The following is a 72,089-nucleotide window of genomic DNA, read 5'->3' on the forward strand; positions in this document are numbered from 1 at the left end:
TATTCCAGACACAAGCTTGTTCTGAGCATGTTGGATTACACCAACCTTTGTTATTAGTATATTCCATTTTATAAAGGGTGGCAATGACATGATTACAAACTTCAAAAGCTCCAGCCATACACGAACACCAAGCAGAAAGAATATCATTATTACAAAAGGCAATCCAAAGCTTTCTTTTTTTGTGAATTTTTTGCGAACCACGCACTTCAGAACATGCGAATGAAACATCTTTTTTAAACCTGAAGTGCATTATTGGGCCTATAAAACCACTATCGAAAAATGAAAATGCTTTTTGGCCTTTATATTTGCCAATATATTTCGAATCAAAATATTTTTTATTAAGAATATATGAAAAAATATTTCCCATTGTTATACTAGGCCACTCAGATACTAAGTCTTTTCTATTTTCCATTGGAACAGAGTTTGGGTCAATTAGATCTAAAGCTTTTAGCTTGTCCGTATAAGATTGCTTAAGTTTTTTTTCCTGTTCTTCTGCTGTCTCTATAACATCTATATTTAATAGACGGGTTGGAATTGTTTTGAATTTGTCCGTTGATGTACGCATGCGCAAACTCTTGGCAGTCAAAACAAATCGTTGTTGGTTAATTTTTTGCTGGACTTCGTATGAAACTTCTGAAGATGTGGTCAAAATCTTTGTATTTTAGCATGTTAAACGGTAGTGATCAATTAGATTACAAGAAGAAATTAACATTAACAACCAAGGAAACGTTACAGGACCAGTATCCAATCGATAAACGATCGAACTGAAGCCAATAAGACTGCTGTTACTAGTAAACTGTATCAATGGAACCAAGTAAAGAGAAAGGCTGAAGCATCATCATTGCAAAATATATCCTTTAATAGACCAAAATCTAATGATTTACCATGTGAAATAAGATCAGCTAAAAGTACTGTAAAAATTATTCCATCAATGCAGAAGAATCCGTAAAAAATTTGGGTCTAGATAAAGTTCAAGAACAACCAAAGGTTATGCCTAAAGCAGCGTATTTTAATTACGTATTGTCTTAGAAAAATACTGACGGTATATTGATATCTGATGTGACAGAAGAAAATCTATGTCCAGAACCTTTAACAAGTCTGTTTGATTGATTGAAGCAATTAATTTAAATGATTCTGTTTTAATAGAGAGATGTTTTTTAAAATACAAAAAATACAAATTAACATACACCTCAAGTTCATTTGATTTTTTTATCTGAAATTACTAAACTGTAGAGTTTATCCAGTACATTGAAAATTCACAGAGCAGGGAGAATTACAGCCTCTAATTTTTATGAAGTTATGCATTTCAAATATAACAACTCAAGTAAGTCATTGCTTAATAAGCTAATGTGTTATACGAAAGCACATAACACACCTTCCTTAACTTATGGCAAAGAAATGGAATGTAACACTATGAAACCATTATGAAAGAAAAACACAAAAACTTCCAATTGACAACTTCAGACCTTCACATTTTATACAATAAACCATACTTAGGAGCTTCACCTGACTATAGTAAGCTGTTCTTGCCATACTGTCGGTTTGCTAGAAATAAAGTGTCCATTCAATTATCGAAATGGTTTAGTGAATTGGGAAACAGATAAAAATTTCCCTATTGATTCATTTGAAAACATGAAGAAAAATCATAAATATTATGCACAAGTGCAGGGTTAACTATATGTTCTAAATAAAGAATATTATGATTTTTTTGTTTGGGCTTCAAATCATTATTTATTAGTTCGAATTACAAGAGACTTAAAGTTTATTGATGAAATGATGCCTTTGCTCTGGAAATTATTCATTGAGTGTTTACCTCCTGAAGTTGTTACATACAAAAATGATTTATGTTTAGACAATAAACAAAAGTATTACTGTATTTATAAAAGACCCTGTTTTGAACCAATGATAGCATGTGATAAACCAGGTTGTAAAGTTGAGTGGTTTCATTATTCTTGTGTGAAAATTACACAAGCTCCAGTTGGTTCCTGGATATGCAACAGTTGCTTGAAATAAAATTATGTTTAATAGGGTTCTTCTGTCTGCACGATTATTTTATATTTTTAGACCAAATTGTCTAAACATAAATCATTTTTGTATGTAACAACTTCAGGAGGTAAACACTCAATGAATAATTTCCAGAGCAAAGGCATCATTTCATCAATAAACTTTAAGTCTCTTGTAATTCGAACTAATAAATAATGATTTGAAGCCCAAACAAAAAAATCATAATATTCTTTATTTAGAACATATAGTTAACCCTGCACTTGTGCATAATATTTATGATTTTTCTTCATGTTTTCAAATGAATCAATAGGGAAATTTTTATCTGTTTCCCAATTCACTAAACCATTTCGATAATTGAATGGACACTTTATTTCTAGCAAACCCACAGTATGGCAAGAACAGCTTACTATAGTCAGGTGAAGCTCCTAAGTATGGTTTATTGTATAAAATGTGAAGGTCTGAAGTTGTCAATTGGAAGTTTTTGTGTTTTTCTTTCATAATGGTTTCATAGTGTTACATTCCATTTCTTTGCCATAAGTTAAGGAAGGTGTGTTATGTGCTTTCGTATAACACATTAGCTTATTAAGCAATGACTTACTTGAGTTGTTATATTTGAAATGCATAACTTCATAAAAATTAGAGGCTGTAATTCTCCCTGCTCTGTGAATTTTCAATGTACTGGATAAACTCTACAGTTTAGTAATTTCAGATAAAAAAATCAAATGAACTTGAGGTGTATGTTAATTTGTATTTTTTGTATTTTAAAAAACATCTCTCTCAGATTCAGTTATTAAAACAGAATCATCTAAATTAATTGCTTCAATTATTTCAATAATTTTTCAATAATCTTCAATAATTTTTACAGTACTTTTAGCTGATCTTATTTCACATGGTAAATCATTAGATTTTGGTCTATTAAAGGATATATTTTGCAATGATGATGCTTCAGCCTTTCTCTTTACTTGGTTCCATTGATACAGTTTACTAGTAACAGCAGTCTTATTGGCTTCAGTTCGATCGTTTATCGATTGGATACTGGTCCGGTAACGTTTCCTTGGTTGTTAATGTTAATTTCTTCTTGTAATCTAATTGATCACTACCGTTTAACATGCTAAAATACAAAGATTTTGACCACATCTTCAGAAGTTTCATACGAAGTCCAGCAAAAAATTAGCCAAGAGTTTGCGCATGCGTACATCAACGGACAAATTCAAAACAATTCCAACCCGTCTATTCCATTGCAGAAAAAGCTCTAGCAACAAGCTCGACTTTGCGTCCAGTAGTACTTAGCCCACGAACAGTTAAAAAACTAACAAGCTGTTTAACAGATAAATTCAAAAAATCTTCGTATTTTTTAAGTGGCATGGTAAAATACAATTTTCAATTATATATTTCCAGATAAACTATTTTTAGATATTTAAACAAACAATAAAAAGATAAAGCGTTTTGCCAAGTTTGTTTATAATTTTGCCCTACCGAGAAAAACATTAGGTCACGTGATTCATAATTTCCGCTCAATTACGAAAAGGTCTATTATAAAAGAAAGGAGAAAATAAATTTAAATGATATCATAAAATGTTAGATAAAAAGCTTATTGCAAAATGCGGGAGGGGGTGGGGGGTAGACCAAAATAAAGCGTACGAATTTCATGGACGACCCTTAACGTTAAATGAAATTTTATTTTGGTAACAGTACTTTTACTTGAGAACAAAATTGTAACCTTTTTAACCTCTGCCTGAAGCTATATTCCTCACATCTGTCGCCATATACATTTTACACTTTTATTTTGATGTATAAGACAAGTTGGATTTTTTTTTGAAAGAAATAAAAAAGGATTTTATATTTTATTATTTAATGAAACTTGCCAAAGCGTTTCAAAAAAAAAATTTGGAGCGTGTTGCTTTTAAATTGTTGCAATAATTTAAATAAAACTGTTAAACCAAAACTATTTGGAAAAAATAACAGCCAAATAGTTGCAACCAATCAAAATACCGGATATTCTGTAATAAACTTATACCATCCAAATTGGCGGGTAATAGTAATAAAGAAATATATCAAGGAAAATCTGAGTAAAAAAAGAGTTATAAAGATTTAAACCCACTCAGCATATATTATATCTTTCTAAAGGTTACAACAATAAATATCTGAAGCGATTTATACTGCTGTAACCTATGGCATTAGAAAAGAGTTTGATAAGTTAGGTATGTTACATTTTGTTTAAGTGTGACTCAAACGTATGAGACTATTTAAAATAGTATTTTGCAAAAAGTTATAATATTTTTTGATAATTTCGACAGCAAAGGCTATCAAAATTTTAATGAAAATTATCAAAGTAGAATATTTTACAATGCTTTTATTAAAAAATTTTATTCTTAAATTCTGCATTCTAGCACTCTCTGATAATGTTTAACAATCAAATTAAAAATTTTCAAGTCACATACCTAACTTACCGAATTTCTTATATATAAATATATATATATATATATATATATATATATATATATATATATATATATATATATATGTATAGATAGATAGAACTTACCGAATTTCTTATATATATATAGAGAGAGAGATTTGCTTGTTGCGCTCTCGTCAGTGAATACTTGAACACTATATATATATATATATATATATATATATATATATATATATATATATATATATATATATATATATATATATATATATATACATATATATATATATATATATATATATATATATATATACATATATATATATATATATATATATATATATATATATATATATATATATATATATATATATATATATATATATATATACATGTATATATATATGAATAATTTTAAATGTTCTACAAAAAAAAGTGCCCTATGTTCTTAAAAGAACTTTTGGCAATTGATTATTAACTGTGTTTGGCAATTGATTATTTATTATATACATACATTTATATATATATATATATATATATATATATATATATATAATTTTTTAATTGTATTTTTGAACGGTTTTTTCTTGATTTAAATATATGGCTGATGAGTGCCGCAAACGGCATGAAACTTTAAGTACCGTAAAAAAGTTGTTTTTTTTCATCTTACTTTTTTAATTATTTATTGATCTATTTTGTGATTATTTCACTTTATATTGATCACTCTCAAATCGAAAAAATTGATTATTATTACATAATCAAAACAACAATATATATATATATATATATATATATATATATATATATATATATATATATATATATATATTTAAACGACTTTAAAAAGTATTCTACACAATAGAGTGCTCAATGTTCTTAAAAGAACAGAGCAATTATATTAGTAATAGAAAATCACTTAACAAAAATTTTTTCCATTTAACACTGTGTTTCATCAACAAAGATTCATCAGAAATGGATGATCAAATTAATAAAACTTCAATTTATACCAAAAATTAAATTACAGGAAGTTGCAAATGTCTTAACTACTGTAAATTTTCACACATTTGTGGAATTTGCTGACACTATTATAAAAAGAATTCTTTAGAAATGATTACTTATGCTATTTTTTTAAAATGTTTTTTTAAAAAGGGTACTTAATGTTAATATTATTTGAACTCATTTATTTTTATAGTTTTTTAGGAGAAACTTATTTTCGTGCCTACATTTAGAAATTAATTCCGATCTTTTGTTTAATAAGCATTCTTGATTTGCATGTGTAATTATTTCAAGAAAATGTGTAATTATTTCAGAGAAAAAAAAGAGAAAAATTTGAAATAATTACACATGCAAATCAAGTATGCTTATTAAACAAAAGATCGGAATTAATTTCTAAATGTAGGCACGAAAATAAGTTTCTCCTAAAAAACTATAAAAATAAATGAGTTCAAATAATATTAACATTAGGTACCCTTTTTAAAAAAACATTTTAAAAAAATAGCATAAGTAATCATTTCTAAAGAATTCTTTTTATAATAGTGTCAGCAAATTCCACAAATGTGTGAAAATTTACAGTAGTTAAGACATTTGCAACTTCCTGTAATTTAATTTTTGGTATAAATTGAAGTTTTATTAATTTGATCATCCATTTCTGATGAATCTTTGTTGATGAAACACAGTGTTAAATGGAAAAAATTTTTGTTAAGTGATTTTCTATTACTAATATATATATATATATATATATATATATATATATATATATATATATATATATATATATATATATATATATATATATATATATATATATATATATATATATATATATATTACTAGACTTAAATTTATATAAATTGTTTATTATCACTTTTTAATTTTAAGTAGTTTTTATCAGAATTTTTTTTTATTCAATTTTGAGAAAGAAAGATAAAAATACAATGCCTTGTCGCTGTGACTCCAATCCTTGCAGTACATGCATATGTGCCAAATCTAATGAAGCATGTACATCTGAGTGTCATGGAAAAAATGACTGGGCTAATGTTCCTTGTTTAAATACAGAGGTTGGAAAAAAAGTTAAAAGTATGTCAATCAAAGATATAAGATTGGCACTTTGTGCTAACCAATTATCTCCCGTTGGCGATAAAAGTGAACTTCTCAAACGCTTAGCAGTTTTTTTTCAAAACCAGAAAAGTGTTGTTGTAAATACTCCTGTAAGTTCTAAATCAGAAACCAACCCCTCTAATAATCACCAAGCAAGTAAAAACCAATTGTTTGAAATAATTCTTGAAAGTGAAGGGGATCATGAACTCATTCTATCTTTAAGTGGGCACACTGTAACCAAAAACTCTAGTAAATCTGATCTTAGACGTGCTTATCTTCTTTTAAGTTCAAAAGTGCATCCAGATAAAAATAGTAATGCAAAAGAATCAGTACAAGCATTTCAAGTTCTCTTAAATGCATTTGAAAGACTTTCAAATCCAGATAAATTTGAGCTTGAAAGTGATGAAGAAAAGCCTGCTAAAAAAAGAAAAAAAGCTGAACAGTTTATGCGATCAAATGATGGATGTTTTAAAACAAAAGTTAAGTGCCCTCAGTGCATGCAAACATGGGGTGGTAATGAATTGGGTTTAGAAGATGGAGCTTATAATTTTTTTATGATGGCTATTAAACAATATATATGTGGAAGATGCTCATGTGAATTTGGATGTATGACAGCTGTTCATTATTGTCCACATTGCAATAAGACATTTGATTATGATCCGGATGACTATCATCGTCAAATAATTTGTGGGAATGGAAATTGTTCCAAAAAGTTTGGTTTTATGATGTTTAAAGTTTCAGCAAGGCGAGAAAATGAAGTACGAGCTGAAGCTAAGTTAAAGCATGAGCAGTATTTAAAACGAATATCTCAAAAAAATCGTCGTGCTGCAAGATCTGATAAGCGTTCTGTTAAAGTTTATGGCACGGTTGATGAGAATTTACAAGAAAAACTTTTTATTATTGGGTTGCGGGATACATGTCCACGCTGTGGATGGGAGATAGATAGAATTGATGAATTAGAAGAAGCCAAAGCTCATTTAGATAACTGTAATAATGAGAGTGTTATTGAAGCATATAAAAAGAAGTTACAGGAAGAAGAAGCAAAAAGTAAAGTAAAATTACAAAAAGAAATGAGCCAAGCAGAAATTATGGGAATAAAGCAATGGGAACATAATGGCAGACAGGTGGGACAATTGTGGATGCTAAGTGATGCTATGCTTAAAAAACTTTGCACAGATTTAAAACTTGAAGTGACAGGTCTTCGACATGAAATTATTTCAAAATTGTCTAATTATCTTAGATCTAACCAGAGATTAATGTTAACTGATGGTAAAAATAAAAGAAGCATTGAAGCTAATTTTGACACCACATCTATTGCTAAAGTAGACATTGATGATCTTCCTAAAAACATTAACCAAATGGAGCGAGAGGAGTTGCAAGACCTCTGTGCTAGCTATGGTGTAAAGTTTGACGCTAAGAAAGATGTCAAATCTGTTTTAATAAAAAAGTTTGAGTCGGCAAGAATGTCAGGACAAAATAAACTCATGATCTGTGACAAGCATAAAGATTCTGATGAATCTCTTGATGAATCAAGTGACACAGATTACAATGTTTCTTTTGATTTGAAAAAATGAAATTTGTTCATGTTTTAATTTATGATTTGGTTTTAATGAAAAAAACTGTTGTTTATTAAATAGATTGTTTTGTTTTTATTCTAAATTCTTTTTTTATTTGCAAAAATTTTTATTCATATTAATACTATGATAATATCATAATAGCAAAAAACTAAATGAAAGTTGTAATTAGATTTGTTTGAAATTGTTTGCATTGGACTCAATTTTAAGTAGGACATAAATGCCAAGCAAACCAAAGGTGTTTTTATTTTAATTTGTTAATAATATAGTTTTTAATTTTTTGCATATATATTTATTTAAAAATATAATTGAACCTTTTTTTAATTAATTTTGATACATTTAATTAATTTAGTTGATATAATGTAACAATAGTTTTATTTAATATTTAGTAGCTTTTTAATAATTGATATACAGATAATAATATATATAGATATAAAATTGCATTATATATCTATATTAGATAAAGAGATCAAGATCAGTATAATATATAGTTATTTAAACTAAGGTTTATGAAACTGCTTATGCTTGATATTATTATAGTTTTACATTGATCTGATTTACTGTGTTCTACTAAGTTATGATGAGGTTTTGTAGTTAATGTTTTATTTTTTAATTTTTTTAATTTTGATAGGATAGTGAGTTAGGGTGTGTTCACTTTGATGGAACACTTGTTCATCTGATTCTAAATGAAGTAAAGAATAATGTTCTTCCTGATGAAGGTTTTTTTTTCTAAATATGATATTGTGTACTGTTTTTAAAACAATCAGCGTGACACAAAATAATAGTGATGTTAAGTATATATATATATATATATATATATATATATATATATATATATATATATATATATATATATATATATATATATATATATATATATATATATATATATATATATATATATATATATTCAAGGATCTTAAAGCACATCTCTAAAATATTTTTAGGGTTGTGCCCCAAGAGTCATTAAACATTTAAAGGGTCCCTAATATATATGTAAATAAAGTTCTTTAAAAGTAGGTCAACTTGGTACTCAAAAAAAAAAAGTTGTGTGTTTGTCACTGTACACTATTTCAGTGTTAAACTGTGATACATTAGTGGTAAATTGAAATTTTTTGTTTATAAAAGCAAAATTGTTTGATTTGCACAATTGTATTTCTATATTTAAAATTGTAAGCTGTTAATTTTATATATATATATATATATATATATATATATATATATATATATATATATATATATATATATATATATATATATATATATATATATTGATTGATTGATTGATTGATTCTCCACAAGGCTCCAAATCTACTTATGATATTGCTACCATTTAGAAATACAGGTTCCTGAATGGGAATTGCCACCCGCCGATCAAGATGGTAAGGTTTTTGTGTTAGTTTTTTTTATTAAGTGCATCTTTATAAAATATTTTATAAACATTTTCTTTTTTTCTTTTTTTTTTAATTTTATGTTCAGTGGTAGGAAGTTCCAAAAACAGGACTAGAAAAAACTTCAGAACTTAATGTCAAATATTTATTATTTTAACTTGTTGGCGTCTTGGAGTCCAAAAATATTTAAAATCTTTCTAACTCTATAAGAAATATAGTATAGATGGAGTCTTAGAATCAATTATGTTTAAACACTTATCACCGTTACAAAATTTAGAAAAAATTCAACCCACTTTTCCCGAAAAAAACCCTTAGGAGGGATGAAAGTACACACATTCCTGATTCCAAAAATGTAAAAACTGAAATCAACGAATAATGTCCAAAAAAAAAATTACGACTGAAATTTTATTCTATAAGCACATGACACAGAAATGACAGCACACATTTTTTTTTTGCATTTTTACAGCACGTTTAATTTTAAAAAAACTCTATTAAAATAAAAAAGTAATGCTAAATCTTCTGATTTGACTAGTAACTTATTCTGAAAACATTTTGAAGTAAATGAATTCTGATCTTTGTTGGTTTTACATGTGTTTGCTATTGTAGTCCACAATGCACGTCTTCAATTTGCTACCATAGTTAGGATTACTTGCATCTCTTTTGTGTCTTTTCCAGTGTTCAGCAAATGAGTGGTGAAGAGCTTCTGTTGACTGCTTACTGCAAGGTCCGAGTGTAGTGTGCTTCATTTCAATGAATTCTTTGGTGTAAAAGAAGACTGCATGTACCTTGGGCCTCACTGAAACATTTGACAAAGCCAGATATAAGGTTCAAAATGCATCAATTTTCACTGCATAGTGTGGATCAAGCTCTTGTCGAAAGCAGGAAGTCACAGCTGCTCCAAATTTTCGAAGGGCATCAATGATACCAATAGCTTGGAATGCACAGTCAGTTTCTGCTAGTTTTTGAAGGAGATCAACATTCTTCAAAAGCTTGTGGCATTGATTGCCAGCAAATTGACATCCATGATGGGGTTGTGGTTGAATGTTTAGGAGTCATAGCCAATCATCAGCTATGGACCAAATGTCTCTTAAGGCCTTAAACAAGTGATTGACAACCCCAAGCATCAGGTGTAGCTCCATGGGAGGTATGAGGTCAAAAACAAGCTTGTGGTCAGGAAGATCAGTCAACGGCATATGAATGACATTCTTGTAAAACTTTGCCTTTTTTAAGTCCAATCCTGCAGTTTCAAAGTCTCTAAAGCTCTTTCTGATAGAGCCAAAAGTCCTAAGCTACCCAGGAAATGAAAGATATTGACAATCAGCAGTACACCATGTGCAGGGGTGAGTGCTGGAGTGTGCTTGTAAACCACAGACAATGTTTGCAACCTTGAAGTCACAAGAAATGAAGAAGTTTGTAGAGTTGGCTTGAATCAATAAAAGCAATTGTCTGATGTTTTCATATGTTTCTGACATGTCTTCTGCAACTGCAACCAAAAGCTGTCGTTTAACTCCACATGTCAGTTTGTGTGAAATGATCTGATAAATGTCTTCCAAAAGCATTAAACTTTGCATGAAAATTGCTTTCAATAACTTTTGTTCTGCTGACTTGATTGATTGTTGATGCAAGTTTTTTAACATCAGAGTTTGACAAATTAGTATTCACCTGAACAGTGACAAGGTCTTTCACTGTCATGATTGGAACATTGTCAAAAAAAATTTTGGCACTGAAAGATCCTAAAATGCAGAACAATTAGTTGAATAGTGTAACATAGCTTAATAAGATCTAAATTTCACTAAACCAATTTGACAATAAATTTTAAATGATGTGGTGTTCTATTATTTTTATAGTAAATTTTATATCTTATAAATTCAAAATGATATCAACAATATACCTTTTGTGATGGGGAGAGGTCTTCCACTATGTTGTGCAACTCTGATTGTTCCATGTGGAGATGCATCTTTTGAAGAAATCACTGAAGATGTAATCTGTTCTGCCAATGTTTGGTCTTTTGTCACAAGGGTTTGCATATTTTTTCTAAATGTTGCCTGATTGCACTCATGGGGAAGGCCTCTGTCTACAAGAGCAAGACACTCTGACCATCTTCTGTGAGTTTTTGCTGCTGATGATGGCATCGGATCAGTACTGAGTGGATGCTTTTCATTCAACTTTAACCTTCCAACATTGCAAATAAGACAGCCACAGTTTTCTTCTCGTGTCTCTGGTCTGACTTAAATGCTCTTGTAGTTGAAGATATGTGGCAAGAGGACAAGCTGGCCAGAATCCTTTTTCCTCAGTTTCACTCTGCAATTCTCACATATTCCCTTTAGGACTCAGAGAAATCAATTGGTTTATCAAGTAGAGAATGACGTTTTTCAATGATGAATGTTGTCACTTGTCTATCACACTTTTGAAAGCACAAGAAGCAGACAACCTTCCTGTTGTCTTCATGTGATCTTGCAGAATTTCTTTTTAAAATACACCAAACTAAGTTTTTGAGCACTTTAATTTGAAGTAGCACTTTCCCAGAATATTAGTTTGAGCACATTGTAGAGTTGTGCTGGTAGTATTTGAGTCAAATATATTTTTGGTTTTAGATAGATATAATTAAATGAACACTTTTACATAATTTTCAACAAAAAAACATGGAAACTGGCTTTCCTAATATACTGTAAAATTATTGCCTATATCTTGTGACAATTAATTTGATGCAATGCTTTGCAATCTAATAAGGTGCTGTAATTAATTTAAAAGTCATCTTTTAGTTTTAATAATACTGTAAAAGTGCAAAAATATTGTTCACTGTCATTTCAGTATGATGTGCTAATAGAGTAAATTTCAATCGCAATTTTTTTTCTCTGACGTAATTTGTTGATTTCAGTTTTTACATTTTTGGTATCAGAAATGTGTGTACTTTCATCCCTCCAAAGGGTTTTTTCGAGAAAAGCGGGTTGAATTTTTTTCTAAATTTTGTAATGGTTTTATATCTTTATTATTATATCTTCAAAATTATCTAAATGTTTGCATTTATGAAAATTCTTTTAACTCCCTAAATCCATTTTTTTTATTGTTTGGGGTTGTCCACAAATTACGTCACTCGATAGGGGCTTTTTCATTGATTAAAAGTGATATCAATGAAAAAACCTCACTTGATAGGGGCTTTTTCATTAATAAAATCTTTTTCATTGATCAAAAGTGTAGCCTAGCCTAAAACATCCTCAGTTGATGCATACTCAGCTGCAATTTAACATAACTTGGAATTGACTTTTATAAATTGTTGAAGAGTAATTTATAAAAGTCAATTCCAATTTATAGTAGAGAATGATATAGCCGATATATTCATTGATGAAAAAATATATATATACAGTATCGGACAAAACGAGTGCAACCAAATAATGCTAATTTAGTTTCTTTATATAAAAGTGCTGCATTTTTTCAATTTAGAGAAATAACTATGTAACTGTTTAGAGACAAAGTTCTTTATTTAAAATTCATTATTGTACACGAAAATTAATAAATTAATCAAAAGTATTAAAAAAAGTTGATTTCCTTCTGGACAAAACAAGTGCAACTCGACAAAATATTGACCAAGCTGTATTTTGCTATCAATATTTCGTGGCGAATCCTTTGTTGTTGATCACAGCCTTGCATCTTCGAGGCATAGATTCGATCAGGTGATCAATGAAACTTGGCGGAATCGCTGCCCAGGCCTTTTAGATTTGTTCAAACGGTTGATCCTTATTATGAACACCTTCACGATTAATTCTGCGGTTGACGATCTCCCACAGGTTCTCGATAGGGTTGAGATCCGAAGATTGAGGTGGCCAATCCATCACCGATAAATGGTTGTCTTGAAACCACTGCTTGACTACTTTTGCAGTGTGTTTTGGATCGTTGTCTTGCTGAAAAACCCATTTTATTGGCATATTTCATTCAGCATGAGGTAACAACATCTTTCAGGATATTTTTATACATGAAACGGTCCATTATTCCATCGTTTCGATGTATTGGACCTAGACCGTTAGCAGAAAAACACCCTTAGACCATTACATTGTCTCCACCATGCTCCACGGTCTTATGGCAGTAACGTAAATTGAGGCGCTTTCCTGCCGGTCAACGTACACAGCAAATACCATTGCTCCCAATGATGTTGAACTTCGATTCATCACTGAACAGGACAGTTCCCCATTTCTGCTCATTCCATTAAATTTGAGATGTAGCAAACAGGAGTCTTTTCCACGATCATAGAATCCTCTCTAGAAGTGGTGGAACGCGGTCTTCCACCTTTGTTATCTGCTGCCAACTTCCCCGTAGAACGATATTTGGAACTTAGTCTTGATACAGTCCATTTTTTCACGCGATATTTATCACAAATACTTTTTGTGACATTCCACTTACGTAATCGCCAATAATTTTCTTTCTTAGTTCCAATCCAAGACTGTTGGGAGCCATTTTTGCACTTGAAGTCATAAAAATAATAAAAATAAATAATCACGCTTCTCAAGGCTTACCGTGTTACATTTACCTTGTGATGATACAATAATACTCTGTAGAACACAACGTCTTGGTTGGATGTGGATGTATTGATGTAATGAAGCACTTGTTGTATTTCACTTCTTGTATTGATGTTCTTCGATAAAACACTTTGATAAAACTCACTTCGATAAACTGTCTTGATAATACTGACTGATTAACTTCCATATACTGACTGAATTGCATGTCGATTTACATGTCTTATATATAGTAAAATGAACCTGTGTGAACCTGTTCTGGAAGATTCTAGATGCTTCTTTTCGATGCTTCTGGAAGCTTCTGGATGCTTCTGAATGTTTCTGAATGTTTCTGGATATTTCTGGATGCTTCCAGATGCTTCTTCTGTAAACTTCTGGAAGCTTCTGCATGCTTCTGGAAACTTCTGGATACTTCCTTTAATTATTAAAAAACTTCCGTGACGTTGACACGGACCAGACTTAAGAAAATGAAACAAACCAAAAAAGTTGCACTTGTTTTGTCCGCTGCAAAATGGCACTTGTCAACGAAATTCTGCCTGTGTGCTGTCACCTGTCAGCTGATTGCTCATGTCATGGCATGCTATGACTCCAGACTCCTGAACTGTTTGCTGTGGTAGTATAGTTCGTTTCGTTTTTAAGACATGTAAAATTAGGAACACTTTTTAGCATTGTTCGATGTTGGTTGCAAATGTTTTGTCTAATACTGTATATATATAACTAATAAATTATAATAGTATAATTAATAAAAATAATAATATAGTAATTATTAAACAACAGTAATAGTTAATACGCATTAGCATAAAATATTATAATGTTAATATAGCCTGCAACGCGACACTAACATATTGCTAAAGAAGATATTTAATATATTTATTGAAAATTAAGTATATCTTCGGAGGTTATTTGTCCGTTTAGTCCCTGCTAATTTAAACAACTTTATAACGAACTATTGGATGGAAAAAATGAATATATGTACACAAGGGTTATGACTTTTTTTCAACCCCATGCTCCTGTACTGTAGTTTGATGAACTAAAAAGCACGAAATGAACTATTATTTGCATATCTTTTGAAAAAGTTCACCTCGCCAATGAAAAATCGATTTTGACATTAGTACCATGTAACCCAGAGGGCACAAGACGTATTTTAAACGTCTAAATTATGTATTAATGTGTTTTAATACGTGTTTTAGACGTTATAAACACTTCTTGTTCCCACTAGGAATACATAGTACTTATGTCAAAATCGATTTTTTAATGGCGAGGTGAACTTTTTTAAAATCATATGCAAATAATAGTTTATTTCGTGCTTTTTAGGTAAAAGTTCATCAAACTACAGTACAGGAGCATGGGGTCGAAAAAAAGTCATAACCCTAATGTACACATTCAACAAAACCACAAGGAAACAATTTTAGAGAGGAGGGGAGTACAAATATAACGCGTAATTATTATAGAGGGAGGGCTCAATAAATCATGACAATTTGTTACTAATAAAGGGGGGGGGGGCAAAATCGTTAAAAACTGCGTGATGTAATTTATGGACGACCCCTTTAAGCTTAAAATAAAAAAGAAGCAAAACATAAAGTTAGTAAATGACCATTTCAATGTGGTTATAAAAATGATCTAACAAATTCCATCTGAGGATGGTGGGCCTACTCCCATACGCCTTTTTAAAAAAAAATTATTCTATTATCATCTGAAAACGTCTTAAAATAGATAACCTCTATATTTCTTTTTTTATCATAGAAGTCATTAATGCATCATCCTTGAATGATAATAAACTTACACTTTTTCTTTGTAATAGGAGACCATGTGGGCGATTCAATTAGAGAAAGAGAAGATAAATGGACTGAATTGAGAACGGCTTCGGAAATGAGACCGGGTTTTCTTCCAGCTTCACTTGTGCGTTAGCAAATATGATCTTTAAATATTACCTTCTGTTTTTGCTTGCCAATTAGTTTAATTTTTGACGGTTCTTAACTATATAAACTTCGAAAAACGACTATGGTAAAAACTTATTTTTCAAAATTTATTTTTATTATCGCTTCTCAACGTCTTATAAATATTTCTTGTAGATGTTCCTTAATCTGTAGATTTTTTCAAATAAAATAATTGGTGTTTCGTTTTTAGAGAGTGATTAAGGCGTTTTTAAGTAGTGACCGACCAGAACTAATAAATAGTTGAATCAACTTTTCTCATCTATTTGAGGTCTTTTAATTGCCTGCCGGCGTATTCTCTGACGTTTAAAGGAGCGTCAGTTTAAAATTTTGTTTGTACATGATTAATACACAATATTTTATTAGATGCCGTTTTTAAATTAAATGTTATTTATATTCTTTCGTATATTATACGAAATAAATATTAATTTCATTTCAATTAAATTTTGAACATTTTCTTACTTGCGGTAGTGGTGTAGTGGTAAAGCGCTCGCTTCATGAGCAAGAGGTTCCGAGTTCGATCCCCACCACGTCCCTGGTAGTACCGCGCTCAACTTGTTTCTCCGCGCAGCGGCCTTGTTTGTCGAGGTTCGTGTTTCGGAGTTATAGAGTTGAGAGAGGGTTATAACCACTATTAAATAGCCTCCTAATCTGTAGTGGCCTTCTCGGCCTTGAGGAGATAAATAACAAACAAAAAAAAAAAACTTAAAATAGCTTCGATTAATAATTTGACTAATCTCGGTTACGCTAAAGGTAGAAAGCCCCTGAAAAATATTTTCTTTGAATAATTAACAATATTTCATAAATTTAGTTACATAAAAAACATACACATAAAAAAACAACAACAAAAATTCCAAAACTGTGTAAGTCCATGTGACTTACACAGTTTTGGAAAAATCAACACATTTTAAAGGGCTAAAAAAGTGGCTTATAATAAACAAAGATTTACCAAAGCTTAATTATAAATGAAGTGTAAGTATTTTGAATGTTTTCAACTTATAAAAATTTACATGTGAGTTTTAGTTTTTCATAAACAAAAAAAACCTAAATATCTCAAAACTACAAAAATGGACTTTTTTTAGAAAACTGCGTACATCTTTTACAATTGTGTACATCTTTAAACGTTCTTAAGTAATTTTGTGGTGTTGGCACCGGTATAGGTGCCATTATACCCAAAAAATTAAGTTTCTTTTTTTCAGATAATTTTTGTTGTTTTTTTTTTATGTGTATGTTTTTTATGTAACTAAATTTATAAAATATTGTTGATTATTCAAAGAAAATATTTTTCAGGGGCTTTCCACCTTTAGCGTAACCGAGATTAGTCGAAGTCGAATTATTAATCGAAGCTATTTAAGGTGGTAGACCACTAATAAAAAAAAATCTTTCAAAAATTACATTTTAGAAATTATTTTTATATAAGTTGATTAAAATTTACATTTTGATAACAATTTTTTTTTTTTTTTTTTGAATAATAAATGGCTTGAGAAATTTGGTCCCGAAAACCCCCAAATAGGGTTATTTCGTTGCGGTGAATATCTCAAAAACTATGTATGGTATCAACTTGAAATTTTTCAGACTTGCTTTTAATATAATGAAAAAGATCCTGTACCAAAACAAAAGAAAAACATTAAACAGTTTTTTTTCAATGAAAAAAAACACTTGGAAAACAAAAAAGGGGCATTTTTGACCATATTTGGACTTTAATATCTTGTTATCGAGTTATCATAATGCAATAAAAGTGGTAGGGGACATCCATAATAACTAAAGGAACAACTCCTGAAAATTTTATGAAAATCAGTTAAGAGAATCAAGAGATAATTACCGCAAAGTCGTGAATTTTAAAGAACTGAGAAAAACACATTTAAACAAAAAAAAAACATTAAACACTTCAAATAAAATATAAAAAAATAAAAAAAAACCTATTGAAAATTATTATCTTATTATAAACATATTGTGGAGTAAAACTAACGCAAAATTAAAGAAAATATGTTTAAAAAAAGTGATAATATTAATAAACAATACTATTATTAAAGTAGTATTTCAGTTAGAAAAAAAAAGTTTTTCTTTTGATTTGCGATTATAAAAATTATAAACTTAATTAAATATTTGTTTATAGTAAATAAATAAAGTTTATAGTAAATAAATAAAAAAGACTAAAATTCTCCTGCACCATAACATAAACTCTCTTCTTCCTCATCTTTGTTCCTTACGAATACTTCTTAACTGCTTTCGCCTGCTTTTTCCCTTTTCATTACATTTTTTTTCCATATTTCTAACTCTTTTCAAATCAGACGATGCCAAAAAACTTGAAGAATAATGCCCTGGTTTTAAATAAAGTTTTTCAAAAACTCTATTGATACCATTAAGTCGATCATTAAAATTAATGATTGCAGAACAGCAACCTAAATATAATACATCAATTCCAACAAAAACATCTTTTAGACAACGTTTCCAAACTAAAGCATTTAAAGACTCGTTTTGTAGTTTTACTAGGATAAAACTTTTGCTCCCATTGGCAAGATGCACATGAAAAAAATATACAGTGTGATAAACCTTTTTTAAGTTTAGCATCATGGTTAAAACTAACATTTGCAGAACATTTTGGACAGCAGCAGTAAATATTTCTTCTAAAATGTTAGTGTTCATAAAAATATAGCATTCATTGGACTGATCATCATTAGCAGAAAAAATATTTTTATTTACAAAATCATTATTTAAAATATCGACGGAAGATTTACTACTGCCACAGGATGACAATATCTTCATTTTTTTGCAGAGCTACATTTGAATTGTAATTCTTCTAAATTAGATAGATTTTCTTCAGCTACAACGTTTGATAATTTATGTTGGTTTCCTCTGAAGAGTCTACATTTCTTGCTATACCTTATTTTATTTCTTTTATCTTTATTTCCCATTATTTTAGTTATTATTTAACCAAAGTATAGAAGACAGAAAATTAGCCTAAGAAAGTTCTGGTCGTTGTAAAGTAATTAGACATTTACTGAAGAAATCCGTTGAAAACCATGTAACACACTGCACCAAAAGCATTTAATAATAAACAAAAAGTAGTTTTAGAGTAGCAGTCAACACAAATGAAATTTTTTTGCATTAATTTTTATGGTATTTTGTGGGATAACTTCCTTTTTAGCTACATAGCAACGGAATAAACAATCTGTTGCTACGGACAAATTTATGAAAATGCCTAAACCGCATTATTAAAAACTGATTTTTAATAGGGTTAGCTTTATTTTTATATAAAACTAATATGAAATTCGTAATCTACGATAATTATATTACTTAAAAACTTTAAAATTGAAAAAATGATTTTTTCGATTTTTAATAGTGGTCTACCACCTTAAAGTAAGAAAATGTTCAAAATTTAATTGAAATGAAATTAATATTTATTTCGTATAATATACGAAAGAATATAAATAACATTTAATTCCATGTGACTTAACAAGTTTTGGTTGAACTATAAAATGTACTAGGTAAAAAACTCTTCTATACCTGTTGGTTGTTGTGTTGTAACATCTTTTAATTTTACATAAAGTAAATATTGTCTTTAAAAAATAACTGAACTTAGACTAAAGCCCTTTAATGATAATCTTAATTGAAGATAATCACATTAAACTTTTTATTTGTATTTATTTGCAGTCATTTATTCTTCAAATGCAGTGATTGAAAGCTTAATATGATTACAAAATACTTAATTTTAAACAACATTATTACAGAATAACATTAATAACAACAATATGCAATAATTTAAATCTCCAATATATTATTTTTGGCTTTTTATTGAAAAATTTTCCAAAACACACTAAACAAGAACACTAACAGTTGCAATAAAATATAAAGTATCTACATGTAATAGTAGTTGACAAGACACACGTCTTAATAGTGAAGTAATAATATTAATATGTGGATTATGGTCAAATGAAGCAAATTTAAATGATACAATGAACAGAAAATAAAAATACATTACATTTCAAAAAAATATAACAAAAAATATTAATAATAGAACAAACATCAGTTATACGAAATTTTTACAAAAAAGATTCCGTGATATCATCATAGATCTGAACTTCCTCTCCTTCTCCTTTAACATTCGCTCCCAATACATCATTATAAAATAAAACTGCATTAGCTGGAATAGTAAAAAATGACATAAGTTTTCGCACATCATCATCTTTAACTTTTTTAACTTTGTTTTCTGGGGTTAATTTAACAGCCTTTTCAAGCGCCTCGATTTTCTTCCCCTTAGCCAAAACTGTTACCATTGTTGGTTCAGCATTGTAGGTTGTCTGAACAAACAGTGCAGTTTTAGTATAGGTTAACACTCGCTGTTCTCTCATTAAGAATGGTAGCTTTGATTTTAAAATATTTTTTGTTACCAACTGAAAATCAAACATTTACCAGTTTATTCCAAATACGTGTAAAGTGCCAAATTTAGAAAAAATGTCATAATATTCCTTTGGGGATAGAATATTTCCTCTTTTCCGAAGCATTTTCTCTATTCTTCCAAACACTCTATCTGGAGGCATATAGCTATGCCCTCGAATAGGGAAAAAATGTTCAATTTTTGTAAAAACATCAGAGTGCTCATTACAACAGAGTTTTTATTTTGCGATGAGCAAGCATCTGAAAAAAGGCGTATAATTTTAGGACTAACTTCATTTTGACTGCACTCATCTTCAATCTTATCTAAGTAGTTCAATAATGCAGAAGCTACTTGATTGCTTCCGCGTCCACTTTGAGTCTCAAGCCATGTGTATATGTCCACATTTTGTTTGTCTTGTTTTGCACCCTGCCTTACAAATGTAAGGTTGTACAGCCATACCTGGCGAGCATAAAAAACTTCACCTACACTAAGCTTGGGAAGTGGTTGATTTTGCTGCATATCAAAGGAAATAGTGATTGTATTAGGCTGAGTATTTCTTAACAGATCAAAACATTTTGATCTGTTAAGAAATACTCAGCCTAATACAATCACACGCAGTTTGTGGACTCGCAAGTCAGTAAAAAGCTTTTGCTTAGCAGCTGGTGTGCTTGCACTCTTAATTTCCATTTTCGTTGTCTCACAAAAAGAGCAGACATCAGTTCTAGGATTTCCAAAGCCAAAGTTGAATTTGGAAATGAACACTCGAGTAAACTTTGATAAGGAAGCTTTTTCATGTTGGTTAGATTTCCACGTACGCCACATTTTGGCAATAGACAGCTCTGGGGGAAGATACGACCTCACACTTTTGCCTCTCCCATAATGACTTTCTCTGCATCGATAGGTAGCGAAGAAGTGTGTGATGCTTTTTTTTATCCTTATATTGTTGAGACTCTGTCTGGATCCACCTCTGGTCTCTTTAAAAACAGAGCTTTCATTCTGGGCGTAGTTGCGCTGTTTTCTCTGAATACGGTCTGCAGAACAACATGTAATCGATCTAAATGATTTAGAACATACAGGCACTAGGTCACCTGCACTGTTGCGCACAGTGTAGTTAAGTATTTGCCGGCATGTTTTAGTCTGCAATGCCTTACGATGTCTTGTTCTAGATGGCATTTTACTCGACACATGCCTTAGAATGAACTTGTCTTGCTCAATCTTTTCTCCACATTGGTAAAATGCATCGAAAAATCCTAAAAACAAAAGAAAGTATAATTAAATATAATATAAATTATATTACAATTTTTTTATATTAAATTTAAATATTAACATTAAAATATTATAAATATGAAACCATTTTTATAATAAACAATAGTATTTTATTAAAACTAATAAAATATAGCCTATATTAATAATAAAATATATAGGTCTAATCCTTAAAACAAAAAGTTATTTTTTTCAATAATAACTAGACTCGATTATATTACTATAACTATAACTATTAGACTACTGTCTAATAGTAGATCTACTAATATTAGAAGAGACCAACCTTGTAAATCTTTCGAAACTAGGTCACCAGCCCTACACTGGCCATTACGATGTTGGCAGCTTAGTATTGGCACTTTATCGATCTTTTTATATTTTGTACTCTTATCTTTTGTTTTCTGCCATTCTTTAATTCTTTTTCGTCCTCTACCGGGTGTTACTGGGGAAAATTTGTATAGATTTTCTATATAAAAAAAAAATCAATAGTATTTTCTATAGGCTTTCAAAATAAATTGTCTATAGAAATTCAACTACAAAAAGTCTACACAATGTTTAATTACATCTTTATTGCTATTCGTACATCCTTTGATGAAACTTTTAGTATCTGACAGGCACAAGCTGAAAATCCAAAAGAGTTCAAGTATTAATATTTTTTCCATCAACAAGATCTTGACAATTTTTTGGTTTTGATACCAGATAAAAAGGCACCGCTTAGATAACTTGTGTTTGCTACCAATGACACCAAAAGATCATTTACAAATCTATTTGCACCATGTGATTTGTTGTATTTGCTAAATTTTATATTGGCTATTTCATTTTATTTATTAAACTTAAAATTGCATTATGAAAACCCCTCCAAACCTTAACAAAATGGATACATATACATTTGTGTGTGTATATATATATATATATGTATATATATATATATATATATATATATATATATATATATATATATATATATTTAATTTTTTTGTTCTTTAATCTTTACAAATTCGTAATATAAAATAAAACCTTTACAGAATAAGTAAAAATAAAAATTACAAAGTTACGTTATGCAAAAAATATATAAAATAAAACTGTAAAGTATTAAAAATAACTTTAAAGAACGTGGGAAACTTGCAGAAGACCGATGGTCTTGTCATCAAGAAACCGCTATGCGTTGCTAATATTTTTTAATACTTTAATTTAAAATAAGTTTATATTTAAAAAAATAAAGTTATCAGTTTCGGCAAAATCAAAATAAGAATGCAATGTGCAAAAAACAAAGAATGCAGACAAAAAGAAGTTTTTAAATTTTTTAATTTTATTTCAATAAACATAAATATAAGTAGGTCAGGTTATCCTGCTATTGTCATTGTCAGGTCAGGTTATCCTGCTACTGGTAACATGTAACCCAGGACAATTTTCTTCATGTTCTGCTGCTGTAGGATACGCCTTTTTAGACAAAGGCTAGAAGATGCCAACTACGACCAAAGAAACACCCCCTACCTTGGGACTCTTGATTGAGTAAAGGCTAGAGATGGTGTCTCGATAAAAATACTCATCTCGGGCAGATGTTAAATGCATCCGGCTGCTGTCTTGTAAAAGGCCTCCTAGGCAAAGACTTAAGGGGTTTAACAGATTCTATCTGTTGAAAAGCCTCGCACCCGTTCTTCATCTATTAGGCTGGCGCAGATGTGTTTTTAACACATTGTTTCCAGTTTAGGATGTTGAATGCTGGATGTTCTTGACTCAATGCATGGGTTTTGCTTATGTTTCTGTTTTTATGACAAGGCAACTCATTCTATTATCTCCTAATAAGGATGCAGCTCTAAAATTCAGTTTTATAGTTATGAGGCCGGCTGGTAGTCAGGTTTCCCGAACTCTGTGGTTGCTCTCAGAGAATCTGATTCCATCAACAGCTGAAAAATATCAAAGTTTTAACAGTGCTATGTTGCGCATGGATGGTTTCCCTGTTTGTATTTTTTGTGTGCATTGCCAAGGCCACATTTGGAGCCCTTTGTTACGGCTTAGTAATTATTAACAGTAATGAGGCAAGTGCTTGGGCTATTAAATAGTGTACTGAGTACTATCTATGCTTTGATTCAAGTTCTTTAACAAAATTAAAAATGAATAAAGTAGCAGAAACTATAAAACACAAAAAACCATCATCATCACCAAGTTCTCTAAACCTATCATTCACTAATATTCGTGGTCTTCGAAGTAACTTTTCTTCTGTTGAATCTTATCTCTTGCAAAGTTCACCAGACCTACTTGCTCTTTGTGAGACTAATTTGAGTTCGGTAGTCTCATCTTGTGATTTTAGTGTTGATGGTTATCTTCCTTGAATTCGTAAAGACTCCAATAGCCACATGCTTGGTCTTGACATTTACATTCGTAATAGTTCACCCATTTGTCGGGAAACTAGGTTTGAATCAACCTACTATTCTTTTATGTGCTTTCATTTAGCATCACTTCACTCTATTGCCTTTCTCTTTGTTCTATATTGCTCTCCTTTATCTCAAGACTGCACTCTTTTTGATGTTATTTCTCATCATATTGACCAAGCTCTCTCTCTTTATCCATCAGCCTATATTGCTGTTGTCGGTGACTCTATTGCTCATTGCACTGAATGGCTTGGCTCTAGTGTCAGTGATTCTGCAGGCATCAAAGCCCACAACTTTTGCTTTTCTCAATCCTTTACTCAAATAGTCAACTTTCCAACTCACTTTCCAGACAACTTGAATCATTTACCTTCTCTACTCAACTTATGCCTTGTTTCTGATCCTAGTCAGTGCTCAGTTTCTCCACATTCACCATTAGGTACTTCTGATCACAGTTTGATTTCTCTAAAACTATTATCTCATTCTTCTTCATCATCTGAATCCCCCTCTTATCGTATCTCTTATATCTACCTTAAAGCTGACTGGGAATCTTTCCGTGATTTTTTTCGTGATGGTCCTTGGGTAGAAATCTTTCATCTTCCTCTTTTCCTGTTGACAAATGTGCTTCTTACATTACTTCCATATCTATCAGCAAAATAATTCTCCAGAAAACAGACGTCTGTTTCTTTCTTTTAATCGATAACATAATTATTAAAAGAGTTCTAGTGACAAGATTTTTAGGTGTATATAAATCGATGAAAATCTTAATTGGAAAAGCCACATTGCTAACTTGTGCAATAAAATTTCAAAGAGTATAGGCATTTTATACAAAACAAGAAACTTTCTAGATAAACATACTCTAATTCAGTTATATTATTCGCTAATTCATTGTCATATTAATTATGCAAATATTGCTTGGGGTAGCACTTATAAAAGTAAACTTAAACCTCTCTATCGGCAACAGAAACATGTAGCACGCCTTATAAATTTCAAGGACCGTTTTGCTCACGCCAAGCCTTTTTTATATGATATGAAAGCACTCAATATATATGAGTTAAATGTTTTTAATATTCTTTGTTTTATGTATAAATGCAAGACCCACCCACCACCCGTTTCTTTTCGTAACTTGTATTTACAAAAAGATAGAAATAAATATATTTTAAGGAATGATAATGTAATTCGACATTTTAAAAGTAATTTTTCGAATTACATTATCATTCGATAATTTCATTTCGAATTACATTATCGAATGATAATCTAATTCGAAAATTTTTTATTTTATTTTGCGGACCATTTTTATGGAATAGTATAGTTCTAAATACTTCTAAAGATTTTTCTCAACAATGTAATTTTGATTCTTTTAAACAAAATCTTAAAAAACTCATTTTTTCATCTGAAAATATACTAATCTACTTTTAAATTTTTTAATTTTTTGAAAATCCCTTATCTAAATTAGTATATGTATATATTAAATGTATATTCTTTTTTATTTATTTTTTTGTTTGTTTTTTTATCCACAAGCAATTAGCGGTTCCTCTGTGACAAGACCTGATGGTCTTTTTTGAGTATCCGCGTTCTTTATATTTATTTTTATTTTTTATTTCTTAACGATATCTTGACTTGTTAACTTTTATTATTGTAATAAAGTTTTATTTATTTAAGTTGTAATAAATATTGTAATAAAGAACAAAAAAAAAAGTTTATTACTGCTAGAAACCATTGTAAAAAGGTTTTGTCTAATGCCAAAGCCCGCTATTCTCAGGTCATGAAATCTTTTATTTCATAACAAAAATTAGGCTTTCGTGACTTCTGGAGAATCTTTATTAGTATCAATAGTAAGAGTAAATCTGTAATTCCACCTCTCTTGTATGGTTCAGACTTTGTCACCTCACCTAAATACAAAGCTGAATTATTTGCTAAGAACTTTTCATCAATATCATCTCTTGATTCCACTAGTTGCGTTCTACCTGATATAGCTGTCAAACAGGTTGATTCATTGCTTGACATTCGTATCACTTTAGCTTCTGTATCTAAAGTGATTTCCTGCTTAAACTCTTCTACAGCTTGTGGCCCGGATAACATGCTGTTGTAGTCTTGCAGAAGTGTTCTCCGGAGCTTTGGTCTATACTTTCAAAACTATTTAACAATTGCTTTGCAGAGTCTTGTTATCTAGTCTGCTTGAAAGCGGCATCTATTATCTCTATTTTCAAAAGTTCTGAAGAGCGATCCAATTTGTCTAACTACCGTCGCATTAATTTTTTTCCTATCATAAGCAAGGTTTTTGCAATTTTAATTAATAAACAATCTCTTATCTTGAATCTAATAATTTATTTTCTGATCATCAATATGGATTTCGATCTTCTCGTTCTACACCTGATTTGTTAACAGTAAAAGCCAATATGTTTTATTGTGCATTAGATAAAGGTGGAGAGGTTTGGCCATTGCTCTTGACATTTCAAAAGCCTTTGATAAAGTTTAGCATGCTAGTCTTCTCCATAAGCTTTCTTCTTACGGTGTATCTGGTAACATCTTTAAGAATATTGAACCCTTTCCAATTGTAGTATAATTGTAATCGTAGTATAAAAGTTGTCATCGAAGGACAGCACTCTTCTACTTATTCTGTAACCTCAGGGGTTCCTCAAGGTTCTATCCTTGGCCCTATACTCTTTTTAATTTACATTAACGATCTTCCAGATATTCTCACATCTAAGGTGGCATTGTTGGCTGATGATACTACCATTGATTTTTGTCATGATAAGAAGCCAACACTCTCTAATTACTTGGAGGGGGCATTTAAACTTGAAAAGGATTTCACTTCTGCTACAGCATGGGGCTCACAGTGGCTGGTGAACTTTAATTCAGATAAAACCCAATTTTTTTAGCCAATCGTTATCGCAATAATTTAGATCTTCCTATATTTATGAGCGGTAATGTCTCGATGAGTCATCTATCCTTCATCTTCTAGGATTAACTCTTACATCCGATCTTATTTTGAAACAATATATCAAATCAGTTGCAAAATTAGCATCCACTAAGGTTGCATCTCTTTATCGAGCTCGTCACTTTCTTACTCTGGATTCTATTCTCTATCTCTATAAATCTCAAATCTGGTCTTGTATAAAATAATGTTGCCATATCTGGGGCGGATCTTCTAATGACGCGCTTTTTCTTTTTGACAAGGTGCAAAAACGCATTGTAAACATAGTTGGACCTGCTTTAGCAGCTAGCCTCTAACCATTATCACATCGTAGTAATGTTGCTTCTCTTTCTCTTTTCTACAAATATTATAATGGGCGCTGCTCTAAAGAGCTTGCGTCTCTTGTGTCAACTACTAAAATTCATTCTCGTGTTATTCGTCATTCAATTAAGTCCCATCCTTTTTCTGTGGCTGTTCCAAAATGCTCCAAAAATTTTTATTTGCCTAGTTGTTTTCCTCGAAAATCGGTCCTTAGGAACTCGCTTCCTTCATCTTGCTTTACTGATTCATATAATTTGCAATCCTTTAAGTCGTCTGTCAATCGTTATCTTGCTCTGCAATCTTCATTTTTTCTCTTCCAGTAACTTCCAATTCTAATTAGTGATTGCTTGCAGCCTTGTTGGAAGCGAAGATGTAAAAAAAAAAAAAAGAAAAAGAGGTACACGATTTGCTAAATAGGTAATATATAATCGTTCACGAGTTGATATATAAGCATATTATTATTTTTTGTTGTTGTTGTTGTTGTTGTTGTTTTTGAGTTATTTAGAGTTTTAAGAGTTATAAGAGTTTACATTGGTTTCGGAACAAAGTTAGTTTTATACATAGTTTTAAATGCTTTGGGGTTAATAAAAATTCATAAAGTTGTAACTGTTTAAAAGGAGATCTTTTAATAACGTTTTTCAGAGTATTTAAGTTATTCATTATAATTATATATACTAATAATAATAATAATAATAGCAATAATAAAAATAAGCAATAATAAGCAATAAATATAATATGTTTTTAATAACTTCAATGTTTTCTTTTGCAACACACAAATGTTTAGTTTTTGTGCAATTTTTGCCATTTAAACATAATTGAACTATTTTTTAATAAAGATAAGCATTTAACATTTATAAAAAAAACATTTTTGAAAAACTTATTCAATAATGTTCACATACAAAGTTACCTGATTGGGTAATGGTGGATTGGGTAATGGTGGATTGGGTAATGGTGGATTGGGTAATGGTGGATTGGGTAATGGTGGAACAACTTTTAATTTAAGTCTTTTCTTAGCTATTTCTAAATGATAAAACTTTAAATGTGTTCAGGTTCACTAGTTTTGAAAGAAAATTTTTAAGGATAAGGATACTTTTTTTAAATTCCTTGGATATGTTAAGATTTCTTCACAGAAAATTCTAAGAATTAAAAAGTCCTTTACTGTCCATAAAAAATTGCAGTTATAATATTCAGTAACAAAGTGTTGAGTTTGTACTTGGTAGTAATACCTTTGGTCATTTTTTTAAGTAATAATCGACTGTTTTTTTCTAATTAACGACAACAAGTTTTTTCATTTTCAATCATGTCTTGTAATGGTTTTTCTATTACTGTATAGAAGTTTAACTTCTAAGCATATTTTTTAAAAAAAAGAACACTTAACAAAACCATCTGATAAAACTTTATATTATAAAAATTATAAAATTCAGTAGTGCATTCATAAGCTGATTCAAGTATTATTTTTAGAATAGCTGCCTTTAATTTTCATTTATTTAGTCAATCGAAAAAACGTTTTGTTTTTAACTTTGCTGGTGAGTTTGGTGGTAACCATTCAGAATTATAATCAGTTACTGTTTTAGATTCTCACATTTTAACAATTTTATTAATCCAAAATTAAACTGTAGCAATATATGCCCATGCTTTAGCAAGGCCTGCTTTTCAAATACAGTGTGGGTATTAGATTCTGCAAAAATCCATGGACTAGATTGGGGATCATTTAAATGTTTAGAATTTTATTAATTAAGCGTTTAATTAAGAAATATATTATTTCTTAATTAAACGCTTCCATGTTTTATAGGTCTTCACATCCTCAGCTGTATAAGAACTTGGTGAAAATAATAGATAAATTATTATTTGATCTGTTTTTGGAAGGTATCTTCCAAAGGTACCTAGATACATGTAATGTTACGACATTCCTTTATAGTAAATAAACTTGATATTGATTTTGAAAATTAAAAAAATCTTTATTATCATACCAAAGTAATATCAAATATTACATTAATATATTAATATTGGTACTAAAACCTAATAAAAAAACTATTACAAATGATATCAACTCAACATACTCAACATAATGAATTTCGAAAGAAATTTAACATAATGAATTTTTACAGAAATTCGACATTATAGATTTCTATAGCAAGTCACTATAATGAGTTTCTACAGAGCATAAATAGTTTTTTTATAGAAATTCTATAGAAATAATCTAAATGAATTTATAGACTTTCTATAATAATTTTAATTAATCTGGAAGTCTATAAAAATTCTATCGACAATTTTATTTTCTATATAAATTTCACAAAAAGTAAAAAATTTGTCAATAAAAAGTCTATAGAATTCAATTATTTATATACAAGTTCTATAGAAATAAAACAGTTTTATAGAAATTCTAAAGAACTTTTTTTCCTGGGTGTTTAAAAAACGTCGTTTTGAACCAGCCTTAAAAAAGTGCAGTTTAAAACGAAGTCTTGTTTTTCATTAAAAATATGAAGAAAATTTTTCCTAACAAAAGGTCCCCGATATTGAATTTTGCGCGAGCTTAATTTAAAATGATTTATGGGAATGACAAAGATGTTCAGTAAAAATTTGGTAGGATATTTATGAGAGATTTGATTAGTCTCATGAAAAAAAGTTCTATAGAATTTTTATAAACTTTTGAAACATATGGTTTTATAGAAATATTACAGAAATTCTATAGAGTTTCTATAGAATGTCTATTAATTTCTATAAAAATTGCTTATAAGTTTTTTAAGCTCCAAGCTGACTTAGGAGAGGTTTGCAATGTGCATTCCTGTTTGCCTCAAATATTATCCTGCAAGTGTATTTTTGTTCGTTTTAAATTTTTTTGTGTTTAGTGTGATGAGTGCTACCCCAGGCAACGTTACAGTAAGAAAGATAGCTGTGTATGAACGAAAAAAAAATATTTTTTACAGATTCATTATTAAGAAACGGTTTTAATTGGTATAACATAGAAATACTTTTTGAGATCTTACTTTCAATATATTTAGTATGGAGTTTTCGTGACAATTTTTCATCTAAAAGCATACCTAAAAAGTTTATAGTCAATTCCCTTATAATTATTATGTTATTGATTTGTATTTGTCAGAAAAAAACATCTTCAACTTTAAAGTCTATGGTTTATAAACTTTACCAGTATTGCCCATACTTTTTCTTGTAAGGTAATACTTATTCTTGTAAGGTTGGTCTATGAGCAGAATAATTTTTCATATGAATTTTTAATAGACATATTGGATCAAAGTCGGGGAAATAGTGACCGAAATTTGCAACTTCGTTGACATATTTCAGGACTTGATTTAATTTTTTTAAAAATCTGTCACGCTTAAATCAGAGTGCAACAAGACGCATTTATACTAAAAATTTCATCATAATTCCACTTTAAGATTTTTAGTTAATGTTGGCTGGCGTTATTTAAGTTCATATACTGATAAAAACAGCGTTTCAAAAAACTTTTCCCTCTATTTCAGTAGATTTATCATACTAACTCTGCTTGTATGTATATACTTGACTTGTTCATTGGTTCAATATCTAGTGATTTTCCTGTTTCCATAGAAATAACACTATTACTTGAGGAGTAGCTTCGTTGTTGCCAAATGCCATCATATGATACTGCACCATAGGTTACATCAACCTAATGGGCAAGAGTGGAATTTAAAACAAAATTTTTAATTTTTTAACTTATGTGCCGCATCTAGTATCTTTGGCTACAGATTTTATGACATTAGTTGAAACTAAAACAGTTTTATTATAATTGTTAGCAGTTATTGGTTTAGTCGTGTCTTTTAATGAGGCAAATCTTGACAATCCAGAATAGCCTTGACCACATGATCGCATGGAATATACAACCCTGGTACAATGTAACAATATCAAAACTTTTTTGTTTCCTGAATGTTTCTGAGTAGAATTATTTTGAATAATTTCAAGCAAAGCAACTGTCATAGAGGCAAGAAGTTAAATCTTTTCTCTTTTTTTCTTTTTCAGAGAAACAAACATTTAGCGTTTTAGAATTAAGCATTTCTATATTAATAAACAAAAGAAAGAAACAAATAAATGATGAAATGCATTTTGGGCATCTAAGAATAGAAACTACAGAATTGATTTATTTCTATATCAACAAAATGGTATTCTGTAACAAAGTGAGTAAATAATTTTGGTTTTGATTGAAATTTTTAACTGAAACACTGAAATTTTATCAGAACTAATTAAGTAGAAATCCAACTTTATATCTGTATCTACAGCACTTGCAACATTTATGTTGCAAGTGCTGTAGATACAAATATAAAGTTTATCATATTTAAAAACTTTATGCCATATATACATTATTTATGTTTACATTCATATTAACATTATTTACAAACAATTTTTTCTTTGCATAAAATTTTCGATTCCTTTTATTTGTTTCAGTTCTTTGTTTAACTCTGCAGGTCTTAGCCATTGTTAAAGATAATCAATTTTTTTTTCTAAAGCTGTCTTGAAAAATGGACAATACAATTATTTGATAAGTGATTTTTTTAGTCAGAAAATACCAAGTTTTTGGAGAAGGTTTGAGAGATTTACCATCCTAAAGAAGAGATGTCGATACGACTACCTTTGAGTAAACAATATTTTCTGCATTCTTCTGTTTTTCTGTATTTAATAAGACTACAAGTTATATGTTTTTCATAATGCATCACATTTGATATAATTCAAACTAAACATATAGACATGAACAACTAGACATATTTGCAATAGCTAGAATATGATAAATTTATGCATTTAATTAATGCATCATAATATGATATTATCAGAGATATACTGTCTTAACATCTCTAGATATTATTATATTATAATGCATTTTAAAATCCATATATATATATTTATTATTTATATATTTAATTATATATTATTTAAGCATATACTTACTCTAGCTGTTGCCAATAGTTTTGCTTACTTTTTGCAAGTGAACCAGTTTGACTATAAATGTTAATTTGATTTACAACAAATATTGATATAAATTAAATAACTAGTTTTGATATAAATTAGATAACTAGTGTATTAATACACTAATTATCTAATGTACATTGTAATAATTAGTTATCTAATGTACATTGTAATAATTAGTTATCTAATGTACATTGTAATAATTAGTTATCTAATGTACATTGTAATAATTAGTTATCTAATGTACATTGTAATAATTAGTTATCTAATGTACATTGTAATAATTAGTTATCTAATGTACGTTGTAATAATTAGTTATCTAATGTACGTTGTAATAATTAGTTATCTAATGTACGTTGTAATAATTAGTTATCTAATGTACATTGAAACTATTATAAACATTATTATAAAACTTATCTAATATATTAGATAAGCTTAGATAAGCAGTGACGGATGTTTCAGAGTGAGCTTTTCGGCTCCTTGTTTTTTTTTGTTGAGAATATTGACTTAGAGGGTGCTACTAAAACATTTAAAACTTTTGAAATATTAGAGATAATTTGTTTTGTAAGAGGAATAAAAACAACAATAAAATGTTTTATCATGCGACATTTAATACTATAGTAAAAAACACTTCTTTTAGTTTATAAAAAACGCAACAAATGATGAACTTGGCTAAGTTTTAGTAATTTGTTGCTACTTTTTATCAACAAAAAAATCAGAAAAATATATTTGTGATAGTTATTATCAAATACACTCATTGACTATTATTAAAACAAAAAAACCTTACTTAATTGTTAAAGATTAACTAAAACTGTCTTTATTGAAGTCTGCAAGTTAATTGCGTTTTTTACAAAATTATGAAAAATGTTGATAAAAAGGGGCTGTTAAATGAGTACGTTGGATTTTAAATGAGTACGTTTTTAAATCTAGAAGTTCTTGTTTTAGAAAATAATTCAATAAGTTGATAAATTCAATGCATTGCAAAATAAAGCCAGATTTCAATTTTGAAATATTTAGTCAACATTTTAAGCTAAAACCTTCAAAAAACATAAGCAATTTGCTTATTTCTATGTTTATATATAAGTCTAATAAAATAATTCAAGACCAAAACTAAGTTAAAGTTTTTGAATTAAACTCGCTTTTGGTAATTAAATTATTTTATGGCACTTGAATTAATCTCTTTTCACAAAAAATAAAACGTTTATTTAAATATACAAAAAATTAGTTTAAATTGTTTGATAATGTGTTTTTATTCTCATAAAAAACTGTTTTATAATAAGTTGATCCACTAATAAGTTCTTTAAGTAGAAAACGATCTTTGTACACCCAGTTGATAATAGATTCATGCTCCATTCTAAAAAAAAACCGCCTAACTTTGTTTATTTTATACTTCAAAATATGTCTCGCTAAGAAAGTTGTTTTCATAAAATTCATTACATATTTGCTTAGGATGTACAGTATTTAAGGTCACGTGATTGTTTTAAAATGTAAGCAATATTTTACGCATAAAACTAGATACAATTTTTTCAACTACCCAAATTTGAGAACATTTCATAACATAGCTAGAGGTGCAGAAAACAATTTTTTGATTTTTATACGCAGAAAGGGTTGAAATTTAAATAATTTGGTGCGGATTACAAAAATAATACGATTTTCATTATCTAATAATAAAATTAAAAACATAAATGCATTAAAAAATAATTAAAAATAAATAAGCAAGCCGCACCAAAAATTAGATAGAATACGCATTTATTTATAAATGTTCCAAATTTCAACCATTAACCAAGTAGCTATGTTATGAAATCTTAGTTGACCCAAGACAGGTTTTCCGTAAAAATCACAAAAAAACAGAAAAGTGATTTCAAATCGTTAGCAATATTTAAACATTTAGATAAGCTTAGATAAGCAGTGTATCGGATAAGATTAGATAACTAATGTACAAAAGATAACTAGAACTATCTTTTTTAATTTTTTTAAATGGCTTTAGTTTGCATAAAAATGGTTGAAGTTAAAACACTTTATTGTATGGTAAATGTTTATTAAGTATTAAAAAAATATTTTTTATCATAAATGTTTTAGTCCCATTTTAGTTCTGTTATGTTGTTTTTGTCTTTTTGTTGACGCAACCAATCAAGTCGGCATTTAACAATTAGATCTAGTAGGGATATTTATTATGTTTTTTCTTTACTAACGTCTGTTCACAAAAAATCCGGAATGAAAAATTGTTCTTAATTGAATACAAAATGAATTGATTTTTGACAAAAATTTTAACTAAAATGAGTGACTGGACATTGTTAACTATTTTATAACCGAAAGTGGTCCTAAATCAGCGGCTTTTCGAACGAAGTTTTGACTGAATCCATTAGGTTGAAAAAGTAGTCTGGATCAAACTCTTTCAACTTTAATCGAATTCTATTCTTAAGGTGGTCAAGATTTTTCGCAGTAAATCCATTTCCATAAACTTTTGCTTTTAAATGTGCCCAAAAATTTTCAATTGGCCTTAACTGCGGTACATTAGGGGGGTTATCTTTAGCGTCGACAAAGTTAATACCTAAAGTGTTGTAAGTTTCTAATGTGTGTTTTGCATAATGACATCTCGCTCCGTCAGGCCAAAATAAAATTTTCATGTTTTGATGCTTGGAATTTATAAATGGAAGAAGTCTTTTTGTAATACATTCTTTAGAATAAGTTTTTGCATCCAGTGCACAGTTTTTTACAGCAAAATAAGGCGATGAATGACCAAAACGACTGATTGCAATCCAAACGAGAACTTTCTCGTCAAACTTTTTTTTGAAGTTGAATTTAATGTTAGGATCAGTTTGAGAACTATCCTTTGTATAGTAGCCAGAGTTTTGTGAACAATTTGCACCATTTACACAGAAATAAGATTCATCGTCCATGGTGATTTCAAACTCATTTGATGGCTTGAAAAAAGTTTTTGAAAGTTTTAATAAGTTTTTCTTTTGTTTAATTTCTTGCTTTTCTGTTGTTTTTGGTGCATTTTTTCTTTTGGTATACTTTAGTCCATGCATACTTAATAATCTATTTACGTATGAAACGCTTATCTTATATTTTAGTGCCAATTTTCTTTGCGAAATCCCGATTCTCTCTTCTGCTCTTGCAATCATGGACTCTCTCTTTTCTGGTGTAATTTTAAAAGGTTTTCTGCCGCAACCAATTTTTCTATTCATTGGCAAATTATTTTCAGACCTTTTAATTATGTCATAAATTGTAGATTTAGCGATTCCCATTTTCTTAAAATGATCCACTGTAAATTTCTTTCCACTGTTTATGTTTTGTTTATAAAAATTTCAAATCACATTTCTAACATTTGAATTAATTATTTAAACTCAATTTTGCCACAAAATGAAACTGTTGTTGTTGACCGATTAAATTTAAAAATTTCGAATCAAAAATTCGAAATTTAGAACAATTTGTGTACATTTGAAATCAGTCCGGATTTTTTGTGAACAGACGTTATTAAATAGCAGAATTATTAGAATATGTAAATAATGTAATATTTTGTGCATAGATTTTTCTATTTTTACTTTATTATTTCATTTAAATTACTATATTACAATTAGTATCATTAGTTTACATTACAATTAAATTACCCCGTTACTATTAATAAGCTGACAGGTTTGACTGGCGATATAAATAACGTTGTTCATCATTTCTATCATTTATAACATTGTCAGTTTTTATATGCATTTAATATTTTTAAAAATAGTTCAAAAGCTGTTTAAATAAAATGGTGAGATGAGTTTGAATTAACCAGAAAAGATATGAGCGTAATCTTTGGGATTCAAATTGTAATGATGTTCCAAGAACAACTTAGTTGGAGAAGGAACACGGCTGTTTCAGGCGAGCTTTACAGCTTTTTGTTATTTTTAGAAAATATTCACGTAAGGGGTGTTACCAATGATATATAAATACATGTAATATATATCATTGGGTGTTACTAAAACCTTTATAACTTTTATAACATTAGTGATAATTTTGTTCCGTAAAAAGAATAAAAACACCAATAAAATGTTTTATCTGACATTTCACAAATATATTTAAAAACTTCTTTAATTTTAGAATAAACGCGTCAAATGACGAACTTTGCTAAATTTTAGTAATTTGATGTTACTTTTAATAAAAAAAACAACAGAAAGAATATATTTTCGATATTTATTATTAAATGTACACATTGTTGGACTATTTTAAAAACAAAAAAATCTTACTTAAACGTTTAAAGTTAACTAAAACAGATTTTTTTTAAGCCAGTAAAGAAAATTGAATTTTCGTAAATGTCGAAAATGTCGTTAAAGGGGGATATTTAAAATAAAAATTACGAAAATGTCGTTAAAGGGGGATAAACTGTTAAATGACTAGTTTTTGAAAATTCATTCTATTAAATAAAACCAGATTTAAATTAAGGAATATTTAGCCTAAAAATTAAAACCTTAAGCTTTTAAAAAACTTTTTAGTATGTGCACACAGTTCTAATAATATGTTGTGAGAATGTTAATAAATAAAGACTCGCCAATTTCTTTGTGCGTATTTAAATATACAAATAAAATTTGAAATTGTTTTTATTCTCATAAAAAACTATTCTATATTCAGTTGGTTTATTGATAAGTTCTTTAAGTAGTATTTCTTTGTACACCCAGTTGATACGAGACTCGTACTTCATTTTAAACCAGAAGAAAGGTTGCTTGGCTCAATAACTTAAGACAATAACTTGCACTAATTCTTAAATTATATTTTTACACCAAAAAATATATGAATTACATTTCATTCGTTAACTAGAGTGGAGGTAGGCAGTGGTACCACAGAGGTAGAATTAACTTCTAATGATAATAATCGAATGGACATCTAATATATAAAATACATGTTACATATAATAACTGACAATAAATGTTTTAAACAAACTGCACAAACATACCAGATCAAACACAACAAACATACCAGTTGCTTTGCGTAGGTTCTTAAAATAACATGCTATATTTTTACACCCATTTAATGCTAGACTAATATTCCATTCTTTAACCTGAGCGGAGGTTTTGCTGAGGTAGAATGAACTTCTAAAGATAAGAATAGAACTGCCCTACAATTTATAAAAGCAATATTACATATAATAAAAAATAATTTAAACAAACATTACAGACATACTTTAACTGAATAAAATTCTTTAATTTATAAATCAAGGATCTACTTTTTTTTTATTTTGTTTTTTTTTAATCATTTTAAAATATTTAAACTATATTTGATGACCACAAACAAGACAGACACCTTTTCTATAAAAAGAATTTTCGTGATGCTCCTAATAAACAACACACTTTCTCACCTTAGAGGCTTGAAGCTTCCTATCAGCTTTGCTGTGCAATTCAAAGCGTTTTAAAAGAAGACGCAGCTTCTGGTCCTGATTTCTTACTGAATGCAACTGTCTTAATTCTTTTTTTATGTTGCTATGCAAAGACTCTCCCTCCTCTTCACTCAGCAATCCAATAGTTTTATGTGAATTTACAAATAGTGGCACATTAAAAATGAGTTCATGCATTTTTTGCGTAATACTTTCTTTTGGAAAGCAAGCATGAAACTCAATAGCAAATAAATTTATATATTGATGAAGGTCAGTAATTTCTGCATCAGAAAGAAATTTTCGCTAAAAAGAATAGGTTGCAATTTATTAAAAACACTAAACACACGTACAAATTTATTTTTAGTTGCTTCATCATCAATAACACTACAAAGTTTATAGTGGTTTCTTAATACTATTTTACAATGATTACCTACAAACACATTACCGTGGAAAGCTTGTCGCTCCACCTTCATATCTTCAAGGGCCTTATTAAGAAACTTCTCATGAGTCCCCATGTTACGTTTGGATATATTTTCTAGATCTTCACATCCTATCTGCAATCGAATACACTCAACATCTAAAAGTTCGCGTTGTGCGCGTATAAAAGAAATTTTTTCAGATTTCAGATTAAGATCTTCTATATCTTCGCCCTGACAAATTAAACAAGCATAATTTTTCATGTCACGCAATACACTCTTTTCAGAATCACCAATAATTTCACAAAATTGATGAAACCATTTTGACACAAACCACACTGCACCCAATCAATGTTAGAATCATATTTTGCAATTAAACACCTGATACTAGCACAAATTTCTTGCTGTTTACAGGTGTTTTTTTTATTGGAGGAGTTTAATGATATGCATTCTAATTCAGAAAAATTATTTTCTTTTAAAGCTAATCACCGCGCCTGTAGATTTGCAACGTCTACAAATTGATTACCTAATAAACGCAAAGGTTCTGCTGTTTTAGAATATTAAACAATTTATTCGTTTTCACATCCTCCTTATGAGATAAAGACGAATCAGCTTGACAATTTAAAGTCCTACACTCCTTCAACAATAACTTAAACAGTTTTAACACTATTTCTAACATAATATGCAAAACAGGTGGCACTACATTATCTAAAGTTGTTATGGGGAAAATCACAGGAGCAATAATTGAATTATGAAACTTACCTAGAGTCCTTAGGTTTCCACCTTGTCTATCTTCACACAAGTTCTCATTGTAAGCACCTTCTAGAGATTGTATTGTTCTCCTTAGGATTTTACAATTAGCAGGTGTGTGAGGCATAGAAGAATGGTTTCTTGGAGAATTCAACTCAACTAGGTCTGTAGAACTAGGAAAGCTAGCAGCTGAACCCTGGTGTCCCAGAACATCATCGATGAAATGAAAATCTCCACCTAAGAATAACTTAACTATTTTGCCTTTTAGCTTAAAATCTGACAACTGAATTCTTTTTATGTCGTTGGCATAATGCCCAAGAATTAAGGCAATATTCTCTCAAAAGTCGGAACCCTGATAGATACAAAACAAATGAACATCATATACAGACCCTATTGATTTAAAATTGACAACTTCAAAATAGAATTTCATATACTTTCCACCCTTATCCCTAGCAAAAAGGAGCCATACCTCTTTGCCAAAATCAACATCCGAGTTAAGGTGGTCACGAACATTAAAAAGACTGTTAAAAACCTCTTTAATATAAATTGTCAAATTCTTAAACATCAGTACAGATACTAAACAAAGTGCTTCATTCGCAGATGGATAAAGCAACATGGACTTCACAGTAACATGTTCTTTACTGACATGCATTGTCCACATTTCTTGTTCTTGTCTTATCTAAGGCTCAGAGGGGAGAATCCTTGCACCAAGATTACACAGAATACGTCTTAGTCTACGGAATTCAGCCGTGGGCATCCTTAATTGGCTCTGCAACTCTATTGCATCAGAAACACTTAACTGAGTAACTAAACCTAATTTATTTGCAACACAACGAAATACTGACTTTTCACAAGACATAAAATCACAAAACAACATACACAAATCACATTCTAAATCTGAACAAGCTAATAATCGAAGGAATATAAAAGCAAGTTTAGATTGTCTAGCTGCAGCATGCCTACCTAACTTAGAATAAGGTTTACCATGTCCTAACTTAACGTAAGTATATTTTTTCCTAACTATTGGCCTTTGTACTGATATATTTTGTGGATTACTTAATGTAAATCCACAGAACAGTTCAGAAGAACCAATGTTGTCATAGTCTAAATAAGAATCAACAACAACTAAATCCTTATCACCGCCTAAAAAATGTTTGCAAATTTGGCAACCATTCTGGTTTATATTACTAATTTTTGCATTATTTTTTTCAAATTTAATTTTTTTTAGCAATCTTACATTTTTTGCACAAGCAGATGCAAATTTACGTTGTGCTGTTTTGATTTTTTTTTTTTTTTTTTGAAATAAGTTAAAACTGCCTGTTTTAGCCTAATACCCATAGCCTCTAATTGAGAACTTATTGAGTTACAATGTGTGTTTAAAGTCTTGTTTTTAGAATTCAAGTCCGTAATCTCAGTTTCCAACATAGTTACCTGCTTTTTTAATTTATTTATTTGACCCACATTAGTTTCTTCTTTATAAGTTAATTGGTCAACTAGACTATCTAGTTCCTTATTTCTATTTAAAATTGTAAAACAATCTGCATCTGCAGATTTTCTTTTTTTGTTTGTTTGTGGAGCTTGTGACAGTTGCATTTTAAAAAATGCTCTGTTTTTTGAAGCGTTAAAATTTTTTATAAAATGTTTTTTAAAGCGTTTTAAATTTTGGCACATTTTATTAAAATCCTCAAAACTGGGCAAATCAAAATCAATTGGCATAATAAAGCTCATAAAACTAAATAATGCTTTTAAATCAAAGACTGAAATTAAAATTATGTGGTTAGTCATTTTATCAATGCTAACTAATCGCCTAACTAATACAAAGTTACACTCTTCTTCCCAACAATCTTTCCATTCGATGTATAGTTTTAATAATTTCCTTTCAACAGAATACATAATGCTAAATAAATCTCGTAATAAAAGTATATTACAATGCAAATAAAATAATATTTATTGACAAATAGATGAACAAGATATAACAGGATTAAACTTATCTGATGTTAGTTGATTACCCTCAAGAGAAAAAAACCGCCTAACTTTGTTTATTTTATGGTTCAAAATTTGTCTCGCTAAAAAAGTTGTTTTCATAAAATTCATGATATTCTTGTTTGGGTCGTAAGGTATTAAGGTCACGTGATTGTTTAAAAAATGTAAACAAAAATCTACGCATAAAACAATAAAAATTTGTTGCTAAACCAGCCAGGTTTGATACCATATTTTTTAAAATCGCTAGAGGTACATAAAATAATTTTTTGATTTTCATTTTTATAAAGAATTGAATTTTCAATAATTTGGTGCATATTACAAAAACAATTTGATTTACATTGTAAAGTGATAAAATTAAAAATAGAAATGCATTAAAAACTAACTTTTCTTACAAAAATGAGCAATATGCACCAAATATCATATAGAATAGACATTTATTGAGAAGTGCTCCAAATCTCAACTATAAAACATGTAGCTATGTCAGAGTATCTTAGTTAGCCCAAGACAGGTTTTCCGTAAAAATCGTAAAAAACAGAAAAGTGATCCCAAATCTTTAGCAATATTTTGACAATATCTTATTTTAGTCCGTTTAATGGAAATATTTATTTAACAAGAACGGATAGTTCTTTTATATTTTTTTAATTTAAAGATGAAAGAATTTATAGAAAAAAAATACTATTATTTTAAAGTTAGTGAATTTTTATACTTTTTACGCGGAAATACTTTTCTTTTTTTAAAACAAAAAAATTCTTGAGACGTCAAGCTCGCTTTTATATTGAGTGAAACAGCCGTGGGAAAGCTGCAGTAGTTTTTAAAATATATCAGAAAGGGGAGATGGTTAATGCACAAGATTTTACTTTTCAGTTAAATAAAAGCATATATAAACAATGTTTGTAAATAATGCACTATTATTTATTATAATGCAACTGTTTTTATTTGTTTATATTTAACTAATTAGTTAAATGTAAACAAATAAAATTATAAACAATTGATTTTATTTGTTTATATTTAACTAATTAGTTAAATATAAACAAATAAAAATAGTTGTATTATAATAAATAATAGTGTATTATTTAAAAACATTGCTTCACATTAATACGAAGTGCTCGTCTTAAGTAGAAATAAACTAACTTTTAGAAATAAACTACTTTTTTCTATATAAATGTTACCTAACATTTGGCAACATTTATCTAGAACGTTCAAAAAGTTGTGTGTTAATGTGTAATTATAAAATAAGTTATAATAGGTAATAATTTTAAGTATAAATAAATTAGTAAATAAAGAAAATTAGTTAATATGTATATATTAATTGTATGATGTATTGTCTAGATTGGCAAAATAGACAATGGTACTTACTGTGGTGAAAATAATAATCAATATCAAAATGCAAATGGTACTTTGTTTGACGTTTACTTGGTTCTACAGACACATTTGGTAGTGCAATTGCACTTATAAATGGTCTTGATGTTTTTTTTGATTGAATAGGTTGTATTGATGATTCTTTTTAATTTGTTAAAACTTGAAGTTACTAATTATCAAATTTATATATACTATTTTTATCAAATAGTTAATATAAAATAATAAACATGTAAATTGTTATATCTTCTGTAAAAAATTTTTACTTAATTTAAGTATCTAAGTAATCGATTTAAGTATATCACTTATAGTATAATATTGCTTGTAATTTTTTTTTAAATTTATTTTCAGTATGTTTATACATATACATGCGTTAAATATTGTGGTGAAGTCAAGTTTTAATGTTTTAGGTGCATTATAGCTATTATTTTTCAAAGATTTATAGGATTCGACAAGATTTAAATTTGTTTATTGATTATATTTGGCGAAAGCGATCCCATAGATTAAAAGAACTCAATAATGTTAGCAACTTTGCGTGATAAAATTTGCTTTTTATGGCTTAATATGAAAATTCAAATAACATTAGATCAAAAAAACTTGAAAACAAAACAATTTTACCATGGAAAATCCATGAGTTCTCCTTGAAAAGGTGTTCCAAATACACATGAAAATTCCATCTATGGAAAAATTGGAACACTTTTCCTTGGAAAACTTATGGTTTTTCCATGAAATTGTGTTCCAAATACCCATAGAAATTCCATTGTTTTTTTTTTAATTTTCCATGGAAATTTTCCGCTAGGGTACAGCATAATTTATTTTCTCAATAAAGTTTGTCAAAAGAACTTCTTAATTTATAAAAAAAATTATTGAACAACCGAGTTGTTAACCAAACTTGGTGACGCATGCGTAACATTGCATAAATTCTGCGGCAAAAAAGTAAATGTAGTGGGATGCTCATCTGAAAATGTTATTTTAAAGGGCTTGCTTAAACTTCACATTAATGTTGAGTTGTAGTTAGTGTATGTCGAAGCTGATTTTAAAAGGGTTTAAATTGGTTTAATAGCTATTTGAGGTATTGGGTTTCAGTTATTTATTCAGTTTTGGAAAAAAAAATTCTTATTACTATAATATTTTCAAAATACAATGTTTAGAGACCACTTTTTAATTACTCAATCAGTGAATAAGTAAATTAAAAGTGATTTTTCCGTCACTTAGATTTGTTTGGGTTTAACTTGCACTGCTTTTTGTTTCAAAATAAAATTTAGCATATTGGTTAAACACGATAAAATTCACTATCCTTTAATTGCTAATTACATGAGCACTAGTTAACAGATTTTTGAAATGTGTCAGCTAATTTCTTTCTTTCCAACGAGATTCCATTAATAATTGACCGATAACTTTCAATAACTCGCTAATCAGGAAAATTTCGAAGATTTTCTTATTTAGGTACTAATTCAACGCCATTTTGTTCATACATTTCGGAAACTTATTTGAGTAGTGGATTGCAATCATCTGACTGCGATTAGTAATATTGCAAATAGACCAAAATATTGTAGACATGATACGGTTTTTAATAAACAATAAAATGTATTTCTTTAAGTATTTTTCTGTATAGAAATCTAAGCTCAAAGTCTTATAAGTAATGTATGGTGCACTTTTTAAACCATAGTTCTATACTAAAGTTCTTTTATGGCAAGATATCTGCTACTATAGAAGCAGATATCTTGCCATACAAGAGATTTGGGAAAGAAGTTTCTTAGTTAGAATACATTTAAATTTATTGGCAACTTATTAATTTTTTGACTAATTAAAATATTGCCGACCTGGCAACTGTGAAAAGTCCTTTCGCAATAGCTTTCATCGTCTTCAATTAATTGAATGTGCATAATAAAATGTAAACCCTGTGCACAATATACTGGTATATGCATAATACACAGTTTTTCTCGGTATCAAAGTTTAGGGTTTATCTTTTTTTTTTTTTATGATATATTTTACAATGTGGGGATCGTCCCATTGTTTTTGTATTAACTAAACTAGAGCACTGTTTTGATAAAAAACAATATTTTTATGAAAGTTACATTAATATGTAATGCAAATGATTAACTGATTTCAAATATTTTTTTCTTTGATACACATAAAAAATCTCTTGAGAAACAACTAGAACGGTGGAAATCATCACAGCTAGAACGGCGGAGATTGTCAGGAATTTCGTCCCAAATTTAGAGTAGTAAACCTTAAAATCGTTTAAGTTATTGTTTTTTCACATTTTTTAGCAAAGAAATATAATGAGTTCAAATCTGGACTGCTAGCGGACTATTCTAATACTGGAATAAAACAAGGGAAATTTTTTTCACACCATAGTTACCTCATTTTATCAACTATTTGAATGTGATTGGAATCAATAACTAAAAAAAGATACTGTTCTTAATTATTTATTAGAACTTATTGAAAACAAATCTCTTAGTTGCGATCACATCAGTCCTTAAGTATTGTGTTAAAGGAGTACTCAAACCTTTATATATAATACCCAAGAAGTCAATTCATTCAGGAGAGCTGCCAGAGTTATGGGAATATGCAAGTATTACTAAACTTTTTAAATAAGTATATAAGAATGATCCTCTCAATTACAGGCTGATTTCTCGTTGATACCAAGTAAGATTCTGGAGAAAATAATTAGAAAAATACTGATAATTTATATAATACAAAACAATATATAAACAATTCAACAACATGGTTGTCAAAACAAAAACCTATTACAAACTTTCAATATTCTTACAACTGAAATTGAAAATAGTTATACAAGTGATATACTGTACCTAGATTTTGCACAGGCATTCAATAAGGAGCTCCGTCATTGGCTTATATATAAGATTTCTAACTATGGATTAAAAGCAATATTTTAAATTAGATTGAGTTTTTTTTTTAAAAAAAGAAAAGAAAAACTGGCAATGGATAATCAGATTAGTGTGAGATTTATAATGGTGTACCACAGAGTTTGGTATCAAGTCCTCTTTTGTTCTGTTATATATCAATATTTATAAAACTATTTTTTACTTTTATTTTATACTGTCTTTTGTAACTCTATTAATTAATTCTATTATCTCTATTATCATTACTCTATCAAACTCTATTATCATTAATTTATCTTTGTTTTTTAAATCTTATTAACATTATTTTTAATGATAGTGATAGCGATTCAATTGTAGTAATAGTTTTTATGGTTATTGCCCTAATTTTTGCAATTGTTATGTTTATTTATTAATTTCTGTCGTAGTTATAAACTTTGCTATAATTATTTTTACCATTAATTATAATTTATAGTAAAGTTATCATGATATAGTTACTATTTGTTTTTTTATTCACATTATTATTAATATTATTATTTTTATTATATTATTATTGCAATTATTAATATCATCTTTATTTATTAGTGCTTTATTTTCATTTCTTTTTTTTTTTTTTTTTTCTTTTTTTCTTAAAAAAAATTTTATTTTTACTTTTTTCTTATTTATAATTCTTTCTGTGTTTTATTTGTTTTTTTTGTTTTTTTTCAGGTGTCACTCCATCGACTAGTTTTTAACTATATGAATGCCACCTAACCTTATTTATGTGAGTTTATAAATATTATTGTAAATTTTCATTTTTTTATGGTTAAATAAAATGGAATGGTAATTATATTCCCAAAAGTTTAATTACTATATGCGATGGTATGCTAAAATCAAATCTGCTTTAAAATCTATCTAATTAAAATGTAAAATGAGATTGATTTGATTGAATGGTCAAATGTATGGTCAAATGGATTTTAACATAAGAAAATATTTTAGTTACAACTACACTATGAAACATGAAAAATAAAACAACTACAAAAGAGCGAGAATTACCCATAGTTTCATCCAATATGAAATAGAATCATTAGGTTCAAGTAGCTACATATAAAACACAAAGAATCTTATGCTAATTCAGAATAAGCTTTACTTATCTTAACACTAAAATGGCTAAGCAGTTATACACATTGCTAGTTAGATCCCACATAGAATTTGCAGCTCCAATATAGAGTTCAAGTAATAAAGAAAAATATCAATAACCTGGAAAAGGTTCAAAGACGAGCAAAAAAATTAGCTTTTGAACTAAAACTTATGTTGATTATGTTGATGTTGAGTTCCAATTTTGAACAAAATTGAAACTCACAAAAATGAAAGTAAGATGTATAAGAGGTAATCCTATTGAGTTTTACTAAATAATAATTGGGATCGACAAGATTTTGTGGTGTAAGGAGCTTCGTAAAGTTTTTTCCAAAGTTCTAGAGATCATTCACTAAAACTTGATGGGGAATTCGTAAAAACAACTCTGAGACATAATTTTTTTACGAGCAGAGTGATACCTCATTGGAATGAGTTGCCATAAAATGTGGTATCTGCAAAGACAGTTAACTCTTTTAAAGCTAGACTGGAGAAACATTTATTAATGACTGTTAAAGTATAAGTTTTAAACTTTATGCTCCGCGACGATCGATCGACGATCAACGATAGTCGTTACAGCAGTTTGTATTAATATTAAAAAATAGTATACCTGAAGTATTACTATACTTAAACGGTTTTGCTTTATGTGCGGGAGTCTTTATGTGCGGGAATCTTGCTAAAAAGTATAAGGACAATTGCCAAATACGAAATATGAGAAGTTGCTCATTGGTGTAAGTTTAGCATTATTCTATATTTTTAGATTGATGTAATGTGGGGCAACTTTTTCAGTTAAGTGCAGGTAGTGCTTTGGCCTAACGTAACGCAAAACTATCTATCTATATATCTAGTTCTTAGTTCTATTTATAAATTCTTTCTAGGCATTTTCGTTATTCTAGGAAAAGATACGCAAAGTTGTAAATGTATGATTTATTCGTCAGTAAAAAATATACGTACAATTTCGTGTAAAAAAATAATAATTACGTGATTGAGGCAAAAAGAAGACAATATTTGTCTTACTACTACATTGCGTAAGCTATGACGTGCTTTTACGTAAAAAAAAAATTTTTAGAATTCTTTTATAGTGCTTCACACTAATCAAGTGGTGAAGTGTTGATGAACTTATGCATGTTTCAATAATAATGTTGAAGAAAAACGGAAGAAGAAGAAAGGAAACTAATTATCTTAATTTTAAGCAGCCTTGACACAGTGGTAGCACACTTGCCTCAGAAACAAAGGATCGAACCCCAGCTGGACTAGTTTTCCGATATTGTTTAGGAAGGAGGCGTGAACTTCCTATTAAATGCTCTTCTGCGGTTTTCTCTGATAAGACCGTAAGGACTTCTTGGGGCACCTAAATTAAACTAGAAAAAAAAAAATTTTAACAACCGTTTTTACAATAATGCTGATATTTTTAATGAAAGACAAAGATCTGAGACCTCTAATTTACGTCTTTTTAAATTATGTTTTAAAGATACAGACTTCTTTTGAAAACTGATCTATTGAAAAGTTAGCATCTGCTAAGGTTGCCTCTATTTCTCTTGTCGTTTTATTGCTTCTGATTCTACTCTTTACCTCTTTTGTTTAAATCTTTTATAGAAATCGCTAATTTTTCCAAGTATAGAATACTGTCGTCATATTTGGGCTTGTACTTCTAATAAAACCATCACCTTTTTAAACAAAGTAAATAAAATGCATTGTAAATGTTGTTTGACCTGATCAAACTGCCAAGCTTGAGACTATACCCCAATGTTATTGTTGTAAGATTACGAAACTTGTAAACGCATTTTAAAATTTTATGTAGCTATAATAAACTTTTCCTATTCTCAATGGTTTTGATAAGTTCACAATCTAAAGTGTGTACAAAAACCACAAAGTATGCTATCTCACAAAAAAATCACTAACGACATGTATAGTTCTTTATGAACCTTTTGTTGAAAATTTAAGGAAAACCATGTGGTTGAAACCGTTATCATCACTATACTGCTGGCCAATTAGGTTCAGTTTATGTTTGTGCGGCCGTGGCGCAGTGGTTAGAGCGCTTGCTTTATAAGCAGGAGATCCAGGTTCGCTTCTCGGCCTAATGGCTAAGATCAAGTGTAGTATCTGTTCTTATCTCGGCTCCGGACCATCTCTCAATTGGTTTCGGTGTTGTTAGAAAGCAGACACAGCACAAGATCGAAACCGTGACAGTCGATAGAGGTTCTTGGCGTAGTCGCTTTTTCAGTGTCTCCTTCTACGTCCGGAAATCTCAAAGCGTTCCGTCCACTCCGGACGTTAAATGGAGATAAACCATTAAGTTGGCGCTGCTCAGTTTCGGCTGAGTGGCAACTAAACCCTTAAATGGGCATTAACAAACCCTTAAATGGGCTAAAAAACCCTTAAATGGGACAAAATACGGAGTCTCGGCTCCCAAATAACACCGCCTTCTAGGGCCCTGTGTAAGCCTGGTTTCAGCTTCAGGTCACTCTAGTTGGTTGGTAAAAAAAAAAAAAAAAAAAAAAAAAAAAAAAAAAAAAAAAAAAGGAGATCCAGGTTCGAAACGAGCTCTGGACAAGTTTATCGAAGTGACGATAGTGGTCATATAAATTCAAATTCAGTCTCATTTAAGAAAGATTGAGTCATTAGGCCGGGTGAAAACAAATGACTAATTGCTTTTACTAAGTAATTGATTAGCTCTACGTAAATAAAAACTAAGGAGTTTTGCTTAAATTTTTATTCACGTAAAGTTAAGCAATTTACTCAGTAATTTTTCAGCTTTGCGTGAATAAAAAGTTCATCAAAATTGCTAAAGTTTTTATTCACGTAAAGCAGACCAATTACTGAGTAAAAGCAGTTGCTCATTTTTATTCACCGGCCTATTATGTGTATAACATTGAATGATGACCTAAAGATTTTTTTAAATAAGAACTTAATAATTGTATAATAATTTTTTATTTTCTGTTTTATTTTTTAAATCATTTTTTTAATCATGCAGGTAATAAGTCATTTTACGGGTAACAAATTATAATAATAAACATAGATAAAATAGGGAAAAAGAATCACTTCTTTTATTTATACCCTGTCTAAAATTTTATTTGAAATAGAAAAGCTCAATATTTTACTTTTTGAAAGGAATCAACATTATCAAAAAGCAACACCATCAACATTATCAGGAAGCAACACCATCAACATTATCAGGAAGCAACACCATCAACATTATAACTTCCTGCGAAAAAAATTTGCTGCAAATTTAATTAAAAAATATTTATGCACAACAGACTCACAATGATTTAAATTGAATTAAATCGAACGCCAAAATGACTGAGTTCTTGATTTCAGGTAAAGCGCAAATACAAAGCAATACGATAACCATATCTAATACAAAAAAAATCTTCAAAATAAACTTAAACACATGGGATACCAAGCATTAAATTTTTGCACCACTTAGTTGTTCAAATGTGAATGAAAAAATCTCAAACCTTAGAGCTGTTGCACAATTCTTATTCAGCCTGGAATACGGTTTGCCTACCCGAGTTCCATTTCTTATATATATAAATCATTGGCAATGTCTGCCTTGACTTACGGTATGGAGCTATATGAGAATAATGACATATTAATGAAAAAGTTAGATAGAATCGCAAGGAGCGCGCTGAAATCACTTTTGAATGTTTCAAAATACAGTAAGAACTACAAATTCTGTATTTAAAATCCTGTAAACAAACAAATTCTGTGTTTAAAATCCAGGATATTTCATTTTCTATTTAAAATCCAGGAAATTTCAAACTGCATCAAACAAAATAAATTAAACTTGTTCATTCGTCTTCTTAAGAACAAATCAACAGCATATTTTTTTTTTTTCCTGACATTATTTTTTGCTAAAATGTAAAAGACATTATTTTTTGCTGGAATGTAAAAGAACAAAGAGGCGTTTTCAAACAAATTCTTGAAGAAAAAAATTATTTAGTGAAAATCACCCGGAAAGAACATTCTTATATTTCAAATAAGAAAGTTTTTTCCACTGATTTTGACTAAATAATTTTTTCTTAAAGAATTCACTCTAAACTAAAACTAAGAGATCCGAGGTTCGTTTTTTTATGTATGCGTCTCTTATAATTTATTTTTTATTGAAAGTAAAATGTAATATTTACACTATAACTTGTAATAGAACAAAAATAAATAAGGAATCACTAAAAACTATTGTAATTTTTTTTTACTTTAAGACAGAGTTACTTATAGTTTTGTTAACCCGGGATAAACAGTGCAATATTTGGATATGTTGATAATTGTTTAGAAACCCGTTGGTTAAACGTTAGAATGCTTTTTCTACTGTTCTATAACTTCCACTTTCCACCTAAAATTTCTAATCTCCCCTAATTCTCCAAACATCTTTTTTAAGTTTTTAATAGATGTTTCTTTCAAAAAAACTACCTCCAGTACTTTTTTTAAGGTTTATTAGTATTAATAATCTTTTCATTAAACCTGAAAACCGTTTTTGCATGTGGTAACTAAGTAGAGTTGTTATGTTTTTTTATTTATTTATTTTTTGTCAACAAATATATTTATATATATATATATATATATATATATATATATATATATATATATATATATATATATATATATATATATATATATATATATATATTTATAAATAAAAATATATATTTAAAATATATATTTATTTTTCTCACAAATATAGTATTGACTTAAGATGTTATATTATTTTAAATTATGTAGCCCTAATAATTTTTTTTTTTTAAATTGATTTGCATTAGTGAAATATCTTTCATTATTGCATTTGTTTTCAAGTTATTTTCAATTCAATATTTCCAACCATTTTGGCATTTGTTGTAATTTGGTTGATTTATATATAATAACATGTGTTATTTTTTTTTTAACGTCTTTTGTTCTCACGAATATAATATTGATAGATTTTAATATCAAGTTATATAACCTTTTTTTGCATGAAATTTTAAATAAAAGTAAAAAAAGTAAAACCATTTTAATGTCTCCACGCTACGCATTTTTTCTAATATCGAAAAAAAAGGGGAGAAATAAAAAGGAGATAATACTAAACAAAGTAGAACAAATACTAATAAAGTGATTTTTTATCAATTATAAAAAAAAAAAAAAATTTAAATAGAACAATTGCTACGAAAATTCTTTTTTTGTCATACAAGGCTAAGCATTTTGCTTATGTAAACTTTTCAAGTTTTCCAATACAAGTACTCTTGAAAAAAAAAATTTGTTTTATTTATAGAATCCGTTTTTTTTCACAGTACTTGTAAATCATACAAACAAATCATATTACTAGACATAAAGATTTTTAAAAGTAAGCTTTTTTTTTTAATAACTTTTACATCGATTAGTGGGTCTATTTTATTTTGATATCTTTGTCACTCGTATTTTTTCTCTGCTCCATTATTGTTTGTGAAAACGAGTTAAGAGGTTATTTTTTAAAAATATTAAAAGTACAGCAGTTCTTCAAAATTGAATATTCTAAAACCAGATTTAATTTTCTAATGATAATTTTCATGAGACTCGCAAGAAACCCTAACAAACAGGTGGTTTATTTTTTGATATACAACAATTTCTTTAGTTAGAAAATTTTTGAAATATAAGCATTTTATATATAACCCCGTCTTTACCCATATCCAGCCTAGGCAGCCGCTGCGAGACCAGGTGCGTTCGGAAAGTAACTCAAATAATTTTTATAAGTGAAAATAATAGTAAAAAATCATCAAAATGTTTAAAATTAAAAAATAAGTGAGAAATGATCAACTAGAAGTCTGAAGTGATCAATGAATAAAATTAACATGGATGAGCCTAGCAAGAGAAAGTCCGGAGGCAAAAGAAAGAGGCAAATTTAAAACATATTGGAAACCTAAATGTTGTTGCGTCCTTGCCAAAGTTGATTAATTTTTTTGTAAAAAACAACCTGATGCATTATTACAAAAGCGGTGGATGCAACCTTGGTCTCCATTAGTGTACGTAGCGAAAAATTAGCTCAGAATATCGAAGTATTTTCTACCAACCTTGGCGACTATATACGTCATTGTAATATCCTGATTAAGTTCATCACAACAAATCAACAAAAAGAGAAGTCGACGCCACTGATTTTTCAATTTTCTCCATTTACTAGTTTTCAAAAAAATAATTTTTTGAGATGCGTCGCGTGAACAACGTTTTTAATAGACGCGTTGCGTCTCAAAAATGCTTTTTTTTTTGAAAACTAGTTAAAAGAGAAAAGTAAAAGCGCGATTGGCTGGTATTTTCTGCTAAGAGGGATAGTTTTCAGAGCAAACTTTGCTTCTTTTTCAGGAAAACTAAGAGTTCTTTAGCAAGCGAATACTTTGCAACTGGAAAGTTGCTCATAAGGCAATCTGTGAGCATGAGCAATCTGCTGAGCATTATAATACTACCTCTATCTTAGTTAATCAAAGTGAATGCAGTTCCAGGACCAATTTCAAGTTTATAAATTTTTTTAAGTTTATAAATTTTTTCAAATTTATAAATTTTTTCAAGTTCATAAATTTTTTCAAATTTATAAATTTATTCAAGTTTATAAATTTTTTCAAATTTATAAATTTTTTCAAATTTATAAATTTTTTCAAATTTATAAATTTTTTCAAATTTATAAATTTTTTCAAATGTATAAAATTTTTCAAATTTATAAATTTTTTCAAATTTTCAAATTGAATTTTTTTAATAAATTTATTAGACAGTTTCAGAGTGAAAAAGAATATTGGAAAAAATATGTTGCTTCGAAGGTTATCTGTCACTAAAAATCTTTCTTCCAGGTAAAGTTTAATTGCTCATATTTTTGGATTATATATCTTTTTAATAGATAGATCTATTATCATATACATATATATACAACTAATATATATATGTCGAACTAATATATATATGTCGAACAAAAATCTAACGAGTTATATTTAAACGCATGACGCATCAGAGTGTTAGCATTTTGTGGATTTAAACCAAAAAATTGGATCATAATGAAAATTTCTTTGACTCATTAGAGTTACGGAATATGACTCGATTTAGCTAAACATATAAACACTCAAGCAAACCAAGGTAAAGCCAGCTCTTCTTTTTTATCCTCTTACATTTGCAAAGAATTCATTTAGCAACTTGTCTATTTGCTTTTACAAATAATTGATAGTTATAAATCGCTTTTATATTTTTATTTAATATACTTTGAAATTGCTTTAAAAAGAGCATTTTGCAAGTACGAAATAGCATTTTTTTTATATTGTCAAATTTCTTTCCTACAGTTATTAAACCTAAAATGGCTAAATATTATTTAATTATCGTTAGTACAGCCCCAGACGTTTCGAACGTAGATCAACTCACTTTTATTGTCCGCTATGTAATGTCTGACGGAAAACCAGTTGAATGTTTTTTATTATTTGTTCCAGCTAGAGGTCACGCATAGTTTGTTCCAGCTATAGGTCACGCATAGGCAGCTAATATGTATATTCTTGTCAAAGAGACATTAGAGATCAACACTGGGTTGCAAGCCTACTTTACGGAGTGAAATCCATTAGCTAAATATTTTTCATGCGCCGGTCATTCGTAGAATCTGGTTGGTATTGCAGCAGCTTTTTGAGGCAGATGTTTTTTTCTTTGGCTAACTTTAACAGTAGGATTTTTCGGTTTCAACGCATCGCTTGGAAGTCTTGATATCAAAAAATAGAAAAACGGAGTAGAGGTTCCAAAAAGTCTCTCACAGACTTGGTGGTCTGCATGTGGAGGTGTGAGTTTTGCTTTGGATTTATATTAGTTACAAGGTGTAATTATCTGAATCAGTTTTTTAAGTTTATAGTTGTCAATAGTACTTATATACTTGTATACTTAAAATACGGTTTTAAACTACAAGATAGTCTTAAAAGAACTGATAATGACAAAACGCAACAGCCAAACACGAGTAGAAACTAGTAGACTTCTCGGGAAAATGGATCAGCTGGAGATGACCGTCATGATAGACATCGGGAGCACAATTATGGAAAGACGCAACAAAGTGAATAAAATCCTTTAAGTTGCTAAAATCAAATTAGCAATAGTGAATGGAATGTATAACTCTCTGTCTATTTTCGTTCAAGAGGTCAAATCAAATTTTAATAAGAAGCTATGATATTAGTGGAGACCAACAAGTACTCTGCACACCAGAAACGAAGAAGAGTGCATAAACGTCTACATGACGGATTGACGTTTATTGAGGCACAAGATTGAACTTGAGGGAAAAAAATGATTGCTGAGTTTAAAATCATTATGGATTAACTTTTAGCTTAGCTTGACAGGCAAAAGAAAGATTGTGCTCTATTTATCTCTTGTTTTGTATTTCTTGTCCATCTTCCAGAAATGTATTCTGTTTCAATTACATCGAACGCTCTAGAGCTTTTAAAAATATACACAAAAAATGCGGACATTTATTTCTCTAAATGAATGTCTGCATTTCAAGAGCTTTGTTTCTACTTCAATTGATAGTGATACCGGTGACCAAAGAAATTTTTATCTACATACCCAAATTTTGATGTTGTTTTAAGAAAGTTTTTTTCTGTGGCTGTTACAAATTGTATAAGTAGAAAACAAAGATCTGATTTTCCAATGCTTATGCTTTGAATTACCTTGTTTTAACTACCTTATTGGTTAATTACTTGTTAATTTTTAGCCTTATGCGGTAAATTATTATGTAAAGTATATTAAAAGTTGTGTTTACGTACAGATTTTAGTGTGTAAATTGGGGAGGGGGAAAGGGGAGGCTGGAGAGGCCATAACTGTTACTTCGCTAGGGGCAAGGATGACCCAAAGATGGGTCTTTATATAACAACTCCCTTGGTTACAAAATTTTTGCTTAAAATAAACCCTAAAAGTTGTTTATTGTGTAACCCTCACTCTCCAAAAATATTGGAATATTTTCTCTATTGGAAGAAGCAAACAGTTTACAAAAAAAAACCAATCAATTGCCGTATTCAAAAAAGCAGCATATAATGATGTGCAAAACATAAATGTGTACATGGTCAGAAAAGATTGATACCTCTAAAGATATTGCCAACCATAATCTTAGATAAAGAAGAAATTCCTTTTTTAATATTTTTCAATCTTTCAAAGTATCAACATAAGTATAAGTCAATCACCTGTGGTGTTCCTCAAGGATCAATTTTAGGACCACTTTTATTTCTCGTTTATATTAACGACTTATATAAATTTTCTAACATTTTAAACTTAATTTTGTTTGCAGATGATACAAACTTGTTTTATTCTAGTAAAGATATCAGTAAATTATTTCAAACAGTAAACAAAGAACTTGAAAAATTAACCCAATGGTTCAAATCAAACAAACTATCTTTGAACATCAATAAATCCAAATACACTTTGTTCCATCGTCTTCATAAAAAACAAGATATTCCATTAAAACTTCCTGATCTTTTTATTGATAACGCATTATTAAAAAGAGAGCAATCAATAAAATTTTTAGGTGTGGTTCTGGATGAAAATTTAACCTGGAGGGACCACATAGGTCTAATTGAAAATAAAATATCAAAAAATATAGGTGTTTTGTATAAAGCCAAGCAGTTTTTAAATCTATCTTGTTTAAAAACTTATATTTTTCTTTAATTCATTGCTACTTAAATTATGCAAACGTTGCTTGGTGCAGCACAAACGCAACAAAAGTAAAAAAACTGTTTAGTAAACAAAAACAGGCTATAAGGATAATTACAAACGTAGACCGTTTCTCTCACACTCAAACATTATTTAATAAACTTAATATTCTAAATGTATATAAACTAAACCTTTACCATATTCTTATCTTCATGTTTAAACTTGATAAAAAAATATCACCAATGTTATTTAATTCACTTTTTGAAAAAATAAACCACATATACCCTTCCAGATTTTCAAAAAACAATTACATTCAATCCAAAACACATTATTCAGCAACCAAATTCTCAATTGCTAACCGAGGTCCTAAGCTGTGGAATACAATATTAAATAATGAGCTGAAATCTAATTATTCTTTAAACCAGTTTAAAACAAAACTTAAGCAATTACTGATGATACATGAAAATGAATTAAAGTTCTTCTAAAAAGCTTTTTAAACTAGCAAACAAAAACAAAAATTAACCTACTAATTACTCTTTAATATTATATTTAATATTCTAAACAATAGTCTGCTATTGTAAATGTATTTCTTATCTTATAAGTTTTGAATTTACAAACGATTTTTTTAAGTTTTATTATTTGAAATACTAATTACTAAAAATATTGTAAAATTTTATAATTTCAATTTTTATTAAAAAAAGTTATTGTAAATTCTTTTTGTAATATTAATACTTATATATCATCTTATTTTACTAATCAGTTCTTAAATATAAATACTCTTTGAATTACTAAATATTTTAAACGTTATATATTTTATTTTTTGCATTTTGTTAAAACATTTTATTTGATGAATATGCATTTTTTTAGGGGGGGCTTAATGATAAGATGAATTTTGTCTTCTTCAAGCCCCAGTCATGTAAATATTTGTTTTTATAAATTACGAGTGTAAATTATTTTCAAACGGCAAATAAAATACAAAAAAAAAAAAAAAAAAAAAAAAAAACATTTTGAGAAATCAGTAAAGGACATAGAAGAAACATTTTACGATGTCATAAATATTCTACCATAAATTAATTTACCAGCATACAAAAGTCTTGTAGAAAAAAAAGTATAATTAATAGTTATTCACAGTAACCTCGCAATGATTTGACAATAATTTTTCTGATGATATATTTCGCCAATGAAAATGTGACCGGTGTTGACGGTGTTAGCGTTATGGATAATTTTATTATAAGAATTCGTCTTTTTAACTTTAAACGGTATTTGCATTAACACTTAAATCTTACCTAAAAGGTTTTGTAAGGGAAAGTAAAAATGGATTCCAAGAGTATAATGAATGATTTTTATCTTATACATGTCCAATTAGCTGTTAGTTCTGTAGCAACAGAATTTGTTGAAAAACTCGAAATGTTAAATTTTTCGAAATACATTTTTTGTATAAAAAAATCATTTATGGACAACGAGAGAGTTTTTAAGTCAGAGTAACAACCAATCTGAATAAACAAAATTGACCAAAAAATAACATTAAACTTTTTTAAATTTATTTTTTGACATAATTTAAATATTTTTTGGACATTTTTTAACATTGATCAGATTTTTCCAGTTGAGCGTTTTTTAATAATCTGTCAAGGATTATGAAACATTAATTTTTTTATTTAATTTTTAGTTAAAGAAAATTTAATTATTGAAAATAAGCTTTTATGAGTTGCTGTTGATAAAAATATTTCTTGGAAAAGATTAATTTACCATAAAAACAAAAACTTGCTCATGCTGAACACCTATTTAAGTAATGAAAGAGACAAATATTTATCAAATTAACATATACCAAAATATACGGCTCATGCTAAAATACAAACTAGGCCAGGTACCATATCATTTTATAAGTAATTTTGTATAACACCATTCAAAAAATAAGCTCTTAACTTCATATCGAGGCCGACAAACTAGTACCTAAACTACCTAAAATTAGATCAATTTGTAATGTAAATAATCAAAACTTTTTGAAAACTGAGTCAAAATATCTGATTTTGATGCGCATAACATGTTATAGCCACACTTAATTTGTGGGATGGCGTGCTGTAGGCTTATAAAACGCATCGCACATATCACACCATCCTATAAATCGAGTGGGTTATGCATAACCCTCATTTACGCCATCCTATAAACTGATTGTGGCTATCAATGATACATGTGGCTTACATCAAATTTTCTTGTCGGGGAATTTAAAAAATATAAATATTTTCCTTTTAAAAAATTAAAAATTGATAAAAAAAATTTTTTTTAATAAAATTCAAGTAAATTAAATAGAATAAAAATACTAAATAAAAAAATTACCAAAATTGAAAACTGTTCAAAAAACATTTTTAGATTTATTTTTTATTTATTTATTTATTTTCTTCAGTTTAGTAAACCATTTTACAATAAAATAGTTTATATAACAAATCGTTACTCATTAAGAAACATGTAAAAGATAAAATAAATATACAAGTATCTAGTAGAGGACCAATCAGGTTTTATCATTGAGAACCGCTCGTAAATTTCAAACCTCATAAAAGTCCGATACATAAATGACTTGTTTGTGTGCAAGTGGTAATTTGATGTGGAATTAACATTTCGTAGTTTCAAATTTTAATTCACAATTACAAATGTTAATTTAAGCGTCAGCAACAGTTTCATTACTCTTGTTTAAAAATGCTGTAAAAGTTGTAACCTAAATTTCGTAGTTTGTTTTTCATTAAAATTTTATGGTATCAGACTAATCGAATTAACACCCAAATTAAACACCCAAATTAAAACAAATAACATTAAACCTACTGCATAATTTACAAATATATGTATGAATGTTTACATGCTTCACAAACATATGTATGAATGCTTATATGCTTCACAAACATATGTATGAATGTTAATATGCTTCAAAAGATATAATATTTGCTGTTTATAACAACTATTCGAAACCTTTAAATTTTTTGTTTGATAATTAGCAAGATGATAATGACAATTTTTATTTTCGCGCTTTTGTTTTGTATTTGTCAAAGTTTTCATTTTATAATCGTTAACAATAACTGTCATCATTATTTTTTTAATAATGCTTTCCGATATCAGTTGACAACATATGCCTTACTGATCTTGATCTAATGGTGATAGATAACTGTCCTAATATTGAGCTAAGCCACCCGTTATTTTACTGATGTTGATCCGACGACGTTTTACTGATGATAATGATTATCATATTTTACTATCGTAACCAAAGCAATGTTGTCGAGATGTAAAACTAACCATTAACATCGGAACCATAACTAACCATTACTATCGGAAAACTAACCATTACCATCGGAAAACTAACCATTACCATTAGAAAAATTACAACTGTAAAAATACTTACATTAATTTTGGTTAAAAATTAAATCGATAATTTTTCTTTTACTGAGAAAGTAGCTCAAAATTCACCAGACCAGTGAATAAAATATTTAATAAAATATACTTTAAATAAATAAATTATATATATATATATATAAATATATATATATATATATATATATATATATATATATATATATATATATATATATATATATATATATATATATATATATAAGTTTTATGTTTTTAATATTTTTTTCAACTAAGATTGCCATTTGTATCTGTCATTTTGTAAACATTCGTTTTAGACTTGCGGTATTTTGTCACCATGTACAACACATAACATACTATCAAATGACATTCATAACTCAATATCCATAATTTTTGACTTGTGGCACCCTTGATCTGGGTGTACGATATATACATATATATATTTAGTATAAATAATACTATAAATAAATTTTACACACCATAAATGTTGCTTTCAATTAATGGAATGCTTTTATTAAGACGATATTCCAATGAAAAATGCTGTAATAGGGTTCGTCCATAAATTACGTCACGCAATTTTCGACCGGTTTTGACTTTCCCCCCCCCCCCCCCTCCTAGTCACAAAATCGTAACACGAAGTGTTACAAAATCGTAAATCGAAGCAAGTTTTGTGCGAGTCATCACAAAACTACCAACCCCCTCCCCTAATAGCGTGACGTAATTTATGGATAACCCATAATAAAAATGAATACCAAAGATTATAACAGTTTAAATTTTTGTTCATAGCGATGTATTTTCCATAAATAAATAATTAAACTTAAATAAGCAAAAGTTTAAATGTCACGCATGCTAAACGCTTAAGTGTTAATAGACGTCACACGTCACACAAAGTTCGCAGTTTTTAAATCCAAAATTTTAAGTGGAAAAAGCTTAACGTATTTGATTGATCTAATAGCTTTAAGCTTAAATTAATCGCGTTTAGTATTTTTTTCAAATTTAGCTTTCAAGCATAATTTTGTAAAAAGCATTTTCATATATGAAAAATGTTGTTATTATAAAGCAGTTAGACATTCATTACACCAAAAAATATTTCTTTTTACAATTATTACAATCAACTGAAACCTTTTTTTTTTTTTTTTTTGTAACCATCCTATTTCCTTAATAATATAAATAATCTATTTTAACTAACAACATATGATGCTTAGAGAATAAAAATAGACACTTCAGCTCATCTGGCAAAATATGATGCTCAAAAAATATGTCGCTGTTACGTTGCTTTAATATAAATTTATCATGAAATGCGAGTAAATTTTATACTTTATAAATATAAAGCATATAGTAGATTTATATGAAATAAATATAAAATAAGATTTAATTGCATTTAAATCATGTATAAAAAAAGATAAGGTTAAAAGATTTAAAAAAAAAATACAAAATAAAACGCAAAAAAAATAAAATATACATATAATACCTGTAAATTATATCTATATTTTATTATGCTATAGAAAAATAAAATATAGAAATAATACCTGTATACCGGTATAGGTATAATACCTGATTTATTAAATTAAACAATTTTTATCGTTATTTGCTTTCTCTTTCTTTTATTTACAGTAGAAAGTGTTTAAAAACATCTGCGTAACCATAATATATTTGAATGTACCTAAAATAATTATTTATTTACAGTTTAAAGAACTCTTGTACGCTTCTTCATGAGCTAAAACAAAGTCTGAAAATATGGCAGAAAAAGGAGACTTAATTTTTGAAGATATTAATGAATTGATAGCAAACTCAGATCGACTAAAACTTAGAAGAAATGCTATAGCTGAAGAAAACGAAGAAGTCGCTAAAGACGTAATTGCAACAACATTAAATCAGCTCACAATCTACGACAATACTGAAAAACCATTAGTACCTGTGTCTACGTGTTCATAATTTGATTATGGAGTTTATTTATTTATGTCAAGTAAAACTTTTGCTTGTATTGTAAAGAAAAATTGAAGAATTTTTTTTGCAACAAAAATGAAGGAAAAAAGAAAAATTAGAAAATGAAGATTAAATACATTATAAACTTCAAAAGTGCACAAGAAAAAGAAATAGAAAAAGAAGGTTCGTCGAATATTTCCTTATATGAAAAAGACATGTTTTTTATAAAGTGTTTTTTGTAATTATTATATTTTTCCTGAATTTATATTAAATTTAACTAATTCAAAGAATCATTCAAATGAGTTCTCTTTAACAAATCTGAAACTGCCATTTTTTTGGCACCGCTATTTAAATATTTTGGAATATTTTTCTTACTTTTTTTACCTTTTCTGGTAAAATTTAAAAAAATTGCTAAATTTACAAAAATAAAAAGTATATACGTGGGAGGGAATTTTTAATGAAATAAAAGGAAATCTAAACACAGATCAAAATAATATGTTATCTATTATTGGAAATTTAATAACGGTAATAAAAAAAAATAAAGAGCTTGATTCTTTTAAATTTGCCTTTGATAACATTTTTGTAGTTTCGATTGTTTCTAGTTAACCTATATACTTTTTGTTATCTAAAGCAGTTTTTCTAACAAGCAAATAACGTTGATTAAACAGCGCGTTATCGAACGTGCCGAAAAAAGTTTGTTTTGAAAAAAATATAATTTACAAGCGAGTGAAACATTTTTAAACGAATTAAGGCTTAACCAATCGAAATTGAGTAAATAGCTCGCTAAAGTATTCACCAATAATTTTTTATGGAATAATATTTAATAATATAAAACTATTTAATAAACCAAAAACAAAGTTTTTGTTACTCTAAAATACCGTTGTCTGCGTGTAACGCGTCACAAAATACAGTTGTCTGCGCGTAAAAAAACAAACATTAAGAGCATACCTTACGACAAAAAATTAATACCGAGCAAATGCAATGATAATTATAATTATATAATTTTAATAAAATACTATGTAATGTTTGCTTTCAGTGTTTTTATAACGAATATTTTTGAACAGTTATATATATATATATATATATATATATATATATATATATATATATATATATATATATATATATATATATATATATATATATATATATATATATATATATATATATAATACATTTTGTGTGTTTTTACTCATTTTATCCTTTTTATTTTCGTTAATTATCTTCTTTTTTTGATAATACATTGCAGAATTACAATGTTCCTTATAATTTACGTATATTTTCTATCAGTTAACTGATTTATAACTTTATATATTTTTTATTATCAATATAAATTTTTTATAAAGTATTTATTTTAACTTTCTGATTGATATTTTTGTATATATACTTTTTGAAGAATAAAACAAAACCCAAATCGAAAGTACCAAAGTAAAAAAGTTGTTACTTTAAGGTGGTACTACCCTGCAAACTTTATTTTCCAAAATAAGATCTTTTTCTTAAAATGATAAACAATTTTTGATAGTAGTTAAAAAACTTAAAATAAAAAACACCAATTTTTTACTTATTTTTCACAAAAAAATGCTGAGTCAGCAAAAAAAAGCAAAAAACACGCGGTCACAAGAACATAAATAACTTGAGTAATATTTGAGATAAAAGCTTTAAATTTTACAAACATGTAGCTAAATGGTTGGTGGAGGGCCCCTAGTAGAATTTTTTAAAAATACAGAGCCAAAGTAAAATGGTAGATAATAACCTGTAAAAATCATTAAAAATGGACCGTGGTGTATGTAAAATTTTAAAATCTGGCTAAAATGAAAATTACTTTTTGACTATTTTACTACCAGCCCTTTCTACTATATCAATGAACAAACTGCAAAAATTTCAAAGAAAAAGAGTAAATAGTTTTTGAGATATCAATGTTCTAGTTTTAAAATATTTGAAAAAAATTATTTTGAGAAAAACAGCTTTTAAATAAAAAATATCATATACAAAAAAAATCTCTAATTAAAAAACATCCATACTGGCCAGAAAAATATTATTAACCACCTTTTATATTTTGTTTTGTATCAAAATAACCTTTTTACAAAACCAATGAAAAAATTGTGAAAATAGGGCAAACACTTAAACAGTCATGGTTTCTAAGGCCGTTGCTAGGGGTTCGAAAATAACCTTGTTGCCTTTGAATTCAAATTCTAGAACTTTCTGTTATTTTTTGAAGGAAAGTAAAGTGATTCTTGTGATTTATGATGTTCAAACTGTTAGAATTTAAAGAAAATTTTTTTTTTCTTTTTGCTGATTTTAACAGGGTAGTACGACCTTAATTTTTCATTCTTTAAAAGTCAATAGCACAATACACCATGAAATGAAAACTGCATGATAGAATTGCCCAAAAGATTTCTACTTTATTTAGAACAATTGTGGAAATTCTCAACGGAAAATATTAATTATTTTGCATTTATTTAGAATTATTTAAAATAGATTTTTAATACCTTAAAGGTTATGTATCATGAATTACACATAATATATCACTATAAAATTCAACTTTTAATTAGAGAAGATTGTCTAGTTTACCTAAATGATTAGTTTGTTTATTAAGAATCAAAATTATCTAATAGAAATAAGGATAATTTTAATAATTCTATGTAGTTAACTGAGAAAAAGATTTATTATAACCAAGATTTTTAAGTCTCTTTAAAACACCCAGTCTATATTTAAAACACCTAGTCTATATTTAAACACCCAGTCTATATTTAAACACCCAGTCTATATTTAAAAGACCCAGTCTTTATTTATAATATTAATCTACATTTATAAACTTAAAAGACCGTAACGTCGCTGCAAAAAAATCTTAAGTCCGTTTTTACTGTTCTGAGAAAAAGTGATTTAAAGTTTTCAATTTATCACTGCGTTTGATCGCAGTGATAAATTGAAAACTTTAAGTTAATTATAAACTTATCACTAAGTTTGATCTTTAGAATTAAACCAAATTGTTTTTAGTCTGTTTATAGCAAATTCTATTATTTTTTAAAGTATAACAAAAAAATTTAAAAAATTAAAGTTTAGACAATTTAAAAGGACATCTCGACATAAGATAGTCTTAAAAGGATCATAAATATGGAAAACTCAACAAATTAAATATCTTAAGTCCATAAATTTTATTCAAGTATTTAATTCTCTATCATTTTATTATGTTAATTAATTAGTGCTAATAATAATGAAACTTATGCAAAATGAAGTTTAAAAACTTAACCATTATTTAAGTAAACAAATGGATAGCTTTTTAAAATAATCATTTAGTGATGAAATCATTAACATCTAATGAACTTGAACTTTTAAAATAAGTAAGATAAAACAAAGTAGCAAAGGTTTGATTCAAGTAACATAAGTTTTATTATAAAAACAGCTATTTTGTAATATCTAGCTTCTGCCAATTTTGTACTTTTCATTTTCTTAACTACTGGAAACAGACTCTATAGAATCTTTTTCAATTATTTATTGATCTGCTTTGTTATGATTTTTGGGTTGTTGTCTTGGTTCTATTTTCGGTATTTCATCATTGTCATCATTGTCCATGCAACTGACTCGAATCTTCAGGTTTTGTCAGAAATGATGATGCTCTTTTTGAATATAACCTGCAGTATTAGCAAATAATTGTTTGCTAATACTGCTGAGTATGCTTGAAATGCTTTTTTATTTTTAAAATTTATTATACCATCATGATTTAATACAGTTAATACACGGGCGTTTTTTTTAAAAGCTTGTTCTATTGTTGTTTCCCACTGCCCAGTGGGCACGGCGATGTTGGTTTAACGTTTAGGCGACGTCGAGTGCGACATCGCATTAACGTTGGAAATGGAAAGTTGGATCGACGTTAATATGCGTTGTAATCGCGATGTCAATTTTTGATGTTAAGACGATGTTAATATGCGATGTAATATTGACGTCGAATCGCGATGTAATAGCGATGTAAACATTTGATGTAGCTGCGACGTTGTGTGCGATGTCGCATTGATGTTGGAAATGGAAAAGCGTATTAAGGTGGTAGTACACCAATAAAAGTAAAAAAAATTATTTTTTTTTACTTTTATTATTTAACCAATATAATCATCGCAGATTTCGAATTTTTAGTTGATTTAATTAAATAAAAAAAGCTTCACATGTTAAAACTTGTTTATAATGTATTGGTTTAAAATGTTTTTTATTTTCCCCCCTAGCAACGCTTTGTTTATTCCGTTGTTATGCGCTTTAGAAACAAGTTAAACCATAAAAAAAGCCATAAATACTTACTTTGTCAACTCTTTTAAGTGCAAAGTTGTAGACTGCAACGACTTCTTGTTAATTAGTTTAGTATGATGGCTTAATTGACGTAATTCGCTTCTTGGTTCAAGCTGCATTCAAAACTTTATTATTTATGCTATAGTAAATCTTTTATCTTTTTAAAATAAAAATAATATGGGTGGATCAAAGAGAAAACAATTATCAAATAGAATATATAATAATAAAAAAGCAAAATTTCGTGGAAACAGATATACAAAGATTCCTTCTTCAGAAACGAAAACTTTATCTTTTGTTGAATCTGCCACACATTCTGCTTCTTCAAAAAAATTAAATATTGCTGATAGAGATTTTCAAGATTTTCAAAGTTCAGATTTTAACTTTATCATGAACTTTAGTCTGTTGGAAAACGTTATATCGCTACTGAAATGCCCGAATTTGTGTGAAGATAATGTTTATTTAATGTTTGATTCCTCAAAAAAGTATGGTATAAGTATTGGTTTAAAAATATGTTGTCACAGTTGCAATTGGAAAACTGAGTTTTTTTCATCTGCTACATATTCTAAAAAAAATTTAATCGAACAACAAGAACCTAGTAAAATCAAATGTAGTGGACAAAAACCATTTGATATTAACACACGTGTCATTGTGGCTTTTCGTGAAATGGGTAAAGGGTTATTATCATTAGAAAAATTTTGTGGAATAATGAATATGAAGCCACCTATGAACAAAAAAAGCTACAATAAAACTTTACATAACCTGTTAGATGTTTATCAAAATTTGGTTGACCAGAACATGAAAAATGCTGCTGATGAATTAATCCCTGCAAGTAAAACATCAAGAGACATTATGTGTAGCTTTGATGGTTCATGGCAAAAGCGTGGTTTTACTTCAAATAACGGAGTTGTTTCTGCAATTTCAGTTGAAAGTGGTAAATGTATTGACTTTCAAATAGAAACAAAAACATGTAAATTATGTTCGATATGGAAGTTAAAAAAATACACGTACCCAGTTGAATATGTAAAGTTTCAATCATCACATTACCAAAAGTGTAAAATTAGTCATACTGGATCATCATCGGCTATGGAATCAAGTGGTGTTTTAAAACTTTTTCATCGTTCTGAAAAGAAAAACAATTTAAGGTATACCACATATCTTGGTGACGGAGATAGTAGTTCTTATACCAGTGTTGTTGCTGCTAAACCTTATGGACATAATGTAGAAATTAAAAAAGCAGAGTGCATTGGTCATATTCAAAAACGAGTTGGCACGCGTTTAAGAAACTTAAAAAAAAAGCAGCAAAGAAGTTTTAAGTGATGGTAAAAAACTAGGAGGAGCAGGTCGTTTGACAGAAAATGTTATTAACACATTGCAAAATTACTATGGCAAAGCAATTAGACAGAACATTGGTAGTTTATATGCAATGAAAAAAAGTGTAGCAGCTGTTCTTTTTCACTGTTCTGAAAGTTATGACAATGAAACACGCCATCAATTTTGTTTGCGCACTAAGGATTCTTGGTGCAAATTCCAGGCTGATAAAGTAACTGGAAAAAAAACATACAAAGAAAATATTTGTATTCCTGCTGCTGTTCGAGATTTTATAAAACCAATATTTATAGATCTTGGAAGTGATATTCTTTTAGAAAAGTGTTTGCACGGTAAAACACAAAATCCTAATGAATCCTTGAATCAATTGATTTGGAAGCGGTGTCCCAAAGATATATTTGTTAAAAGAACTGCCTTATGTGTTGGAGTAGCATCAGCTGTCCTATACTTTAATAATGGACTACAATTTTTAGAGACGTTATTTGATAAGCTTGAAATAACAGTAGGTTGCAATCTACATAACTTTTGTCTTATAAATGACTCAAAGCGCATTTCTAAAGCAGAAAAGCAATGCACAAGTATAGTGAAATTAAGACGCAAGAAACTAAGAGCTATACAAAAAGGTTTTTGTGATCAAAACGAAACATTAGAAGGTGCAGTTTATGGAAGTGGGGAGTTTTGAACAATTTTTTTTTGTTTTAATTTTTAAATTGAGTTTTTCTCAAAATCATGTTTTATAGCCTGGCGACGGAGATATTTTTCAAACCGATAATCGATTTGATCTGAAATTTGGTACACTTGTTTGTAACACATGTATTTGCAACCTCTACTAGAATTATGTTTACAGCTAATTGTGTTCTACTTTTGTGAGTGATTTTGTGTTCTCAAATAACACCAAAACTTCCAAATATGACTAAAATGCATATATTTTGACTTTTTTTGGTCAAAATCCAAAACTTTTAGTCTATGTTGTAATTGCATAAGTAAAGGATCACAAGCCAAAATTTCAGTTCAAATTTATTTACGGTTACTGAAAAAACCCTGTCGCCAGTTATTCATTTTTAGGCTTTTGTCTATCAATAATTATGTGCATAATTAATTTTTTTAAATTTATAAATTTTTACTTTTATTTTAATCATATAATATATGTTATGCCCTATTAAAAATTGAAAAAAATGTTGAAATGCAAGATTTTTTTTTAATGGTATACTACCACCTTAACGTTAGAATCAGATGTTAAGCCGACGTAAATCAAGCAATGTTCAATAAAATGCTATATTTTAAGTTTCGAGTTTTAAATGGAAATAAAATTTATCTAAATTTTAACTTGCATCTCAAACTCCGACTGAGGTTCACACATCGTCGTTTATTAATGTTTAAATATAGACTACATCTTAAATTAAAACAAAGAATAAAAAAGATTTTCAAAATATAATATAATTACGATATTAAGATATAAAACATAATTTACAAGTTATTTACTTTATATATTTCTTTTACATGTTGAAGACCGTCTTCCACCTGTGGCTTTGTCTGGAGCGTATCGCAAAATATCTTTGACGCAATTTAAAACGTCTTCTATGTTAAATCTTCTATCCTTCATTGCTGCACCTGAAATATGAAAAATGACTTAAAAATTAAACGTATCAACTATTCAAATAATAATTTGAATAATTATTTTTCTAACAACAACTAAAAAGGCATTAAAAGCTACTATTTTAAACCAATTCATATTTTATATTACTATAATATTTAAAATTGGAAATAAAAGTAAAAAAAAAAGTAAGTGGAAAAATAAGCATAGTAATAAGATATATAGTAATAAAATTTAGTAAAGCTTCTAAAAACTGAAGTAATTTATAAAACGTACAGCACACAACTTTGCAAATATTAAGACTTTTAAAAGCTTCTTTCTTTGGTCTTGAGTCTTTATTGTTTTTTAGGCGATTAGTTCCTTTAAAATTGAACTTGGCGAACACATCGTACGTAGCGACGCTAAAACAAAATATTTATATTATTATTATTCTGTTTAAAGAGAAGGATTCCGAAGCAGTGTTGAACTCCAAGTGAAAAACCTTAATATATAAACATAAATGTTAGATGATATGATAAGAACAAGTGTTCAAACTTTTAAACGTTATTTTATCTAAGAAGATTATTTGCTATAAAGTACACGATATTCACTATACCCAGGCGGCATGTGTCGTTCTTAGAACTTCTTAAGGACACATGCCCACTGGGTAAGGGCTATAGCTAATATATCATCAATATATTGAGAACCTTTCCATTATGTTCTTGACAACATCTTTAACATCTTTACCCCCAGCAGAAGACAGAGATAAAACCTGATAAAATTAGAAAATGGAATAAAATTTAATCACAAGATAAAATATTTTTATATCATTACATTAATAATATACATTAAAGTTCAAAAAACACTAATAAAATACAGAAAATTTTCTACATATTATTTTAAACTGATAGAATCAGATCACCTCTATATAATATATAAAAGACACCATTTTCTTTAGATTGATTTCGCTCATGAACGAAAATTAGAACTTGAGTAAAATATTTTTAAAAAGTGTCTTAATCAACTCTAGATCCTATTTTTAATCTATTCAAGTACTTATTAATCAATATATCTATCAAAACCCAAATTTTTAATCAAAATTCATACAACATTTATAGATGCCGATCAAAAAAGAGCTTATAATTAACAAACAAATCAACAAAAAAAATTGATTCTGTGAATCAAAATTATTCTGAGACCAGATCATTTAATGGAATTATGTCTTGGTCAGCAGAGTATTTCATAAACACAATAATATTTTTAAAATCACTTTATTCATTTTGAGGAAAAAAACCTACATATATAAATGACATAAACTGACATATGACATTAATTAAATTGACATTGAAAAAAGACATAAAAATTTATTAACCAGTTTGTTAAACTCTTCTTCATTTACTATTTTTTCCGCTAAATTATGCAACTCCTCTAAATTGCTTATTGGGGATATTTCTCCAGCTACTCCAACTGAAGAAGATGTTAAATTTAATAAAATTTTCTCAATATTTTCAAGTCTCTGATCTTGTTTGATCAAGTATTTCATTACTTTAGCTTGAAATTCTGCATAAAAAATCATAATTTTAATATTATTAAAAATTGTTCCATTACTATGTAAAAAAAATGTTAAAAAACTAAACTAGTTTTAATAAGCAAATAATTCATCACAAAACAACGACGTTATTCAAAAACAAAAAATAAACAAATTTAAATTGAAAAAAAATACCTGACTCAGTTAACGGAAACCCTTTAACTGGCAATGTAGCTGCATCTTTTCTACTATATTGACTTTTAGTAAAATGTTCTTCCTAAATGATTTTTTTTAATCAATTAATTAATGAATTATTCTAACACTATTATACCGTGAATTATATTATATATATATAAAAACATAGAAAAGTTCAACATAATAATATACCATACGCAGTCTTCTCTGTTTGGCGAGCGCTTTCGCGCTCTTGCAATTTTTTGGTCAGCGCTTTTTTTAGCGATCACCAATAATTTTCAAGTGTATTTTTAAATTGAAACAAATCTTTTTTCTTCATTAAGAAGATCTATTTTCTATATTAAGAAGTACAAAAAAGAAATATTTTTTAAAATCCCGCAAGCGAGACAAATAATGACTGTCTGACTAATGACAGTCATTATGAAAGAATGACTAATGACAGTGAATTTCAAATGGAGAAGACTGCATACAGACTCCGTCAGGTCAGGTTATCCTACTACTGGTATCTAGCACAACCTGCTTCATGTTAACCTCAGGAAGGGCATCTAGTTGTAAAAAATTGCTTCAACTCTTTCATAATGGCATTTATATGTCACTATGGAGAACCATCCAAACCACACAAGTGTGGAAACATGGATTTAAAACTTACAGAAGAAAAAAAAACTACTTTGTTTAATAAGTGTTTATGTACGGTACCTCAGAATTGTTTTGAACTTGTGAACTACCAGAGGTCTCTTGAAAATCAACCTGAAAAAAAAAATCAAAAGTAAAATAATGATAAATAAAGTAATATGCTTTAACTAAAAATATTCTCTTGTAAAATAAATAATATTTATTAATTATTGTTTGTAGTTTGGATGATAGCTGACAATGAAACATACCTCTTCGTCATTGATTTTCTTCAATTTACATAATTTCTAGTAAAAATTATTATTATTAAATTTATAAAAATTATTATTATTAAAAGTAATACAAAAAAAAAAAAAGATCATTACATAACCTAACAAAAAATAAAAATTATATAACAGTATAACTTTTCAAAATTAATAACTTTTAAAAAATCATTACTTTTTTTTCAGTTTCATTGCTGGGTAAAAACACTCTTTTTAAATTTTTTAACTAAAAAATAAGCTAATGATATACTCATCTATATATTCATCATCGTCAATCATAATTATTTCATGATGATTATCATCATCTTTAATCAAAAAATATTTAAATAAAATAGAAAAATAACTTATAGCTAGCTATACATTTTCATTGAAATTTGATGACATTTCATTCTTTTTTACACTTGATGTCTGATTCTCAAAATGCAATAACTTTTCTAAAGTTAATCCAGGAGAAAAAGGATATATAAATACAATATAAAATTCCACTTATGGGTAAGATGAGCATCGTCATCTTCTGAGTGATTTTGTCGTAAAACAGGTTCTGGTTTAGAAGTAATCACTTTTAAAAACTTACTTTAAATTTTTAAGTTGTTTAAAAAAAAAAAATTATGAAATGTTTAAAAAAAGATATTATGGAAAATATCTAGTCAACCATACAAACTTTCAGAAAAGACTCCATACATTAAATAACTGCCTAATGACTACAAAAAAATAAATTAAGCTGCCTTCTAATTTCAAGGGGAAAATATTTTTTTAATTTATAAAAATTAAACAGTTTACAAATTTGCATATACCTTGATGAACATATATTCGCGATGGTGGAGTAGGAAACTCTTCAATATTTTGACTGTTATCTACAAACTATAGCAAAATACTATTTAAATTAATTTGTTATAACCTAATTTAGAGTTAACTTTTTGCTAAGCAAAAATTATATTGGATAATTACAAATTAGTTTCCTTATTGTTTTATTTTATTGATTCTCTAAAACATCATAACGTATTTAAAAGCAATTATTACTTGTTTTTTCAATTATTTTTTTCTTTGTTGGTGAGACTTTTTCATTATCTGTGGAGAACCAGTCGATATGTGAACTGCATAACTCATTGCAAAACTCATATGTTCCTAAATTAAAATTTAAAAGCATAAAGAAAATGTTTTGCAAATATAATAGTTGACATTTTATGTTCAACACTGCTTACCAAAAACCTTAACTTTAACTAGTGGAAATTTTTTCCATGTGTGATCAGGCTCCCTTCGCCCATAAAATGCATGTTTCACTTGCAGAAAATTGTTAGATGGCCAAAAAACATGGCTTCCAGTAACAACCCAATTCGATGGGATAACACCTGAGGTATCTTCATCTTTGTCTTCATTCCAAATAGCCCAACAAAATGGTTCTTCCAACATTTTATTCATGTTTATAATATATTAGCTACTACAACAAGGATGTCATGCGTTACATGTAAATTTTTATGAATTATAAAAAATTATTTTATTATTATTGACTTAT

The 72,089-nt window shown here is 28.3% G+C and overlaps 2 protein-coding genes, 1 long non-coding RNA gene and 1 pseudogene across 6 annotated transcripts; 2 read left to right on the top strand and 2 right to left on the bottom strand.

The window, feature by feature from the left end:
- Positions 1-6,299: 6,299 nt before the first annotated feature.
- On the top strand, positions 6,300-42,196 carry LOC100198003 (uncharacterized). 4 transcript variants are annotated; one of them, XR_010638001.1, is made up of 4 exons: positions 6,300-8,332; positions 8,726-8,813; positions 9,432-9,476; positions 41,933-42,196. It is a non-coding gene; the product is annotated as an uncharacterized LOC100198003 (long non-coding RNA). The 4 variants fall into 4 exon arrangements; XR_010638000.1 differs by lacking the exon at positions 41,933-42,196 and adding an exon at positions 15,795-15,918; XR_010638003.1 differs by lacking the exon at positions 8,726-8,813.
- Positions 42,197-47,982: 5,786 nt separating this feature from the next.
- LOC136079905 (U2 spliceosomal RNA) lies at positions 47,983-48,049 on the top strand (annotated as a pseudogene).
- Positions 48,050-67,870: 19,821 nt separating this feature from the next.
- LOC136079157 (uncharacterized) lies at positions 67,871-69,644 on the bottom strand. Its single transcript, XM_065794878.1, has 4 exons — positions 69,333-69,644; positions 68,668-68,732; positions 68,258-68,382; positions 67,871-67,998 (listed from the first exon to the last, which is right to left on the bottom strand). Exons 1-4 carry the CDS (start codon positions 69,534-69,536, stop codon positions 67,871-67,873), a joined length of 522 nt encoding a protein of 173 aa, XP_065650950.1. The 5' UTR covers positions 69,537-69,644.
- A 1,632-nt stretch (positions 69,645-71,276) lies between these two features.
- LOC136078971 (uncharacterized) lies at positions 71,277-72,010 on the bottom strand. Its single transcript, XM_065794754.1, has 3 exons — positions 71,779-72,010; positions 71,597-71,701; positions 71,277-71,437 (listed from the first exon to the last, which is right to left on the bottom strand). Exons 1-3 carry the CDS (start codon positions 71,993-71,995, stop codon positions 71,427-71,429), a joined length of 333 nt encoding a protein of 110 aa, XP_065650826.1. The 5' UTR covers positions 71,996-72,010; the 3' UTR covers positions 71,277-71,426.
- Between the last annotated feature and the right edge of the window lie 79 nt (positions 72,011-72,089).

The sequence above is a fragment of the Hydra vulgaris genome, chromosome 04 (genome assembly GCF_038396675.1).
Source record: "Hydra vulgaris chromosome 04, alternate assembly HydraT2T_AEP".
NCBI lineage: Eukaryota > Metazoa > Cnidaria > Hydrozoa > Anthoathecata > Hydridae > Hydra > Hydra vulgaris.

Bases quoted from the DNA above. Each gene is read 5' to 3' on its own strand.
- LOC136079157 (XM_065794878.1), bottom strand. From the start codon at position 69,536: ATGATTTTTTATGCAGAATTTCAAGCTAAAGTAATGAAATACTTGATC. The intron at 68,733-69,332 runs GTTAATAAATTT...TAATTTTATCAG, and splicing joins AAGAAGAGTTTAACAAACTG to GTTTTATCTCTGTCTTCTGC. The intron at 68,383-68,667 runs GTTCTCAATATA...ATTTTGTTTTAG, and splicing joins GTCAAGAACATAATGGAAAG to CGTCGCTACGTACGATGTGT.
- LOC136078971 (XM_065794754.1), bottom strand. From the start codon at position 71,995: ATGAATAAAATGTTGGAAGAACCATTTTGTTGGGCTATTTGGAATGAA. The intron at 71,702-71,778 runs GTAAGCAGTGTT...ATTTTAATTTAG, and splicing joins AGTTAAAGTTAAGGTTTTTG to GAACATATGAGTTTTGCAAT.